The sequence below is a fragment of the Culex quinquefasciatus genome, chromosome 2 (assembly GCF_015732765.1).
Source record: "Culex quinquefasciatus strain JHB chromosome 2, VPISU_Cqui_1.0_pri_paternal, whole genome shotgun sequence".
Lineage (NCBI taxonomy): Eukaryota > Metazoa > Arthropoda > Insecta > Diptera > Culicidae > Culex > Culex quinquefasciatus.
Window position 1 is genome coordinate 85,698,663 of NC_051862.1, and position 60,340 is coordinate 85,759,002.

General features: G+C 38.9%; 5 protein-coding genes across 6 annotated transcripts; 3 read left to right on the top strand and 2 right to left on the bottom strand.

Annotated features, from left to right (window-relative positions):
- The first annotated feature begins 1,030 nt into the window (after positions 1 to 1,030).
- Positions 1,031 to 14,883, top strand: LOC6046818 (polycomb protein suz12). 2 transcript variants are annotated; one of them, XM_038253851.1, is made up of 6 exons: positions 1,031 to 1,750; positions 11,247 to 11,293; positions 11,360 to 12,990; positions 13,054 to 13,411; positions 13,473 to 13,740; positions 14,090 to 14,883. In XM_038253851.1, exons 1-6 carry the CDS (start codon positions 1,510 to 1,512, stop codon positions 14,290 to 14,292), a joined length of 2,748 nt encoding a protein of 915 aa, XP_038109779.1. In that variant the 5' UTR covers positions 1,031 to 1,509; the 3' UTR covers positions 14,293 to 14,883. The 2 variants fall into 2 exon arrangements, with proteins under 2 accessions (XP_038109779.1, XP_038109778.1); XM_038253850.1 differs by having other exon boundaries at positions 1,033 to 1,750; positions 13,867 to 14,883.
- A 12,345-nt stretch (positions 14,884 to 27,228) lies between these two features.
- LOC6046820 (RNA-binding protein 28) lies at positions 27,229 to 29,414 on the bottom strand. The gene has a single exon (XM_001863924.2). It carries the CDS (start codon positions 29,286 to 29,288, stop codon positions 27,288 to 27,290), a length of 2,001 nt encoding a protein of 666 aa, XP_001863959.2. The 5' UTR covers positions 29,289 to 29,414; the 3' UTR covers positions 27,229 to 27,287.
- Positions 29,415 to 29,488: 74 nt separating this feature from the next.
- On the top strand, positions 29,489 to 30,517 carry LOC6046821 (28S ribosomal protein S2, mitochondrial). The gene is made up of 3 exons (XM_038254012.1): positions 29,489 to 29,683; positions 29,740 to 29,802; positions 29,856 to 30,517. The coding sequence occupies exons 1-3, from the start codon at positions 29,656 to 29,658 to the stop codon at positions 30,485 to 30,487; spliced, it is 723 nt and encodes a 240-aa protein (XP_038109940.1). The 5' UTR covers positions 29,489 to 29,655; the 3' UTR covers positions 30,488 to 30,517.
- Positions 30,496 to 31,593, bottom strand: LOC6046822 (tRNA-splicing endonuclease subunit Sen34). Its single transcript, XM_001863926.2, has 2 exons — positions 31,387 to 31,593; positions 30,496 to 31,331 (listed from the first exon to the last, which is right to left on the bottom strand). The coding sequence occupies exons 1-2, from the start codon at positions 31,463 to 31,465 to the stop codon at positions 30,532 to 30,534; spliced, it is 879 nt and encodes a 292-aa protein (XP_001863961.2). The 5' UTR covers positions 31,466 to 31,593; the 3' UTR covers positions 30,496 to 30,531.
- A 7,325-nt stretch (positions 31,594 to 38,918) lies between these two features.
- LOC6037751 (probable peroxisomal acyl-coenzyme A oxidase 1) lies at positions 38,919 to 59,033 on the top strand. Its single transcript, XM_001847579.2, has 10 exons — positions 38,919 to 39,018; positions 40,727 to 40,889; positions 45,583 to 45,742; positions 45,800 to 46,092; positions 46,164 to 46,569; positions 46,652 to 47,005; positions 58,007 to 58,162; positions 58,223 to 58,481; positions 58,545 to 58,745; positions 58,808 to 59,033. The coding sequence occupies exons 1-10, from the start codon at positions 38,947 to 38,949 to the stop codon at positions 58,865 to 58,867; spliced, it is 2,124 nt and encodes a 707-aa protein (XP_001847631.2). The 5' UTR covers positions 38,919 to 38,946; the 3' UTR covers positions 58,868 to 59,033.
- Positions 59,034 to 60,340: the final 1,307 nt, after the last annotated feature.

Consider the following 60,340-nt stretch of genomic DNA (forward strand, 5'->3'; position numbering starts at 1 on the left):
TAATGTTGGTGCTACTGCGCGATTTTGACGATTCGGGCGTTCACCATTCGAACGCCATCTTCGCTTAAAAACCTGGATAGGGCTTTAGCTGGGTGCTGAAAAGACAGAATGCGTAACGTGATTTTTGAATGCTCCCCACTGCTCCTCACTAATACATCTGCACTACAGCTGTAAACATAAACAAAGTGGAAGGCTATGTTCAAGCTCAAGCGTGACATATTTTTTGCTGCGGAAATGACTTGTTTTGATTTTTTTTTAAATTTTTGTTGAAAAATTAAGGGCTTCGCACTTTTTATGTTCGTAGACTAATCGATGGGCGGCCAAAAGAGGCTTTTTTTTATTTCCACGTGTCGAAATATTGCGTCAGAAGTGGGTGGAATTTTGTGAATCAGAAGAACAACCGAATCGAAGTTCCGAGATTGTGTATCTTTGATGCGCGATAATAATGTTGGAGAAAGATTATTCAATATTATTTGGCATGTGCCATTCATTGATAATTCGTCGCTAATATTTCACAAAGCGTCATAAACGTAGGTTTTGCGTAAGACATAGCGCTTATGGAAATGCTAGCGACGAATTTACCCAATCTCGATTTCTACCCTCTTTTTAGGATTTGTTTACTTCGAATACCGCAAAAGCTCGACACCACCGGCAAAATAAATTATAGATCGATTACAATACTTGCCACTTCTTGGTATCATTTTCCGAACCGAGTTGCGAACAATAAATTGGTTCCACTTTGACAGTTCTAAATTGAGGCAGCTTTGCGAACAACTATTCTGCACCCAGGGCTTTAGTACCCAATTTGAATTTTAAATTTTCAAGTTTCCAATAGAGTTATCTAAGCCCGATCTCACGCACACTAGCCTACAATTTGTTTTTGCTGGCGGGTACAAATTTTAACCTAAAAACCCTTCGTGTATGAACACGCAATACATGCGCACGTAGATAACTCTATCCAACACTTCCAACCTTTTGCTTCTCGCAAACCCCTGCCGCAGGTGACAGCTGCTACTGCAGTACCAGATCAAGCGACGCGCCGAGCGTCATGTCAAACGTCTGCTTACCTTTTTAAGCGGGTTTTATTTCTGCTGGCCTGTCCATTCTCGGTTCGGAACGTTTTTATTCGCGTGAAAATCCAATCCTCGGCCGCGTTAACCGTGTCATATTAGCCGGAAGTGTCCGGACCACCCTCCGGTGCAGTGAGTTCGCGAGTGTTCGGGCCAGAATCGAACGAATCAGTGTTTTCCCGCGGGGGCAAAAGTTTGCGCGTGGGCTTCTGCTGCTGGGTTCTTTGTTGGTGTATGTGTGGTGTGAGAGGGCCAAGGCAAACTAAAGAGGAGGAGGAGGAGGAGTGGAAAGAGGGCCAGAACCTTGTGTGGAGCCCACCCCGTCGGTTCCCGCCACCCCCAGGCAGGGGAAGCGATTTTGCAATCGATAGCAGATTAACGACCCCGTCGGCTGGAGTTTGAACGCGCTGGCAAAGAGGAAGGAAGAGGAGGAGCCCGGATGGAGTCAAAGAATGGAAGTAACAGTGGGGGTGGTGGCCCGGGGTCATCGGGCCCACCGTCGTCGGCCACTGCTGCTGCTGGTGGCGTCGCCCCATCGACTGGGTCTGGAACCAATTCCAAGAATCGGAAGGCACCTCCTAAAAAGAAGGAAAAGGACACCGAAGTGGCCAAACAACAGCAACCGACCAAGGTGGAACAGTTCCAGACCGATCACGAGCTCTTCATGCAGGCCTTCGAGAGTGAGTGTTTGTGTTTTTTTTGCCGTGTTTCTTTTATGTTTTCTTGTTTGATTTGGGCCATCGCTTCGTGTGTTCTGTTTGTGTGTGTTTTTCCTGCCTTTGTCTCTGATGGATCGTTATGGAACGGCCATCCCCGCGCGCGTCACACAATCAGCACCTTTTTTTTGTTGCTGTTGGTGGGACAGCAACATTGCAGACTGTGGTGGTCAGAGGGTGAGGGTTGTTCGTAGAATAAAATGAAAGGTCCCTCGCGGCGGCGTCTCACTTTCAATTTTGTTATTTTGTTTTTGCTGCCTTTGCCTTGCTGTGTGTCATTAGGCATGTTTTGCGCAAAGGTTTGCGATATTCTAAACTTCTTTGGAATATCACTACTCTGCCTCTCAAATCAAGTCCGTCCCATATGTAACTTTGTCAATATTGAGTTCATGATGCAGTTTGGTTCGAAATCATGTAAACTATCAGAAAAAAAATAAACTTTAGTACTTTTTCCATAAAACCGTAGAAAAACCCTTTTTCGTGAAATTCTTGCATATAACCTTATGGGCGGAACAAATTTGACTTGCGTTTTTTCTCGGCTTGCTGTTTTTACATATGGGACGGACTCGATTAGAGCGGCAGATTAGTGTGTCTCAAACAAACATAAAGTCGAAGAAATCAACGGGCGCACCTCTCCAAAAAGGTGATGAATGATAATTATGATAAAAAGTGTGATGTTTTGCCTTCTTCCCATACTGAAGATAGGCTATAAAATCACTCGAAAAATTAGTTCTAAATTCGACTTCCTAGACCCACCTTCACGTACACATATCGACTAAGAATCATTTTTTTTTTTGCAAATGTCTTGTCCAATGGACCACCCAATTGGGTACTAAAGCCATATGTCATATTTTATGTACATCGGTAAAAATCACGATCAAAAACCATTTTTGATCACTTTTTTGTTTTCATTTTAATGCAAAAGATAATAATTACAAGACAACATCTTTTCGGTGGATCAACTGGTCCCCTTTGAACGAGCTGTCAAGTAGGAACTTTTCTGTCAAGAAGGACCGCGAGGTTAATTTTTCAAAATTGATTTAAAAATCTATTTTAAGCCTAATAAGCGGTCGTGTCTGAATGATGCTGGATAATCTGGATTGTTCCTTGAAATTCACTAAAACCAAGTACACCAACGAGTAGAGCATTTTTTTTATGAATATTTCTGTTTATTTTTACTTCCCTGGAGATGGAGCCACACGTTGCCGTCGTTTCAGGGCTATTTGCAAAGATGGTTTCCGATGTTGATATATATCACACATTTATTTTATATTTATATACTTGTGTTGATAGAAATCACAACTATTGTACTATGTAAAATTGTAAGATATTGATTTTTTTTATTTGCATCTCAATATTCTTGTTTGTAAAATCTGCTTTGAACAGGTTTTAATCTTTTTGATACGTCGTTAGCTTAGATAGAAATTCATAAAGCACAGCAACGCTTACACAAAACAGTAAGAGAGGCCTCTTCTAGGCATTGTGATTTTTTTCGTTTTTTTCAAAGTGGGTGTTAGGTTAGGATTTGGTATTTTGATAAATTAGTTTTGTTGCAAGGCACTCAGAATAGTTAGTATTTTTTGTAACTTTAGGTTGTTTAATAGTTCCAGACTCCATCTGTGTGTAAGTGAGTTAAGTAATGCTTTCAGAATCTCTGATTTCAATTTATGTGGTATGCTAACCATTCGGAATAGTCAAAAAAATCCATAGAGTCTCGATCAATCAGTAATGAAATGATATCGGACAAAATTCGTTAATCTGTTTTACTAACGGTTTTCGGATTATGGTTGTATCGACCATTGTTGCGAATCGAGGATCTACTGGAGTTTTGACGATCAAATGGAGCCTAACATTTCAAAGGGACACATGGTTTTTGTGAACAGGGATGCATCTCTCTCACTCAAATGACAGTTTACATAATGTATGATATGGATACACTCTTGTTTGCAGAGCTTCTGTGCCCTAATGAAATGGAAGGCACGAAATCCGTAATAACAGTTCAATGGAGCGCGTCTGCATTTGTGGACAGACAGTCTATCCCTTTCGCTCAAGTGACAGTTCACGTCAAGTAAGAGGGGGATAGACTCAATGTCCGTATATTTAACAGGTCCGGCTGAAAACGCTTGGGTTTAGTGTTAGTAGGCAAAAAAGTGTCAACATTCGCGATGCCTCTGATGATGACGTCATACCGTTCTTGCTACTATAGGATGATATACAAAATTAATGAAAAACTAATTAAATTGTATGTTTTATGCATTGCTAGAAAACTTTTATTAGTCAACAAATTAATCAAAAGCATGTTTTGCATGAAAATAGTGTTTTGGAAAAGTATCGAAAGATTTTACCGAGAATTTTATTTATTTTATTGAAACCCCGGACAAAAGGCGACAGTGGATTTACAATGATTTTCGGAACCACATTTTTTGCTGATGAACCAGCAACGTTTTTACAGTAATTTTCTTTGTCTTTCAACGTTTTCCATTGTCAAAAGGGTTGTGGTTAAAAGTATTAACAACAAAGTTTTTTGTATGGGAAACAGTGGATTTTGTGGTAATATCAATGTTAAATTTCTAGAATCCAAACGACGTTTTACAATGCTTTGATTTATTTTGATTGATTTTTACTATCAAAAAAAAAATGTTGTTGGATACTGAAGTTTCATTTCTCTTTAGAATGAATAAATACAAGCAATTTTATGCATAATAATATATTTAAAAGCAGGGTTGTTAAAATATCAAAATATCAGCTCTCAGCAACTACAATTATCCCGCCTGAATATTCATGCCTCAAATATAACTGCTCTTCTCTCTTCATTGAAACTCTCAGCGCCGAACATAGCCGAACACGTTTTCGTGTTTACACACTCGCGATTGACATTTTCCTTTTCTCTCTCATTCCCGCTTCCACGATCATCCTACCGCAACAGCGTTTAACCACAAAAGCCGCCACAAAACCAATTTCGCAAACGCAGTTTAACGGGACGTCATGCGTGGTCGGCTTCTAATCGCCATCTCGCGTTCTCTCATTGCAGTTTTCGGAGAGCTTGAGAGACTCAGCGGTGAGAGTGCATAGTCGAGGAAAAGGGGAAGAGTGATAGAGAGAGAATGACATCGCTGGGAATCATGAGACACAAGAAGAGATCTCACAAGCTATCGTGACGGCCGCTATACTCTCGGATATTTTTGGTGCAGAGATAATCTATTGATAGCTTTTTTATCACTCATTTGCAACACTGTTTAAAAGCAATTTTCACAACTTTATTACTAGCATTCCATGTCCGCCTCGTCCAGCACGGGGAATCGAATGTTATACGTTCCAGGATGGAAGCAAAGGTCCAACTCGCCCATCTGATCCTGGATTTTGTTACTAGCGTACAAGACGCTCGGACGCGATAGCAGAACTTCTTTGACTTTTCAAAGATTTGCTTGGCCAACGAGTCGGAGCCAGCACGAGTTCCGAAGGGTACTGCTCAAGGTCTTTGGAGTAAAGATGCTTGTACATTTGTTTCTGAATCGGAACGGAGATCGGAACCAGGAAAGCAGCCGTCTTGCCGGAACCCGTCTGGGCGCAGGACATCCCGTCGCGCACGCTCAAGATCAGAATTGCTTACTTCTGAACCGGTGTCGGTACGTTTTAAATCGATTTAATCGATAGTGTTGCAGCGGTGCGGAACAATCTCGCCCGTCGCCTCCACGGGCTTGCTGCTTGCTTAAATTGATCGTTTAGTAACCAGCCGCGACGAGCGTACAGGCTTCTTGACGGGTACTAGCTCCTTGACCTCGCGCAGGTGTTCGAATTTTTCTTCGAGGAATCTGGAATTTCGAAAAGAACATCAGAAATCCGATCAACGAAGTAAAAAAATGGAACTCACTTAAATATATACCGCTTGTCCTCGGTGCAGTGATCCTTGGTGAGGGCGTGCACCGACAGCCCGCGTGTCACCCAAATACTATTCGACTTCGGATCCTGCTCGCCTCGTCATCCTCCTCCATCTTGAGCTTCTTCGGGTTCTTGAACAAGATCCAGTGCAAAATTAGCCCCAGCGAAATGTCCCAAAGCGGGTCGCCGTAATGACTGAGCGGCGCGTTTGTTGATGATGGCCTGCGCAAAATTCTGCACCGTTGGGTGGCGTACCTGGCGCCGGCATGCTCCGCCGAGCGTTAGAACGGGTCGTAGCGCGTCAGGCGACTGTTGTTCTCCGACTTGACCTACGTCATCTTCGGGAGTTTGCACGGAGGACGTCGTCACATTCTTCTTCCTGGATTTATCCGTATTGGGTGAGATGTTCTTCCGGCGGAACTTGCTGAAGACGATCGGGACTCCGCAGGCACACGCTGCCACCAGGAGCAGCCGTTTGATGAAGGGACGTCGTATTAACCGACAGGAACGCCGCTACCACCGTTCCAATTGTTGTAGTGATCTCAGTGATACCCAACCCGTTCCGAATTGCGTCCCCCACAATTTTCCCATGTCCGCCGCTGCTCGGTTCGACGTTGTCGGGGGACGTCAAACTCGCGGCTTCTAGACTATCAACATTGAACCAGATGCCGTTAATTGGCGCAGCCCATGTTGACTGAAAAAGGGAAAAATGTTTGTAAGGCTTATTAATTTTTACATAAGATACAGCTTTTTAGCTGAAAAGGATTGAACTCTTGACAACCCCGTCACCCGCAAAAACCGGTGAACCGTTTAAAACCATCCGGAGAGCCAGAAAGCATGCTCTCTCTGGCACAAGGAATCCTTCCGGATGGCCACGGGACCGGCACGGTACACTGCGGCAAATGCTGGGTGTTTTTCCTTACACTCGTGGTACTTCTGACGCCGCTGCTGTTGCGCCAGCTCCCGGCTGGCCCGGAATAGACTGCTTCTGAAGGGGTTGATGCTGAACGTGGTCGCCGCCACTGTACGGCGACCGGGTCCAGAACATCGCGCACAGGAACGGATCGCCACCGGCTACTGCCGAATGCTTGGCCAAACCATCTTGGTCTGACTCTTCCGGGTCACAACTAGTTGAAACAGCTGCGTATAAAAATATAAGTATAAAATTAATGTAATTAAACTTTAAGATTTGTCAACCGATTTGTTTACCTTCTGCAGATCGTTATCCGGGTTGTCCAAACGATTGGAGGACATAAGCGCGGCTCAGGTTCCACGAAATCCACGAAAAACTTAAAAAGAAATATAATTTTCCTTGCATACGCTACCAAAACAAACGGTATGACGTCACAACGCTCTGCTCTGACAGTGCACGGAGAGAAAAATTACATAAAATTACATTTCGTAGCTAAACTTGACAATTTTTTTTTCTCTGCGTTCTCACACTAATACAGCTATAGAAACATAGCCGTACCTTTAAAGGACGGATTACCTTGGGATAGACTGCTTGTTTACAAATGCAGATTCGCCCTATTGAACTGTTACTACGGAAATAGTCGTCTTAACAACGAGTGTTCAACTTGTAAAGTATGAACTGTTCAGTTATGTTTATTGGGTTAAAAACAAGGTAAAGGAATGTTTGACATTTGGGAGTTTGAGATTCAAGTTTCTTTCAGAAAGTTTAGTTTAGGTTGTTGATAAATGTTTGTTTTCCGTAAATAATAGATTGGACTTTAATCAATGGTTAAACTGGTGGAAGTGTACTATTTCATTTGCACAACTGCTTCTAGTTGTAATGTACGATAAGACTACTGACAGACGCGACAGGACGGGGCCCAGAAAAAAAATGCATCAAGATTTATATTCCATAGACAAGTTAGTTTTCATCTTTCGGTTTCCAATTTTTTTTAAATTTCCTTTAAATTTGAAATACATCATAGGTGTCCTTTGTATACATTTCCGATTATTTACATTTTCTTATTTAATTAACTAATAATTCAATTTCTTCCGGGCCTTTTTACTTTGAATCATAATTTCAGATTTCCTTTATTCAGTGTTAAACTTAGATTAACGTAACTGCTTAAGTCATCCAAGTTCTTAATACTCACACCTACACTAATTTTCTTTCACCTTCCCCCTCCTGATCCTCTATATCTTCCGGTGGTGTTCATTTGGTATGCAATACTAGTTCGGCCACTACCCTATTTTCCACAAGAAACCGGACTTGGACTGACTTGAGGCCGCGTCCCCCACCTTGCTCCGTAAAACGAAAACGAAAACGAAACGAATATTTCTGTTTATTTTTACTTGTATTAAAAGTTATGCTATTCCTTTTACAAGCATTTAAAAAAAATATTTCAAAAATGCATTCATTTTCAGCTTAGTTCTTTTTTTCTTCCAGCGCTCTTTTGGGTCTGCTTAGTGCTGCCAAAATTGATGAAATTTTAAGCGAACACTCACGAAAAGTAGCATTCATAGCGAAAGTTTCCTGGCATCACTGGCTCACTCCCACATGCGCTGCTGGTGGTGTTGGTTTGTGCACTGAAAAAAAGGCACATAGCAATATCACATGTTCTACACATAAATCTGCCCCATACGACTTTGCATGTGAATGTCACGTGTAAATCACTTAAAAAAAATCCATCGCGCGAGGCTGCAAATCCAAATAAAAAAACACGTTAATTTAGAGTGAAAGCTCACATGACTTTGGAATGGTTTGCACATGAATTTGAAATGTTTTTTTTTTTTTTGTGTAAATTGAATGGTTTTCCAGCGGTTTTCATGTGCTTTGAATATTGCATATATTGTTTATTTTAAAAGATTTTTTATTCCGATTATAAATCAATTTTATTCAACCTTGGGCATGAGTAAGGACCTCGACGCCGTTAGCAATGTTGGCTTTAAAATAAAATTTCGTGATAATATCACTTCCCCCCAGCCAACATTTTTGCCATGCGAAGCGGGCCTCGACGCTGTGTCTAGGTTTAATTCCTAGCTAGGAGCCATCAGTGTCTTAAGAGGTGGTCCCAAGGCCGAGTAGGAGTTCATGAAGCAAATTAGTCGTCTCCCACCCCTTTTAAATTGAAATATGAACTCTGAAACCAGCGCTTACTCACAACAGAAACAGAGGCCTCTTTTAGGCATTGTAGGATAGAATAGATTTTGAAATTTATTTAAAAAAAATATTATTACGTAGTATTTTGATATGTCAAAATTTCCATAGACTCTCGGTCAATCAATAGTGCGATGATATCGGACAAAATTCGTTAATCTGTTGAACTAACGGTTGTCGGATTATGGTTGTATCGACCATTGTTGCGAATCGAGGGTCTACTGGAGCCTTGACGATCAAATGGAGCCTAATATTTCAAAAGGGCGCATGGGTTTTTTGAACAGGAGTGTGTCTCCTTCACTCAAATGACAGTTTACATAAGGTATAATAGAGATGCACTCTTGTTTGCAAAGCTCTATGCCCTAATGAAATGAATGGCATGAAATAGTCGTCTTAATTACTAGTGTTCAACTTATGAACTATTCATTTATGTTTATTGGTTTTTGGAAGCGGCAAGACTGGTTTAAAAACAAGATCCTTTACCTTATTTGGCGTTATAATAAAACATTCGGGGATTTGAGATTAAATTTACTTTCAGACAGTTTAGTTTAGGTTGTTGATTAAAGTTAGATAGTTTTCCGTAGATGAATAATTGGACTTAAATGATTAGTTGATTTGAACGAAGTGTAACATTTCATTGGCAGATCTGTTTCTAGTTGTAATGTACGACAAGACTATTGACGGACGTGACAGGTCGACAGTTAGTTTTCATCTTTTTTTCTCTAGTATTTTTTATTTCCTGTAAATTTGGAATACATCATAGGTTTCTTTTGTATAGATCTCCGATTAGTTACATTTTCTTATTTAATTTACTAATAATTTAATTTATTCCGGGCCTTCTTACTTTGAATCACAATTTCAGATTTTCTTTATTCAGTGTTAAACTTAGATTACCGTAACTGCTCAAATCATCCAAGTTCTTACTACTCACATCAACACTAATTTTCTTTCACCTCCCCCCTCCCGATCCCCTATATCTTCCGGTGGTGTTCATTTGGTATGCAATACTAGTTCGGCCACTACCCTTTTTTCCACAAGAAACCGGACTTGGACTGACTTGAGGCCGCGTCCCCCACCTTGCTCCGTAAAACGAAAACGAAAACGAAAACGAATAAAAATTTCTGAAATGAAAATTAATAAAAAAGAAATTTGCTTGGATTTTTTATTTAGTAATCTTTAAAACCTTTGAAATTTTTGAAATTTTAGACATTTTAGACATTTTAGAAATTCCTCAAATTTTTAAAATTTTTAAAAATTTTAAAGTTTTGAAATTTTTGAAATTTTTAAATTTTTTAAAATTTTTAAAATTTTTAAAATTTTTGAAATTTTTAAAAATTTTTAAAATTTTTGAAATTTTTGAAATTTTTAAAATTTTTAAAATTTTTAAAATTATTAAAATTTCTGAAATTTTTTAATTTTTTAAAATTTTTGAAATTTTTAAAATTTTTGAAATTTTTGAAATTTTTGAAATTTTTGAAATTTTTAAAATTTTTGAAATTTTTGAAATTTTTGAAATTTTTGAAATTTTTGGAATTTTTGAATTAATTTTTGAAATTTTTGAAATTTTTGAGATTTTTGAAATTTTTAAAATTTTTGAAATCTATGAAATTTTGAAAATTTTTGAAAATTTTAAATTTTAGAAATTTTTAAAATTTTTGAAATTTTTGAAATTTTTGAAATTTTTGAATTTATTGAAATTTTTGAAATTTTTGAAATTTTGAAATTTGTAAAAAATTTTAAATTTTTGAAATTTTTGAAATCTCTGAAATTTTTTATATTTTTGAAACTATTGAATTTTTTAAAATTTCTGTTTTTTTTAAATTTCTGAAATTTTTAAATTTTTTGAAAAGTTGAATTTTTTAAAACACATATCGAGATTTTCTCGATCGTCAGTCGTTATTTGTCAATGGTAGATCGAGAAATTACGATCGAATGATCTCAATCTACTATCGACAAATAACGACTTACCATCGACAAATTACGATCGTAATATTACGATCGAGAAATTTCGATCGTGAGTCGAGAAATTACGATCGAAATATTACGATCGAATGCAATAATCACCACGATGGCTTTCTAATATATACAGCCTTGCATTCGAAAAGTCCGAGGAAAAGTCTTTTGAAGCCTAACTCTTAAGGAGGTATTAGACTATGACAAACAAACAAACTAGCACTTTTTGACCGTTTGCCTGCTTTGTTTGCAGAAACTTCAGCCTGCGTACATTTGGCTTTGTTTGCGATTTTGGCAAATTGTCAAACACAAAAAGTGCGAGTTTGTTTTTTTACCGTAGTCTAATACCTCATTGGAGCACCCGCTTCGAGTGGTAGAAATGACAGTTCTCCCATAAGGAATACATTGTAGAAAAAAGCAAAAACTGGTCGAATGGAAGTGCTTCATTAGGGATCAATTCTGGGTCGGTCCCCTTGAAAATTCAAATTGAAATTAATACTTTTTCTTCTCTTATTCCAGAGCCAACACAAATCTACCGGTACTTGCGAACACGCAACATGATATCGGTAAGAACCTACATCAGCGTTCCACAACCAACTCCATCTAAACATACCATTTCTTCTACCCCGCAGCCCATCTTCCTAAATCGCAACCTGTCGTACATGTGCCACCGGATGTCACGCTCGCACAAAACACGCAACAGCTTCAAGATCGACTCGATGCTGAACCAAAAGATGAACAAACTGCGCAACGACAAAGCCAACGGCATTTCGCTGACGGGCGAGTACCTGACGGTGCTGTTCCTGGGCTTTTTCGACAAGCGTGACCAACAGACGGTCGGCGATGATCCGATGGATGGGTCCAAGCCGCAGCAAGTTGTGGGGGACCACGGTGAGAATGGGAGCAGTGCCAAGACCGTGCAGGTCGAGACGGTGCTGCTGAAGGTGTCACACAACAAGCGGAAGGACATTGCGTCGGCGCTGATGCAGGTGGCCGTTGGCAAGTCGGACGTGCTGGTGAATCCGGTGGAGAAGCCGGCGGACGATAAGGTGCCCACGATTAGCATAGCGACCGAGTCGTTTAGTTCGGTTGGGGTGAACCAGGTGGCGGGTCCGCAGCTGTCGTTTCTGTTGCTGTTTCGGGTTCACATGCACACGAGCGGTGGCGGAAACGGGTATTGTCCGATTTCGAACGGGAGCGATTCGTACGAGAATGGTGGGAGCGATGAGGAGCCGTCGGCGAAGCGGCAGAAGATTAGCGGCAGTACGAAGCTGTTTGGGACGGAGTTGATCATTTACGATAAATACGGACGGTGTCTGTTGAAGGAGGGAGATTACGAGCTTACTGTACAGGAAATACTACCTCACCAGCAGCAGATGCAAAAGTACAACTCGCCGAAGAAGAACGCGACCTGGGAGACGATCCAGCCGATCAATGGCGAACGGAACGAACTGGACATTGTTGACATTTGCAAGAATCAGAACGGGTTGGATGACCAGAATCCGATTCTGGCGTTCAACAAGTCACCGGTGTTGAAGTTCCGCTTGCAGTGGACGAAGGAGGCGCTTCCGGGGCTGGTGGACCGACCGCTTCCGATCACGATCACGTTGAACAACAACGAGGGCAACGACAAAGAGAACCACAAACCGGACCAGTTGTCTGGGTCGGCGTTCAGGAAAAACCTCAACATTAACATCAACAACAACACCATCCTGACGCCAGCGGCCGCCGCCGGCAACGTTCCTCCGCTGGACGCGAACTCTGGCGCGCTGGTTCCACTGACCTCCAACAACAGCGGCACGGCGTCATCCTCGACCGAGGTGAAACGCTACGCGGACGAGCCCAAGATCGACCACATCATCTACCAGTTTGTGTACAACAACAACTCGCGCCAGCAGACGGAAACCAAGTCGGACTTTCACTGTCCGTGGTGCAGCCTGAACGCCGGCTCGATCTACCCGCTGCTGAAGCACCTGAAGCTGTGCCACGCGCGCTTCATCTTCACGTACATTCCCATCCCGAACGGTGGGGCGCGGATCGACGTGTCCATCAACGAGCTGTACGACGGCTCGTACAACGGGTCGCCGCACGACCTGCTCGGCTCGGCGAGTGCGTTCTCGCGGCGCGGGCCCGTCCGGCGGACCGTGGTCACGAACCTGCTGGTGTGCCGGCCGCGCCGCACCAAGCACAGCCTCACCGAGTTTATCGAGCTGGACGAGAACGAGTTCGACAGCCAGCGGCCGTTCATCACCGGGCATAGCAGGTGGGGTTTCGGGTTTTGTCTGCGGGGCAAGATGATGAACTTAATTTTACCTTCCCCTTTCAGGATGTACCACCACACGATGACGTGCCTGCCGGTGCACCCGAAGGAGCTGGACATCGACTCCGAGGGCGAAAGCGACCCGCTCTGGTTGCAGCACAAAACGATGCAGATGATCGACGAGTTTACCGACGTGAACGAGGGCGAGAAGGAGCTCATGAAGATGTGGAACCTGCACGTGATGAAGTACGGCTACGTCGGGGACTGCCAGATCCCGGTGGCGCTCGAGATGTTCATCGAGTGTCGCGGGCGGGAACTGCTGCGGAAGCATCTGTACCGCAACTTTGTGCTGCACATGAGCTCGATGTTCGACTTTGGGCTGGTGTCGCCCGAGGTCATGCAGAAGACGATCCGGAAGCTGCAGGTGAGTTCACATTCAAGGTTTAGATGTTCGAGCTGTACTAACGTCTTCAATCTCATGGTAGAAACTGCTGTTCGAAAGTCCCGACCTGCAGCGTCAGGTCGCCACGACCCGCAAGGAGCAAATGGAGTACTGGAACACCGTCACCGTACACAAACAGGTTCAGCCAAAGATTGAAAAGGCCGCGGAGAAAGCTGGCGCTGGCGCCGGCGGACCTCCCGGCACGCCCTCCCACAAGCTTGGTGGAGCGGGCGGCGACAAGAAGGTGAAACCAACAATTACCCCCGCCAAGAATCTGGCTTCCACGTCGGCCTCGGCCATCGACCGTAACGGTAAGTGTTCGCTCTGTTGACGGAGATTTCGATGTTGTGTGAGTGTGTATGAATGCGCGCCTCTTTCACCCCATCATCATCATGATCATCTCGATGTATTCCTCATCCGTGTTCATCATCTTGCAGCCATCTCACCACCCCGCCGTCGAAGTGCCAGCGCGGCCCTCCTCTCTTCATCCGCCAACAGTAACAACACTGCCAACAACAGCAAACAACAACAGCAACAACACAGCAACACAAACCATCATCCCTCATCAACAACCCACAGCTCATCTTCTCAATTGTCGTCCCTTTCTGCCTCACATTCTAACAACAAACGCTCATCTGCTGCGGCGGCCGCCGGCAACAGAACTCAGAACGCTACTAGCAACAGCAGCAAAAAGACCTCCACCATCACCACCCGAAGAAAGTCGCTTTCGGTTGGCACCCACCAGCAGCAGCAGCAGCAACAGCAGCGCAAACGGTCCATCAACTGACTCGGGGCAGCTACCAGCGGGTCCGGCATCCGGATGCTGTGATGAGTTCTGTAGCTGCTGCGTTCCGGGCGAGTGAATCGGGGAGCGAGCGAATGTTTTGTTGAGAGTGTGTGAGTGTGGGCGAGAGAGGAACACGTTGTGGGAGGTCGGGTGATAGTACGAACGCGCCTTTGTGTTCGCTTTTTTTTTAGGAATATATATTATTGTAAGTAGAAAGCAAAGTCGGTTCCACGGAGGCGAGGAGAGGTACAACGCAACAAAAAAAAAACCCAAGTTCAGGAAAGATTTCTCAAACAACCTACAAATTTCAAACCATAATTTACAAAACTGTGTCTGTAGAGTATCGTCGGTGTGGAGGAAATACGTATTTTCACAACAAACAAAACAAGAAAACTAAAGAAATATCAGATAATATATACTTTTAAGGTCTACCAACAATAGGCACGCCAACCAATACCCAAAATATAAACACACGCTCCCCGCGCCGGGTGACAATTGTGATTTTTGTCGACTGCCACACACGAATTGCACCTGCGTGAGAGATCAACACACACACACAAAATACAACACAACAAAAGGTCTTTCGTAGAAAGATAAGTTATTGAAAGGGCAAGGTTAGTTGTTTTATTTCTGCCATTTTCTTTACACGCTTCTATTCGAAAAAAAAGTATCGCTGTTTCTCCGTATCCTTAAAAACGGTAGTCGTCACCTCGTAGGATGTTTTACGTGTTTTATGCAAGCTTTGAAATCGGCATATTTTTTGTTGTTTTAATTGGATTGATTCAATATTGCAATAAAAAAAAAATCGGTATGTTTTACATAAAAAATAGTGAAAAAAAAACAATCGTTTGTTGTTTTGTTTGTAGTTGATAATATCTGGTCCAGGAATTTAAACAGTGCGCTACTCTTCAACATTTTGTTCAAGAAACTTTTGCCCACCAAGGACAAGAAGCTGACTCTTGTTTTTTTTTTCAATTTTCTTGACCGTGAGTACAGGAAGTGTCCAAAGCACGACGTCCTGGTTCGACCTGGTTGCGAAAAAATAGAAGAGTAAATACTTCAAGTTCTACACATTCCGCAAGACCGCACGATCACTGACCTCAAGAAAGACCACTCCGGTGCTGGAATAACGCCGCGTGATATAAAAGTCCTCTCGCGGTAGACAACAGTCACAGGTACACAGGGCGTTGGACGATTGTTGGGTAAAGTTGCGGTTCTACTCAAAGAACCCGGCGGACGCAGCACAATGCCACCGTTGCCAGAAATTCGGCCACGGCTCGCGGAACTACAACCTCCCGCCCCGCGGTGCGGTGAATCACACTTATATGAGGCGTGTGCACTGCCGTGCAAAGCGAACTTGGGGGACAAGGCAGAGCAAACCAAGGCGCGCATCAAGTGCGCTAACTGTGGAGGCAACCATACCAGCAACTACCGTGGATACAGTGCATGGAAAAACTACTTCGAGGAGCAGGAAAAAAGGAAAAAGAAAGCAGCAGCGTCCCACCCTCCTCAGCGAAGTACGAACGTAACCGTGTGCCGGCAGGTGGGCAGCGTACGGTTCCCGCGGACAACTCAGCGTTCCCTCCTGGATGGGGGCGATCGTTTGCCAGCGTGCCGGTAGCGGCAATGCGGCCCAGCAAGAAGTCACCGGGGAAGATCTCTTCACCCTGACGGAGTTCTTTGCTCTCGCGGGTTAGAAGATGACGCGGTTTCGGATCTGCCCAGCGATGGCATAATCATCATCAAAAGAAAATCTCTAGACGTTCATCAAGAGAAAAAATCCGTAGGGAGCTTGGCTCTCCTCTCGCGCACGAAAGATCAGTAAAAAGAATCGAAAAAAATCATCATCTTGATAGACAAATCCAGCGAAAGCTCAACGCTGCTTTTTGATGGTGAGAGATTTGACAGCTCCCATACTAAATTTCTCGATTTTCATACTTTTTGTTAATTTTCTTTTAAAGTAAAACACTTAACATATGAAAACTATATATTTTTGGTGCCCAAAATTCCTGCTGAATCGAATGGTGTACTTATCTCAATTGCAAATTTTTCGAACAGTTTTTATTTTAATAATATTCTTGACACATTTTGTGCACCTAATCAATCAATACTTTCATCATAAATAATCATTTTATTGCTTAAAAATTGAATTTTCCTGAGCTCCCTTATTCAAATACATGGAAGCTGTCATTTCTAACACCATTGGCCACCTAGCGGCCATTTCAAACTGGATACGTCTATTATTCGGCGGAACATCTTTTTCACTACTACACTTGCAAGTGTAACGTCACCCGTCGAAATATTATCTGTCACATTTTGTAGATGGGCAATGTGTGTAAACAAAGTGAAATAAATATTATAAAGTGGTGCTAACAAGGAAATTAACAAAAAATCATCAGCAAATTGATTTTCTTGGAGAATTTCGAAAGCAATTTTCTTTTGCGTGATTTGCCTCCTCTCTCTTTCGCGGGTGAAGAAAGCTCACAAGCGAAATTGATTTTTTTGCGATTATTCCATTCCTGGACCTGCCCAAACAAAGCGGAGCAATTTCTGGCCCTTGGGTAGCTAATGATCAATCACATCTACAAAGGATAAAATGCTGTGATTAAGTTATATGCTTTTTCTCTTTCTTTCCCCTTTCCTTTTCTTTAGCAAGTTTATTTTTATAACTATTGTTAGTGCCTTAGTTATAGAAATAATTCCGTAGTATTACTTCAATAGGGCGAATCTGCATTTCTAGATTTTTTTGATTAGGTCCTATAAACATATGAAAGACAATAGTTTATTGGTCCTTTAAAAAAAAACTCTGGATTTGTAAACAAGCAGTCTATCAATTTCGCTCAAGTGACGGTTCACGTCAAGTAAGAAAGGGGTAGACTGCTTGTTTACTAACGCAGATTCGCCCTATTGAACTGTTACTGCGGAATTGTTCCAAAATGGATTATGATGCAACACACAGCTGAAAGGAACTCCAAACCTCTGTTATGAATTGCAAAAGAACTGATTGTATCTTGATTATTTACTAATAAAACCGAATTGAAATGAAAATAATTAATTGTTATTTTTTATCAAACAGTTTGATTTTTTTTTAAAAATCTAAATCTTAAAAATGCTAAAAAAATTAGAAAAATATTCTTAAATTATAGGCCGATGCTTTCAAAGTTTTAGTCCCTCCTAATCATCCAGCACTAAATAAAGTCACTGTTCAGCACTAACAGCGCATTTACAGCTGCGGAAAAAAGCTAAACTGTTTTGACATCTGCACCAAACGCGCTTTTACAACACATTTGCAGCTGGTTTTGGACTTTATATTTCTGTTTTACAGCTGGGCCCCTACTGTTGTTGTTCCAACCCTGCAAAATGTCAAAAAAAATTGAGAGGCAAAAATGTTGTGGTCTCTTTCCATCTCTCTCCCCTGATTCTCTCAATTCTATTTTTGGGTACTTTGCCGACTCAGCTGACTGAGAAGGGCAGTTGAATTATTTGCTTGAACTCGCGGTGGTGCCGATGTGATGCTGGATGTTAATGATGTTCGATGAATCCTGAGACCTTGTCCTCACGGCCAAATGAGGTATGGAAGTTCAGGTTTGTTTTCAGAGCTACATAAGCAGTTTTGTTGTTAAGTTAAATGCACAAATCCTTTGTAAAAGGAGCATATTCCAATCGACCATGCCACTAGGAACTTTCTCTATATTTTTCAAAACAACTCTCTTAACTTATTAAACCGTTTAATTTCATATTATTCACCGCACCGATCAGCCGTGTGTTGGAAGTTCCTCGGGAAATGCCCATGTTGGGCGTTCGAAGCCAAGGTTACTGTAAGACAGTAACCTTGGTTCGAAGCCGCAATGCAATGAAATCTCCAAAAAATGGGAAAAAGTCGGGAATTTATGATTTTTTGTCAAAAAGTCGGGAAAAGTCGGGAATTCTGAGTATACTTGATTGAAAATTATTTTTGAACTCTTGAATAATTTTGTAATATTTTGTGTAATTTTCAAATTGAATTCACTCATTTCTGCTTTAGTAACTTACTTTAAATTTAAGGTTCTTTTCACTATTGCAATATATTTGAGTATAGAAAAGCTGTTAAAGGCACTCAAAATCTTAATGAATATTGGAGTCTTTGAAACAGATTTTCATAATATTTTTTTATGAATCAAATGATCGCTTTAATTTTTGTTCATCAAACAAGAGGTAAAGTTAATGAAAAACTATTATAAAAATAGAACATAATGGCCACCTTAAAATTATGATTCTATTTCATTTTGTCACATAATTGGATATTTGGTAACAGATTCCAACTTGAATTTAGCAATGGTTTTTTTGGTGAATATTTTAAATTGTTTAACTAAATTGATTTAGTAATTTGATTTTTTTTCCAAATGTTGCCCTTGAACTTTTTTTGTGAGTATGGGTAAATTACCTACCATAGATAAAGCTTGATTTTCAGTTTTCGGAAAACCTAAATATCGAATAAAATCCAAAATTGAAAAACTTTTTTACGTTTTGGAAACATAAAGAAAATATTGAAATTGCAAAAAAAATAATCCAAGAAATTTTTAGTTATTGCAAAATTGTTTCTTCAATTATTTTGCTTAAAATAAGTGGGAAAACATAAAATCATATCAAACTTAATTTTCATTGAAAAAAAAAACAGTTAAATACTGACCACTAGATAAATTAAAATTGATTAGAAAATTTAATATCAAAAATTACAAAATTAAAATTAAATTTTATGAATTCCTGGACATTTTTCTAAATCCTTTGAATGAATAATAACAGCAATTATGTTTCAATCATTCTTTGATTTAAAATCATGATGAAGTTTTGAAAAAATAGGAACGCTACTTTAAGTTTAGTTAACTCTTTGTCATTTTCAGTTGAAACGAAGTATCAAAAACTATAGGTTTGCCAATTTAAAAAATAACATGGAAGTTATAAGTATTGTTGAACTTTCGATTATTTTTTCAAAGACTAATTGTTTGTGTTTCTACTCTGAATCATACTAATGAGATTCCATTTTTGAAGTGTTTTTTTATTTATTGTTTAGTTTTTGTATTTACAAAAAAAAATGCCTATATTTAGATTTTGTTCATTGAGATTTCTTTTTCGCTGGTTAATATTGTTTGAAAGTTTTTTGTTTGAAATCATTCTTTAGATAAGAAATGCCTATTATTTGAAAATTCTGGAAAAGTCTGGAAAAAAGTCGGGAAAAAGTCGGGAATTTGAAAATGGAATTTGAGTGGTCACCATGAAAATAGCATAGCATAACGGGTCTGCACCACGCTGTAGGGGGTGCCACAATGGTCAATTCAATATTCTTAGACAATTTGATTGCTGCCCGGTACAACCAAAAATATCTAAGAACGGTAATTTCCACACTGTGTTCCAAGGCTACGCCCATACAGTCCCGTGGGGATTTGGGAGGGGATGTTTTTGTTGTTCACTAGTGGCAAAAGTGCAGGGAACCCATGCGACTTTTAAAAGTGAACGGAATATTATTTTTGGGAGGTTTGGAATGGGGGTTAGGGGAATTTCATCGGGCCGATGAAAATGGTTCAATGCGTAATGTATAAGGCTTTCTAGTCAGAAATTTACCAACACATTCAAAGTATGTTTACATCACAGCTGGACGTTTGTTTGCATCAGGTTTCCTATCTCTTTCTAGCAAAAGTTTTTTGTCAGGCGACTTCTAGCTGGGTTTTTTGACTCACCGCCCGATATGTCAGCAAACAAATTTCGCAGGGCTGTGACAGCTCGAGCTCGGTCTTTGTTTGCATCAGGACACTGTGACGAAGAGTTCGTCATTTTTGGGTTAAACTATATTTTTTTCACTGGGGCTAGAAAGCCTTATTAAATGATTTGAAGGTTTGTAAGTGTAAATGTGAGTCTGTAGTAGGGTGGTCCAAATCCGGACTTTTTTGGGGCTACCCCCTGAAATCAAAGATTGACCCATCACTAGGCTAAATTCCAAATTTGAGCTCATTCTGACCACGGGAACCCCTCCCTCCAATCGCTTAAAGTTTGTATGGGAAAAATCGTCCAAATGTATGGAGAAAAGCAACTGTTTTACTTTTTTACCTGTGGAAGGCGCCATAATTATCCGATTCTTACCATTTCTCAAATGTAGAACCTTCATTAAATTTAGAACAACTTTCCCGAAGACACCATATTTTTAGGATTTTTTCTCGAGAAGTTATTAGCGCCCAAAACTGAACCTTTTTGCGCGGCCAGCTGTAAAGGGCTACCTAACAACGATGTTTATTTCCAATGAGTACACGCACGTGCTCTCTCTCAGGTTCAAAGTCTCTCACGAGCTTGCTCGCCTGCCTGCCTGCCTGTTTACCTACAAGCGCGCGCTGTTTCTCTGCTTGGACTTTTGTCGTCGTCGTTGTTTTCGTTTGCTATCCGCTGCGCTGCGTTTCTGGCATGTTTATTATAATTATCAACTAAAATAGCAGGATTGTTTTGAGATATAAAAGTTAATGTAATATGTGATCAACAAAAGATATCATATTATAAGAGCGTGTGAGAAAGAATACAAATTTGATGAATTAGTTCATCCATGGATCGTCATCTGTTCTGATCCAAACCTAATTGCAAACGTTTTGGATTTTAATTTATCTGCTTTTGTTACAAGAAATGCCATGCAGTTTTTGTAGATAAAAAAGGAAGGAATTTTCGTTAGATTTTTTAAAAACTGAATCCAAATGAGTATCTTAAAGGAAGGCAGCAACTGCAAGATCTGAAGGTAGTTAACGGTTGTGCAGAAAGAGATGTTTCCTGAATCGAATAATTTACAGGTAAACTGACAAAAATGATAAACAGTTGCAATATTTGTTGCAGGTGGTCTAAGAACACAGAAAGAAATGCCCAGAAAGAATAAAAAAGAGAGTATGAATCAAAATTTGCAGCAATAATTGTAAAATTGCCTTGATTTGTTCTGATTTGTACTAAAGTATATTTTTGTTAAAGCAAATTACCTAAAGGATCAACATTTGTATTACCTGAAGTTTTTTTTAAACAATCGAATCATTATCATTTTTCTTTAGCATATACGAAAAACTGCGTGTAATGCTTGGAAAAACAAACAAACCCTGTTCTCATGACATCTGCTGTAATTTTTTAATTGAGCCTAAGCTGTTTTTTAAATCTTTTTTTTAGCACAGTTTTTTTTTTTTTTGACATAATTTAATAATTTATATGCTAAATATATCTCAAAACAAACCTGGTATTTAAGTTCAACATTATAATAAACATGCCAGAAACGCAGCGCAGCGGATAGCAAACGAAAACGACGACGACGACAAAAGTCCAAGCAGAGAAACAGCGCGCGCTTGTAGGTAAACAGGCAGGCAGGCAGGCGAGCAAGCTCGTGAGAGACTTTGAACCTGAGAGAGAGCACGTGCGTGTACTCATTGGAAATAAACATCGTTGTTAGGTAGCCCCTTACAGCTGGCCGCGCAAAAAGGTTCAGTTTTGGGCGCTAATAACTTCTCGAGAAAAAATCCTAAAAATATGGTGTCTTCGGGAAAGTTGTTCTAAATTTAATGAAGGTTCTACATTTGAGAAATGGTAAGAATCGGATAATTATGGCGCCTTCCACAGGTAAAAAAGTAAAACAGTTGCTTTTCTCCATACATTTGGACGATTTTTCCCATACAAACTTTAAGCGATTGGAGGGAGGGGTTCCCGTGGTCAGAATGAGCTCAAATTTGGAATTTAGCCTAGTGATGGGTCAATCTTTGATTTCAGGGGGTAGCCCCAAAAAAGTCCGGATTTGGACCACCCTAGTCTGTAGTGTATTTTATAGAAGCATATAGTTTTGTAATAATAATAAATATAGTAAATAAAATAAATATAAATATAATCAAGACGATTCCAGGAAGCTGTAAAAAAAAGCAGTAAATTAAAATCTAAATGCTCCAGATGGTTCCCATGCTGTTTTAGAAAGTTTCGTTAATTTAAGCAATTTGATCAAATATGGTATGAGGAGATGGTATGTTACAGGAAAGGTATAGGATGAGGAATAATATGAACATTTTTATCATCAAGAAACTAAAATAATGAAATTAAACTCACCAACATAATAAAACGGTTCAACAGCTGCGTAATACCAGGGTGGCCACCGGATTTGGATTTTCAATTTCCCGGTTTTTTCCCGGTTTTCTCCCGAGGCAAGAAGGAATTTTTCCATATAGTTTTAAATCAAATTACAATGTTTTTTTATAGACTGACGTTAATCTAATCTAATCTAATCGAACACAAGCGCAGCCAGTCCTGGAAGAATCTTGTTTTTTTTTTTTATAGACTGACGTTAGTATCAAAATACTATTTGAACGCATACATTTGGTTCAATAATTTTATTTCTCAAGAAAGCTTTCAAATTGAGTACAAAAAGTAAGAATCCGTTTTTAACAGTATTTAGTCCTTAATTTCCATAATGCTTGTGATTTTTCATCTCCATGATCCGCAATTTTTCTTAACTTAAAATCAATAAAAAATCGTATTGTATTAAATTTATGAATAACGTAAATTATTACTGGAAAGCAGGAAATAGCATTTACAATGTTTAGTATGAGTATAAGTAGAAAAGAATTGCAAAAGAAAACAACATTAATGCAAATACTCTTCAGTTTTCTTTGAAAAAGCTTTAGTAAATTCAAGAAGAATGATTCTTCCAAAGAAAAAGTGCCATATGTTTAAACAATCGATAACTTAAAACATTTTTTGCTGATCGATTTAGTATCTTCGGCAAGGATTTAGGTACCGATGAGATGATTTCTAGAAAAAATGTAACTGTCAAAAAAAAAACCCTCTGAGTTGGCCTGTACTCTAGCCTGTACTTCAACCCCTCATCGTGACTCGCAGATCGCGCAAACATAAACATAATTCTCGATACATCCTTTGTGTGAGCCGTGCCAAATTTATTGAAAAAAAGAAAAAATAAACATGTTTGGATGTTTTTAATTTTTTGAGTAACACAGAATGGTAAAAATCAACAACACAACAGTCAAAATTCAGTAAATCTTTTTTTTACAGAATTTTCACATGAGAATTAAATAAAACCCAACAAAAGCTCATTTTTTGTGTTTGAATAAAAGAAAAAGGGACTGTTTGTATTGAAATGACTACTATGCAGTTGAACTCTGAAAATATTGTAATTTTAAAACATCTGAAAAATTTATTTAAAATTTAAATTATAATTTTAAAATAAATTTTAAAATAAAGATATTTTTTCAAACGTTCTAAATTTGAAGTAATTTGATAGGCATTTAACTGTAGAAAGATTCCCAACTATCGAGGTTTTTAAGCGAAGATGGCGTTCGAATGGTGAACGCCCGAAATGTCAAAATCACGCAGTGGTACCAACATTACGCAACAAGTGTGCCATGGCATGACAGCCATATTTTTTTCTAATGTTGGTGCTACTGCGCGATTTTGACATTTCGGGCGTTCACCATTCGAGCGCCATCTTCGCTTAAAAACCTGGATATAAAAATATCTTAAATTTGGTATTTCCGACATTTTAAAATTATACAAAAGTACTCAAATCTGATTGAAAAACATAAGCACAAAGTTTCATAGCAATTTGTCCTTAATAATTTGTTTAACTGAGAAAGCCAAAAATCATCTTACAAAATACTACTGAAAACAGATTTTTGAAATACCACCAAATGTTTTACAGTAAAAATTGTAAACAGTCCGTCTCGATTATCCGAAGGTTTGAACAATAAAAAACAATTCGTATTTTTTTTTATTTTCTTACTTTTAACATCAAATTCAAGTTCAGAGACTTAATTTTAGTCACTGTTGAGTGGTTGATTGCCTATTAAATTTAAAAATGCATTTTTTCAATATTTCATTTCAGCCATTTTGACCGCCATCTTGGATTTCATAATTCTAAATCGTTTTAAAATAGTTTAGGCTGGTACGAATTTTATTTAAAGTTTTTGTCTCCCCACTTCAAAATTGGCCCGAAAAATCAGGGGGCAAAACATTATTTTCAATAAACTTCAAAATTATAATGAAAATTTAAGTGGAATCAACTGAAATCAATTTTAGATCCATTCACCTGCGTTCAGAATCATTTTTAGCATGTTTGGGTTGATTTAAAAATCATTTAAATTTTTGAAAATTTTCGATTTTTATTATTTTTTTTTTGTTAAAATTTTTGTTTTCGTCAAATTTTACATTATTTGAAAACTAATGATTGCAAAACAACTGAACTAGTGTAAAATGCATTTTAAAACACAATCTCCATGCAAATGTTGAAACTGTGGCTTTTAATTTCAATATTTATATTTTTTTTCCACAGGAAAATCGGGTCTGAACTGTATTCTTATTTTTAACGGCGCACACAAGCTAAGCTTTTTGCACCACGATTTTCGGTACGCAAATTTTAGTATCTTCGAAATTATGGGAACTATTGATTATTTATTCCCTGAAGTTAGGGGAAATTTTCGTATGTTTGGCAGGTTAAGCACTCGCTCCTAACTCCATCCAATTTGCTGATTTTCACTATTTAAACAACTAATTATGCAAAACTTTTGATAGAAACTTGCTTGCTCACTTCTTATTGAGCTATTTATCGCTCGATTTCAGTTGAAACGCTTTTAATTAGCTTTAATTGAATGTCAAAGTTCTGACCTGCCAACATTAGAGGCACGCTGGAATTAGATGCTGTTCCCCTACTGTCTACAAAAAAAAACAAAAAAAGGATTTTGACTATTTTTACAATCATATTGTTGAAGGGTTAAATCCGTAAGAATGACAATTTTGGAATAAAAAGACAACAACTTCCTTGGCTGCTGTGCACCCTCAAGTTGATATTGAAATACATAATAAAATAAAAATAAATTGTTTATTGTGCTTATGAAATTCAATACTTATTGAAATAAGACTTCAAAAATCATAGCGCCGAGTAAGTTTTCTATTGAACCGCGAACTTGATCGGAAAAATTGCAGCTTATCAAACATTTGTTTTTTTAAACCGGGTCCGGTGGTTGGTAATCGTAGTTGCTTCTCCCCTCTCGTCAAAGAAATATTCGAGCCAAACATTTCATTAGGGCACAAAAGCAAAAACCGCGATTCGAGAAAATCGCTTGCAAAAAATGGACAACTTGTTTCAATTCCTATTTAAAAAATAAGCATGACTGATGGTATTTTTACTGATGATTCGATAAAACACACCATTATCCTCAACTCTGCTTTACTGCTTCTTAATTTATGTTGATTTTCGCAATAAAACTCATAATTTTAAAAATCTCGTTATTAGGCCCTTTTAGCTTTCCAACTGCTGTTCATAATGGGCCCTTTCTAAATGCAATTTCGAAGAGAACTAAAAGGGCACTAAAGCGCTGTCACCGGATTGTTGTTTTGAATGATGTTTATGGGCCCTTTTGTTTAGTTAGAAATAATGAGGAATTCAGTAGAAATTTTGATAATTGGTGAAGTTTTATGATCGAATGGAGCAGATAAGGTATGTGAAACATTAAAATTCTTCAAAAGTGTACTGAAAAGCAGCCGCGGGCCGTATTCAATATTGTATTTCGACGAAGTTTTTTTTTCTGCAGAAACCCTTGGTGAAACGTTAACCAAACTTTGTTTTGAAGAGAATTAGTGTTAAGAATGTATGAAAAGTTCACTTTATAACATAGAAAGTTCCTTAACCACGAAAAACTAACGAAAAAGAAAAGGGCACAATTGAACTTTTTTTCTGGTTTGGAGTGAACATTGTTATGTGCCCTTTTGTTTTTTTGATTTTTTCAATAGGAAATTGTTTGCTATCAATCTGATTCTTGGAGGGCATGTAGGGAGTGTACTATGGAGTGGAATAGTGGAATAATCCCGAATGTTTACTTTTTGGTTTTGTGCCCTAATGAAATGTTTGGCTCGATATATCATGGAATACTCAATTCAATTAAAGCTAATTAAAAGCGTTTTCAACTGAACTCGAGTGATAAATAGCTCAATAAGAAGTGAACAAGCAAGTTTCTACCAAAAGTTTTGCAAAATTAGTTGTTTAAATAGTGAAAATCAGCAAATTGGATGGAGTTAGGAGCGAGTGCTTAACCTGCCAAACATACGAGAATTTCCCCTAGCTTGAGTCTATTACACAAATTCAAATATTATTTTCCCGAATTCTTCATTTAATAATATTCTAATAGAGAAAAATATACGTTGAAGTCATTTAAGAGGAATTTGTCGAATTTTAACTAAACTTTAAATATTTTCCCGGTTTGTTAGTCGAATTCCCGAGTTTTTCCCGGTTTTCTCCCGGTGGAATAAATTCCCGGGTTTTTCCCGGTTTTCCCGGTTTTTTCCCGAGGTGGCCACCCTGTGCGTAAACTAAATCTTCTAATCTGACTGCATTTTTCTCCCCGCTCGATTAGTTTTGGTTTAATGGATGAGAGAGCAAAGAATATTTTTGAATCTGTTTGTTGGTGTACTCTCTCTTTCGCTCTTACACGGCACAATGTAGTGTTGCCAGTTTGATGAAATATTTGGTTGCAGTGTTGCTAGTAGCAGCATCAAATCAGCTCTATTCCAGCAATTATTAGAGCAGTTGTTTTACAGCTAATTTGCAATCACCGTAGCTGTTTTATGACTGATTAGTTGGTGAATGCTGTTTAGCAGCTCATTTATGATTTCTTTTAGTACTACATGGTTACTTGGGTTAATTTTTGTATATTTTTCACAAGCGGATCGCGATACAACGAAAAAATGGCTCGCGTAGTTCAGCTGGCTAAGACCCACTGAAGATCAACGAGGCCCTGCGAACGGCTTAACCACGAAAACCTATGGGACGCTCTTGGGCGTAAGGATGTCCCAGAGAGGATCATCAACCTCATAAAGACACAATAGGAGGCATTCGTGTGCCGTGTTTTGCACAACGGAGAATGGTAGCGAAAACAAGCCAACGAGGATGAAGAAAAGTCCCAAGAAATCGATCAAGCTCTTTTGTATACAAATCTGGACATTTTTTCGGATCAACAAATCAGTCCTCAAGTAAATTGTACTCATCTTTATTCGCAACCTCTCTCCCTTACTCTCTCGGTGCTCACCCCCTCACGCACTGTACCACTTGCTTCGCTCGGTCGTCTTGCCCGCCGCCGTCGCCGCCTTGCTGATAATGTCCTTGTACTTGCCGACCGTCTGCTGGAAGTACTGGTCCTCCTTGCGCAGCTCCGCCAGTCCCGTCTGCTTCGGCTTGACGCGTCGCGTTGCCTTCTGCTGCCGGTTGCGCTCGTGTTCGGCCTTGACGCGCTTCTTGCGGGCGTCCTTCTTCTCCTCCTTGAGCCGCTCCATGTGGGCGTCCGCTTGGAAGTTGATCTTGCGATTCGAGCGGATTCCCACCCGACCCTGGCGGGAGATTTCCCCGGTGAACTCCTCGGTGGTTTTGGCCAGCTTTCGCTTGCGCTCCCTTTTGGCGGGTTTTGCGGGGGGTTTGTGCTTGTTGGTGTCGATTGGCTGGGCGTGCGGGACGATGGCCATCTGCTCGCGTTCGGTTTTCTTTTGCTCTTTTTTGCGCAGGAATTTTTCCTTCTTTTTCTCGCGAAGCTTTTCCAGCTTGTCCTGGTAGGTTGGGTTGTTGAGTTTGGACTTTTGAAGCCGTTGCAGCTTGATGGTGTGCACCTTGCGGTCCTCGACGCTGAACGACACGATCGGTCGGGTGTTTTTGCCGAAGACGGAGGGGTTGTTGTTGAGCTTGCGGAGGACTTCCAGGGCGATTTCGTGCTTCTTGAAGGAGAGAAAACCGTAGCCACGAGATTTCCCGGATGGGTTGCCGAAAGAGGGCCGATTTTCACGCATGACACGACACTCTTGCGGGTTTTGGTTGGTGAACTTTTGGACCATTTTTCGCAGATCGTTGCTGGTGTACTGCTCGGGTAGATTGTGGATGGTGAGACGTTCGCGGGCAACGAACCTGCTAAGGTTCTTCAACATTTGCGAGCACTTTTGCTCCAGTCGGAGACGTTGCGCCATGTCGGTCTTCGATACGTCTTTGGCAGCTGGAGATCCCGCCATGATGAGACCTTCTTTTAGAAGGTACAGATTTCTGGAGTCTTTTCCGTGTCTTTCGTTTTTCTGGTTCTCTTTGTCCTTGATGTCCTTCTTCTTGAGTGCCTCGACAATCTCGATGAACTGATTGTTGACCTGCAGCTTGTAGCTCTGCTTGCGACTCATGTCGGCGGAATCTTTTAGCTTGAAAATGACGAACGCCGTTCCCTTTGGGTGGCCGGATATGCGTTCCTTGTTGATGAGCACCCGCTCGACGATTCCGAACTGACTCATCACGTCTTTCAGCGAAGACTCGTCCGCGTCGTAAGGAACGTTCTTCAGGAACACCGTTCTACCCTCTTCGATTTCCGTGTGGTTCTTCTGTCTGGCCACTACCGGAGGCTTGATGTCCTTTTTGTCCTCGTCGTCTGAAGGTTCGCTCTTGACAACTTCCTCATCATCATCTTCATCCTCATCGTCGTCGTCGTCCTCCTCCTGGTCACTACCGTCTGCTTCTTGCTCCTCCTCCTCCGACTCTTCCTTGATTTCCGTTTCCTGCACATCGTCGTCTTCCGGCTCTTCCTCCTTAATCTCCTCCTCCTTCTTGACCTCCGTCTTCATCCGCTCGAATCCCTTCTTGTGCATCGCGTACTTCACCTCCAACTTCCGCCCCATAAACACATCCCCGTCCATATTCGCAATAGCCTTGTCCGACTCCTCCTTCTTCGTGTACTGCAGAAAGGCACAACCCACCAACCGCCCATCCGGACGCTTCAAAATGTTCACCTCCTCAAGCGTTCCGAACTTCTCGAACGCCTCCCGCAGCTTCTTATCCGTGATCTGGTACGACACGTTCCGCACAATCAGCCGGCACTGCCGGTGGATAAACTCCCGGCTGCGTTTACGGACCGCGTTCTTGCTGAAACGACCTCCTCCTCCTCCGCCCCCGTCGTCATCCGAGCCGCCGTCTTCGAAGGCATTCCTGCGCTTGGCTGGCTTCGCCTCCTGGTCGATTCCGTTCACGGGCGCTTCGACGGAACCGTTTTCACTTCCCGAATCGTCGGTCATGGTGCCGGTTACGTTTATAAATCGGATTTTTGTACGCGGGAGGACAAAACAGCGCAGCACATGCGGCGCGTGGAACGAGAATGAAAACACGCGAAGCACGTTTGTTTTGAAATCGCACGCGGGGTTGTCAAACGCCCCTGTGACTGAACGTTCGATTAGGTTCGACGGTGCCGGGTGTCACTTTTGCTATAAAAAAAGCTTTAGTGCGATTTGTCAAAATTGTCACGAACCAAAACAAGCACATGTACCAAATTTTCCGAAATAGTTTTTAATTGCACATGTTTTATCGAGTTTTTCAACAGTAATTGGTGTAAAATTTGTTGAAAGAGTTTAGCTTTCAACTCGAGTTAGTTGTACAAAGTGCAAAATGTTGACGAAAAGATTGCTAAGCCATGGTAAGTCCAACTTTTGTAAACTCCTTTCTCGTATTACATCACAGCTTGTTCCGCAGCTTGTCGACGATCGCTGTCCACCCTGGTTGCCCCGGAAGTCGGTGTTCCGGCTGCTGACAAAGGTGAGCATCGTAAAACTAAATAAAAATCATCAAACTCACGAGATTTCTTTTAGCCAGCGAAATCCTCAAACATCCCGACTACTTTGGCGTGCACCGGTTGTTTACGGTGGAGGATCTCTTCAAGGCCAACGTGCACCTCGGCCACAAGGAGGGCACACTGCACGACAACATGAAGGGCTATCTGTACGGGAGCCGGCTAGGCCACTGCGTCATCGATTTGGACAAAACGGCCGAATATCTGCGGCATGCGCTGAACGTGACGGCTCACATCGCCTACCGGGGCGGGATAATTCTGTTCTTCAACCGAACCGCCCAGAACGGACACATTGTGGAGAAGACGGCGATGGAGTGCGGGGAGTACTCGCACACGCGCTTCTGGCGCGGGGGTGTTTTCACCAACGCGAACGTCCAGTTTGGAGCCGTCACGAGGCTGCCGGATTTGTGCATTTTCCTGAACACGCTGAGCAACGTGTTGACGCAGCATTCGGCGGTGAAGGATTGCGCCAAGATGGCCATTCCGACGGTCGGTATTGTGGATACCAACTGCAATCCAAATTTGATCACCTATCCGGTTCCCGGAAACGACGACACTCCAGCGGCGATCGCGCTGTACTGCAAGCTGTTTAAGAGTGCGATTCTGCTGGGGAAAGCAAAGATGAAGGAGGATGCACAGGAGAACCAATAAAAGCTTGCTTTCGGGATTAGTGCTAGTAAACGACTGTTTTATTGCTAGAACTCATTCCCGACATTTCCCTCCCACTCAACGGTCTGGTAGCAAATGACCCCCGCGTCACGCTGCGCATAGGCAAACACGCAAATCTTGTTCACCACCACCGATAACCGACAGCACCGGATCATGTACTTCGCATCTAACCGATGATCGGCATCGGCCAGCACGTGAATCATGTGTGAAGCATGGTAATACAGTGGGTCACCCGGGTAGAGCAGGAAATCACACCCAAAAGCATCACCTCCGCTGATGAACACGTTCTGCTTCTCCCAGATGTCTCGAAACACCCGATACTTGAGCCGTTCGTGGTCTCCGGATAGATCGAAGTCGATGATTGCCCTTTCTGTGTTCAGTGGGTGCTCCATGGGAATCTGTATCAGTCGGTCAAACTCCATGGACTCTACTTTTCGTCTCTCCTCAGCAATTAGTTGCTCAGGATCAATTTGTATGTCTTCCTCCTTGACCCCACTCTTTACCATCTTTTTCCGCTTCCCCTCGACAATCTTTGGCAAATAACTCCTAAACTCCCTGATCCGCTTCTCAACCACCGGCGCCTTCTGTTCGGCCACCTGCCGCCGGACCAAATCCTCATACTGTTTCCGCAACCCATCGTCCGGTTCGCGCTCCAAGCCGGACGTCCGATCAACCAGCGCAACCAACCCCTTCTCGAGGGCCAGCTTCAGCTCGTACGCCGACAGTGCCGCCGGCAGGCCAAACACGTGCGAGTTTCGGGGCTTCGAGGCCGGGACGCCGATCAGGTTGCCGGCGATTCGGTGCGTAAAGCGGAGGGTGAGATAGTCTGAAAAGGTTGATTCGGGATACTTTAGAGGGGTTTTAAAAATGAATCATCTTACCTTCGACATCGTAAATGAATCCACGATTGTGCTGGAAATAAACTGGAATCTTTGAAGGCACGGTTCCCCCGGAATCCATTGCAACGGTTAATCTGATGAGTTAAACCGGGCGATGTTAAGAGAACCGTTTTGTTTTCATCGGTTTTCATCAATCAACATTTTCATGCGAGCCCCTGTGACTGAAGCTGTGCCGAGGTGAGTGGGAGCTTTTTATAGCAACTGCGGGGAAGGAGCTTTCCAATTGGCAAGTCAGCTGATTGGTGGTAAACAATGAGGTGTACGCTACTGTAACGGTATTTGTGAATAGATTTACTACGATTGTGTTGTGTTCACGATAGTTGCCGTTATTTTACTATCAGACCAGCATAAGACAAAGGAATTTAAATGCCCTTAGAAAGAAAGAGAATTTCTGTTGGAAATCTCTGCAAATCTGTAAGACAAAATTTTGAAAAAGACGCTTTTATATCGGTCAATAATTAATAATTATAATATAATAATATTAAAAATAATTCAAAATTATAATCAAAATTATTTCAAAAATATTTTAAAAATTAAGAATTCTAGAGGTTTTTTTTTTCAAAATGTCCTATAAACTATTGTCTTTCATATGACTAGATTTTTATGCAATACAGTCCAGACTCGGGACAGCTCATAACCCGGAGGTTGTATGAGCAGTAAAAGTAAAGTAAGTAAGTCCAGACTCGATTACATGTAGTTGACATTCCATAGGTTTTCATCTTAAGGTGTCTTGATAAGGTCCAGTTTGTGTTGGTCCTAGCCGGGATTTGAACCCCGAACAACAATTGGGTACTAAAGCCCTATCTCAATTTTGATGTACAACGGTAAAGAACACGATTTAAAACAATTTCTGATCACTTTTTTTCATTTTAATGCAAAAAAATGACAAGACAACCTTTTTTCGATGGATCAACTACGGTCCCCTTGGAACGAGCTCTCAAGTAGGACCTTTTCTGTCAAGAAGGACAGCGAGGATAATTTTTCAAAATTGATTTAAAAATCCATTTCAAACTCTTTGTTGTCGTACAAAGGGTCATTGTACTCAGAAAAATAATCTTTATCGCTTTAAACAATAATATCAGCAATCTAAGCTTCATTTTAGGACCCAATTACGAGGAGGAAGCGTTACCACTGGGCTACGTGGCTCGGTCCCGGTCAATATAATACAGTCCAGACTCGATTATCCGAAGCCTCAATTATCCGAAGTTCGATTATGCGAAGGTTTGTATAAGACTTCGGATAATCGAATCTCGAACAAAAAAAATCGTGTTTTTTTTATTTTCTTACTTTTAAACTTGAGGTTCGTGTACGGGTACAGCCTGTACACGGCAGAGTTTAGGTTTGCTTGTACGCGTGCACACGCGGTGCTGGTGTTTGATCGAGTACAGAAAACAGAGAACGCGGTGCACGGGGATCACTGGTTAGGCGCTTATACTTACATCAAACCCTACTTAATGTACCACCCCCGGCCGAGTTAAAATGCGTAACCGGAAAAGAAGGTGTGCATGCCTGGCACGAACACTCAAAGCGTGTTCTAGCGTGCTGCTCGTACTGACTCAGAGCAAGGGTGAGATGTAGGTGTAAGGGCAGTGCGTGTTCGTCGGGAACCTAGTGCATAAGATCGGTCAAGGCCCGTTCTTACACTGAAAATTGCGAATTGCGAACCTGGAAATTTCTGAAAAGTTGGCATTTGATGTCCTCTAAAACATATCAAAAAATGAAAAAATAAAAATACTGTTTTTTTGCAAATCTAGTTTTAGTGACAAAAAGTTAAATGAAAAATCACCAACATTCATTTTGTATCATTTTTTTCAGTGTAGTCCACATCCATACCCACAACTTTACCCAAGACACCAAATCGATCAAAAAATTCCTTCAAAAGATACAGATTTTTGAATTTTCATACATCATTTTTGTATGAACAGCTGCCAAATTTGTATGGAAAATTATATAGACAAACTAATGATGCAAAATGGCTTCTTCGGGCATTTCGAAGGCACCAAAAATGTTTCAGTCGGATTAAAAATTACAAAAAAAAAATCGAATGACCCGCATAATCAAAAACCATCGGGGGAATAGTCCAAACTATATTACTACTAAAAGAGATGTAGTTACCACATACTTAACCATTATCATATAGTTACGGCACTATACAAAACCATAACGAAACTGATCGTCAAATGATGACGTTTTTATTGAAGTAAATCTAATGATTCTAACTATTTTTGAACTATTTGGGGTACAATAACCTTACACTAAACAGTTCGGATTGTTTAGACAACGTGACTCAACGAAAAAATGTACAAGTCCAAATAGTTCAAACAATTTATCAACTTTATTGAGAACAATATAGCAAAATTCCACAGATTTTAGATTTTTATAGTCAGAACCTGTAAGAACTAAAAACCTACTATAAATGCTATAGTAGAACACAATTGATGGCGGCCACATTTTTTTCGATAAGTTTGTATAATCCAAATAATTTGTCAACTTACATGAAGTAAAATTACTATACACCATTGTTGCGAACGTCGGGAGATCAGGGCGGACACCGATTTCGTGAGCGGGAAAACTCAATAAAACACCAAATTTTCCATCGCTACAAAACTGCAATTTTATTGCACTCGTTAATTAACATAAAGCTCACAATATCACAAATTACTTACGACTTTGGTGTCCGCACTACCGCTCGTTGCAAACTGTTGTTTACTTCTGATTGTTCTTGAGCAGTAGTGCGGGCACGAGCCGCAAGCACATACAATAGAACGATAACACGACGATCTTGAGCAGCAGTGTCCGAGGGGTGCGACATTTGCGTTTTTGTCGCAACAAAAAACAAAAAACTTCGACAGATTCTGCGAAGTTGAAGATCGCGAACCACGGCCGGAAGCAAGTCGATGAGCGGCGGAGTGGCGACCGAGAACCTTCTTTAGCGGTGAACAGCAACGGTGAAGTGAGTAAGCGGCGTCAGGAGCAATGGCGGTGGAAGTAGCGTCCAAAATGGTCGAACGGGCAGAAGCTGCACGAAGCCAAGGTCGTTTCTATTCGTCACCTCCAAGACAACAGCGATCACACACAGAAGCGAACCGACGAGAAGGTTTGGGCAGCGTTCACGATTGGCAGCTATCGGATTGCGGCACGGTGAAAGTGGCTCGAGAAGAACCCGGAGATATGCCTTGGCCAGAGTAGCGTTGGAGCGAAGATTGCGGCTGTCGGGGATGCGACCGAAAGGCGACAAGAAGGCGTTCGGCGGGCAAGTAAGCCAACCGATCCAACCGATCGTTCGCTAGTAAGTTGCAGATGCCCCAAGACGTCAACTCGGCAGCTCCAGAACGCGTCAGTGCTATTGGGGTAAAACTCCAGTTTGTCTCAAGCAGGAGTGTTACGGGGGGGAGTGTTGCGTATAAAACGCAGACTGACGCGCCCCTCGGACGCTGCTGGTGAAGACCTTTGTATTCGTTTAATTGTTGTTGTACGATCGACCGGTGCCCGTGCTGTTGCTCGACCAGCGAACATAAGAAAACAAGAGTTTGTGACGAGCGGCAGTGCGGGCGCAGCTGGAGAATCATCTCAAATCCCAGCTGTGTAAAACACCGAAGTTGTGAGTATTGTGATATTGTGAATTATTTGTATTTTTGTACTAACGCAATAAAAATTGCAGTTTTGTAACGTGTGGAAAAAAAAAAAAAAAAAAAAAAAAAAAATAAATAAATAAAAAATAAAAAGAAAAACCAAAATGGAGTTCAACGGGCAGGATTGCACGTCATTCAAGCCGCTTCTTCTAATCCGTCGTCTCCACGTCAGCAGCTGCACACGGAGGCTCGGCGGAGGAACGTTTCGTCACTGTGTTCACGGCCGACAGCTAGCGGGTCTGTGCTGCGCTGAATGTGGTTCGTGTGGAATCCGGCAAGGTGCATTCGTCATGAATAGGAGCGAGGGGGCAGACACTGGTGGCGGCAGAAGCAGAGCAACTGAAGAGCGACAAAATGGACGTCGCTAGTAAGTTTCACTAATGCAACGACGACCCAGTTCAGCAGCTCTAGAACGCGCCACGGAAGTTAGGAAAAACTCCAACTTCGACGAAGCAGGAGTGTTACGGGGGGAAGTGTTGCGAATAAACGCAGAGTGACGCGCCCCTTGGACACTGCTGCTGAAGATCTTTGTGCTTTGTTCTATTGTGTGTGCTTGCAACTCTCGGTGCCCGTGCTACTGCTCAAAGTAGAATCAAATAAAAACAACAGTTCGTAGCGAGCGGTAGTGCGGGCGCAGCTGATGGATTGATTATCCTGGCCTCAGCTGCGTAAAACACCGAAGTTGTAAGTTATTGTAATTTTGTGAACCTTTATGTATTTTAATTGTAATAAATTTTACAGTTTCAACGTGCCTAAATTAAGGACTTCTTCTTTGGGCCGTTCGAGAACCCGGTGCCCGGTTCTTCCGACTTTCGCCGTTCGCAACAACCATACTATTTTGAATTAAAAATTTCTATAAGTCCAAATAGTTCAAACAATATTTCAACAGTATGGAGTACAATTACAGTTTGTTATATAATCCAACTATATGTTAAACGATTGGTACAAAAATTTCAACTTTTATCAAGTAAATTGATCACAGTCGATTCCTCTGGATGATAGAGAACCTTCAACACCCCCACTTCTCCTCAGATTATCAGAAAACTCCCCAAAAGAAGAAAAATGTTACGAGGGCTCATGAAATTGACTTTCACTATTCCAGAAAAAGTAGGCATGCTGTTCTTACCATACACCAAAAATATGTGTACTACATGGTGGACTATTACTGTTCAATATAAAATGAGTCAATTGTTTGGACTACTTGGACTTATCGAAAAATACTTGCCCCCGAGCTTGCTCCCTTCTAACACAACATGTCACCAAAACCACTGAAAAACCACCAACAGATATAGATCAATCGGATAAGGCGGCAGCAGTTCGGCAGCAACGTAAATAACATCACATATAATGGCGGTAAACATTCACCAACTATCGATAGAACTTAAAAATCAAATTTGATTATATCCGAAGTAGTTATCACAACAATTGTAGGGTTCATTTTTGCGGTCTTTTTAAAGTGTCGGCAAAGTAGTGTCGGTAAAGTAGTTTTTCAGAAACTATATAGGGAATAGTAAATTTTTGGGCAAAGACTATTTGACGTAAAATCCAAGTTTATAAAAATATTTACATATGTATGAAAACCTCATATAGTTTTCTGCCTAACAACTAATTTCTCATATAGTAAAATCGACCAAAACTATTTTGGGAATGGAATTAATGGTTTGATATATCGTACATATATAGTTGGGTTACAATTTAATGAATAGTAGAGACCATTTGATAAATAGTTGAGTAACTATTTGTCATAAAGTAGTTATATAGTTCATGACTATGCGGGGACCGAAATCTGAGGTAACTGCTCAATTGATGAATTTTGGAATGGTTTCACGGATACTTTTTTAGTCAAAAATCCCGCTAGGCTTACAAGACGATTTTTGGTCTAAACTTCAACATGTTCAGAATTCGCAATTCGCAATTTTCAGTGTAAGAACGGGCCTTGACCGATCTTATGCACTAGGTTCCCGACGAACACGCACTGCCCTTACACCTACATCTCACCCTTGCTCTGAGTCAGTACGAGCAGCACGCTAGAACACGCTTTGAGTGTTCGTGCCAGGCATGCACACCTTCTTTTCCGGTTACGCATTTTAACTCGGCCGGGGGTGGTACATTACGTAGGGTTTGATGTAAGTATAAGCGCCTAACCATTTATAGTGTGCCTATCAACTTTCATTTAAGCAAAAACTGTTTTATTTTTAGTTTGAATTCAAAAACTATTTGTTATTTTACTGTGTATTGTTTTCTCCTGAAATCTTCCCTATTGTTGAGTCTGTTTATCTGTTGCTATTTCTTTTGTCGCGGTGTTTTGTTTCAATTTTTGGTCCTAAGCATGTTATAAAAGTTTACCAAAAATACAATAGTAATATTTGTGTTAATCCTTTAACCATTCCATAAATTGGGTAAGGGCTCAAACCTCACTTGTTTGAAAAAAAGGGTGAAGATTGAAAACAATAGACAGTAAAAGAGAATTTATTTTATAAAAATCAGGTATCAATAGTAAGAGAATGATGAGCGTATTTTGAAGAATAAAAATGAGAAGCTAGATGTATTAGATGTAAAATTAGACAATAGTTAATGAATAGAGATACAAAACAAGCTTAGATTATAGTAATGATAATTTATAGGACAGATAAAGAATTATTCAAATAAATAAATTCGCAATAAAATCAAAAAAGATTAGGCGAATGATAAATAGACTTGATATTACTAGTACATTAAGGAAAAGTATATTTTTAAGGAAAAAAACAAAACAAAGTTTGTTACAGCAGTATCAATAGATAGAAAAGAGTGGAAAAGCTTTGAGAGATAAGAGAATCAAAAGTTAGTAAAATTAAAAACAAATGTTGGATATTAAATAGAAGAATCAGTGAAGAGTTGGGAATCAGAAGATCAAAATAAAAATAGGAGATAGGTGGTAGCTGAGAGTGAAGAGAAGAGAAACCCCGTTGTGCGATGTTTCAGGTACATCCACAGCAGTTGACTCAACATACTGCGAATCAAAACAATACCGTCTACAATCACAAATTACTTCCCTTTCCCACATTGTCGCGCCCCTTTCTTTTAGCCGTCTCGACTCTGATCCGCGGTGGTCAAAGGTTTACGATCCGTTTCCACAGGCCACCAGCTAGGTCATCATGAAAACCAAGCCAACGTGGAGGTAAGATAATAGGACACTCGCAAGGAACCAGAGCTATACTGTTCTGATCAAGATAATTCGGATGATCTAACAGAACTACGGATGTAGTTAGTTACGCTCCTTCCAGGATGTTCCTTACGTGGACGTCAACCGAAGAGCACGCAACAAGGTCAGTGCCATTGCATGCTCTTAGGTATCAATCCTTGGCCTGCAATTTCAACATGTTCAGAATTCTCGGGAAATTTTGCATAAGTTTAAAGTTTTAGACTTTTATATTTGCTTCAAAAATGTAAGAAAAACATAAACAGAGAGTTACTACATCGAAAATATTTCTTTATAATCGAATTAAAAACTCCGATACCTCAAACTTAAGTGAAATTTTCCGTCAAAATAAAGTCCAAAAAAGATATCTTGAACGCCTACAGGGCAAAAATTAACGGAGTTCTTAAAAGTTTGTTGCAAAAAGATCAAAAAAACTTAAGTAGTCCATAAGAGTAATCCCATGAGCTTGTAGTGCACAAAATTGTCAGCCTTTTTGCTTAGGGGAGTATGGCTGTTGCAGGATGTTACAAAAATATATTGGAGTTTTTTTTGCAGTGATTTACTATGATGATAGTATGACAGAAAGTGCAACTATTCCAGAAATTTTAAGGCACACTTTGGAAAAACTCGCTGTCAGATCTTCGATTTATACTCTACACACCACTTACTCACTAGAAATTCATTCACACCTCTACTACGTTGCGCGATTCAGCTGTACCTCTTTGTTCCTCAATGGTGCACGCAGTCGAATACTGCCTTCAGTCATTCACGGTTCGCGCTGACGTGCAGGTTGATTCGCAAAAGGTAATCGCTGCTGTCTACCACATTTCTGAAAAGCTATACGTGCTGCGAGAGATTGTTGTGATTGCGAAATATCACCAAGATCCGTGCTAAGATCTTGCGCTTCTTTCCATGCGCTTCGCCGCCGATTGCAGCTCGAGATACCATTGTTCGGTAGTCGGTAATACCTTGATTCCGAGATTCGTAGATTGTGGCTTATCAGTGGTTCTTGACCCTCAATACGACGACGTTCGAGAAGAAAATTCGTGAAGGCCTTCGCGGATCGCCAATCCAGCGCGCCAAGAGACCTTCGAAACCAGAGCTGCGAGCTGCTGTTGTGAAACTTCTTTTTTTTTCGGTCTGTAGTGGTATTGTGCCGCGAGTGTAATGAATCTACTACGGTGAACACTTTCTCGTAAACACTGAAGATGTGTGATGCGATATAGTATACATAGGGGAGAGTGGGGAGACTTGATCCCCGGGGACACTTGATCCCAAGCCTGTATCTCGTCAGCATGTGGGTAAAACAATTAGCTTTGTTCTAGAAAGTTGTGCGAAATTAACTATAACTCATTGTAGAAAACACAGAAAAAAATTAAAAAATGTTTAGATTGAGTTACACACATTTTTCTGAAACGAGCTGCAAAAAACTTCCAAGAGATCTTTTTTTCTTTGTTTTGATATGTATAGTAAACACTCAAAAATTATTCAAAAAAATATTTTTCATACATGAATTGTTTGATAAACTTATCAACTCCAAAACCCTTACGCATTTGATGTTAAATTTATCGTCATACTATTTTTACAATCAATTGTTTAAAAAAGTGAGTTTAGGGAGACTTGATCCCTGCATTTTTACAGTCACTTGAATCTGCCTCAAGATTAAATAATTGGGCTGGGTTTTCATACATGGTTTCCTTTAGTATAGTTGTACATAACTTACTGCAGTTTGTACCTTTTTTCAAAAAATTTTTAAACAAAAATTTCCAGCTTTTGTTAACATGCTCAATTTTGGTCGAAAAAATAATATTTTAAGTTTTTAAATATTTTACATACTAAACTTTTTATATTTTGAACACAAACGTACAGGTTTTATGTGAAATTGCTGTAACTTATAGAGAATTAAAAGTTTGGGTGAATAAGAAACATTTTGCTTAAGATTTCTTCAGAATGTTGAAAGGGGATCATGTTACCCTAACATTTTTAAAATGCCCGTTTAAAATATTTTTTTAAAACGCTTGGCATGATTCGAAGAGTTAATCTGATGAAATACCCTCATAAGCCAAACATAGATGAATGTTTAAGCTGTCAACTCATGCAAAAAGTTTATAGTTTTGTGAGAAATTGACAGAGTTATGTGCGATACAAAAAAAAGGGATCAAGTCTCCCCACTCTCCCCTATATGTACTGAGCAGTGATACACAGCGAGACTTAGTAATAGTATAGTACGGCGCGTAAGTTCATCGTAGGTTACCACTCAGCGATTATCTCCAGAGTGATCTGGGCCAGTTGGCGAGCTTTTTTTGTTGTGAGGAATAAGTCGTCTGAGAATCGTGACGAGGTGTGCATCTTGAACGTTCTAATCGTGGGACTTTTCTCGTTTTGCTGTTCGGACTACGCTTAGCCTACAAATCGCGCTCAGTTGCAATCGGATCGAGGTCGCGAGAAAATTTCCAACTCTGTTGTCGCGTAATACCGTCAACATACCTTTTTGTGCTTATTTCCTCACCAGTTTCGCGCAACATCATACAAAAAAAAAGAAAGCATCGCGATGCCGGCCACCGAGGTGAACAAGGACCTGCAGAACGAGCGCAAAAAGTGCACCTTCAAAAATGAGGAATTTACAGTGTGGTGGGTTGGCGGAGAGGCCAAGCTTAAGGAGAAACGATTCCGTGGTAAGTTACATGCTTGATGGGGCCGCGCGCGTATAATATGATGAAGCACTTTTGACGACGACCGCGGTCGACGGTCACTTTATGACGGGATTTTATTCATATTATATTATTTAGTTTGGTGACGATGTATAGCCTTAATGAGCCCCACCGCTGGTCGGTTGATCGGCAAGTGTCACGAGGGTCAGGGTGGGCACTTGGATTAGGTTTGGAGTTGTAAGCCAGCAGCGCTATCCAAATGGATTGAAACAAAAAATAAGCAGTGACTCATACCCACGCTATCAAACACAGCGAAATAGAATACGTGGATCGAGTTCTGCTAATTGATGCAAACCGGATCGATTGAATGATGAAAAAAAAAAAAACTCGTGCTGGTAGTGATAAAGATTTTGCCAAAATTAGATGATTCTTAATACTTTACAAAGTTGCAAATAATGTAATTTAATGCATATGCAATTACAGCCAAAATGCACAATACAACTTTGAAGTTTTTCTTTTTTATTTCAAATGGTCCAATGAATTCTTAAATTTTTGAATCTTTTAGAACACTCCATAGGGGATAGTGGGGAGACTTGAGCATGTATCTCGTCAGTGTGTGGTTAAAACAGGACGACCACCAGATTTCGCATTAGTTTTAAACAAAGCCGTTTTTGATCGGTTTTCAGACAAAATTTCAATATTAATAAAGCTTGCGATTTTTCATCTCCATGCCTCAATTTTTTCCAAACTTAAAATCAATAAAACTTCGTTTTGTTTTAGAAATAGTAGTTTATGCAACAAGTTGCAAAAAGAGGATTTTTTCAGCACGAGTCGTACATTTATCCAACGAGGTTCACCGAGTTGGATAAATACGAAGAGTGCTGCAAAATCAAGTTTTGCAACGAGTTCCATACAACATTTTTTTGCAATTCCAAAAAATACACACTGAGTGAAATTTTAAGTCAAATTTTCATGTATTTAATAATCGTTTAAATCAAAAAAATGTTGAAAAGTGTTACTTTTCGAAACAAGTGCTGAAAAGTTCAACTTTTCAGCACCCATTTGATTTATTTTTAAATGTGTTGCTATTCGATTCTGTTATTTTTGGTACAGAAAAGTAGGCTATTTCGTCGTTCAAGAATGACAGGAATGTAAGTAGTTTCACGACGGAATTGCAAAAAGAAAATTAAAGCATGGGTAAAGAAAAATACAAAAATAATAATAACATTGTATTTGTACCTACATAAAAACTTTAAATATGACCAAAACTGTTATTTTGACTATTTGGGAAGATTTGGCAATTCTTAGGGCAGATTTGGATTCAGCGGAAAAATATAGTTAATAGGATGTAACAAAAATGACTTTTTGGCGGGCATTCAGGGGTTTGTTCCGGTGGGAATACTGAGCCTAAATCCCAAATATGAGCTTGATTGGACGTAACAGGAGCTGGCGCTCCACCCTTCAATTTTAAATGGGATTTAACCCGTAAAAAAAGATTTTTTTCAAAAATGGCACTTTTTGAGGCATTTTGGCCACCAATGCGTTTACCAAAAACATCACTGGCGTGTAGGCCAGATCCTTGCGCATCTTTTGGTATATATAGCATTGAAGTTTGGAGCATCCTGGAGCTCGGTACAGACCTTCAAAGTTTGGCATTTTTTCGAAAAATCGGTCCCAGCAAAATCAAATGGCGTCTCGGGCGTCGCGAGGTGCGACGCATATCTTTTTTGCCGGGGCCGATTTTTCGAAAAAATGCCAAACTTTGAAGGTCTGTACCGAGCTCCAGGATGCTCCAAACTTCAATGTTATATATACCAAAAGATGCGCAAGGATCTGGCCTACACGCCAGTGAGTAAACGCATTGGTGCCTCAAAAAGTGACATTTTGAAAAATCTTTTTACGGGTTAAACAAGGGCGGAGCGCCAGCTCCTGTTACGCAATCAAGCTCATATTTGGGATTTAGGCTCAGTATTTTGAATGCCCGCCATTTTGTTACATCCTAATAGTTAATCAATCTTTGAATTTCGTTAGGGTGATCCCATACACTTTTCTCTTGAAAGTTATACATTTTTAAATGAAGATATCTCGAGTTTAAACAAAAATATCCCTGAGATTTTTTTCAGCGTGTAGTGTTAAATCTCCCATTTCGAATGCAATACGGCGTTTAAAATGTTGCCTGCGGTTTTTCGTGATATTTAAGTTTTAAATTTGCATCTTTTTGCCTTCCTCACCTTACGAGGAAAGGCTTTAAAAACACTCGAAAAATGAACTTCTTAATTCGACCTCGTAGACCCACCTTCATGTATACCTATCGAGTCAGAATCAAATTCTGAACAAATGTCTGTGCGTGTGTCTGGATGTGAGTCCGTGCACCGAAAAATATGCACTCGATTATCTCCGGACTGGCTAAAGCGATTTGGACCGTTTTGGTCTCATTCGATTCGTCTTGAGGTCTCATAAGACCCTAGTTAATATCATAACGTTTAGTAAAGCAATTCAAAAGTTATGCTAAAAAACGGTTCTGGCTAAAGTTTGAAAGATTGTAAAAAGGGTGGTTTTTGTAAGAAAATCCGTCTGATCATATATTTTTAGAAAGGTATTTCAAAGACCTTTCTAATGAGCTCAAGACATTGAAGATCTGATAGCCCTATCAAAAGTTATGAGCACTAAAATGTCATTTGTATCAAAATTTATAAGCACATAAGTGCCCTGAATTATGAAGATCTGACTACCCAATCTGATGGTATGAATAGTGAATCAAATTGATAGAACACTGAAAGATCCGCCCTATCGTACTTCTGTTGGCGTCCAAGCGAAATGTCAATTCATCAGCTTTTTTGATCAAGCAGTAATTAGAGAACGTGCATAAGCTACGTGACCTTTAATTATTTTTTAATTTTGCAATTCCGTTTCGTAAAAACGCACTTTTCCTGTCATTCTATAGTGACGCAATGACAGTGTTAACAAGTTTATTATAATACTCATTTGAGTACCGTAAACCGGGGTGACTTTGATAGGATTTCAATTTGTTATTAGAATATTTTCCAACAGGTAGGATTTTTCTCAAGATTATTATTTTTAAAACATGTACTGGGGTAGGCCACACAAAGTCCATGCACTATTTAGGAAAAAAAGTTTTTCAATAGTGTTTAGAAAAATAGTTACGTTAAAAATTCTTAGTTTTAATGCAGGGGTGACTTTGATAGTCATAGTTTTTCTTGTTAAAATCATATTTAAGATGTTCAAACTTTATTTGTACGTTAAATGTACCATCACTAAAGTATCTGAAATAGTTTGTATGAAAAAAAATCAATGTTTATGTTAAGTTAACTAAGTTTATAAGCTTTTTAACAAAATACATATAAATTTCAGGTAAAATTGTTAAAAAGTCGAAATTTCGCCTGAAATTTGTTAAAACTATTTTTGCTAATAAAATTATCGATTTATATTGCATTTTATACTGAATTCGAAGCACGAATCACAAGTTTTCACATTTTACATGAAATTTGTTCAACTGAAATTGCCTATAAATTTGGAGATTTTTTTAATTGTGTTTCAAAAACACATATTATTTATTATTTACAAACTTATTTAACCTTCTCCTAGTGGAAAATTGTCCAAAGAATCCGAAAATGCATTCCGTTTTACGATTAAAAATCATGTTCATTGAGAAAATCATGACACTTAGAGAAGTTTAAAATAATGACTTCCATCAACATTTTCTTAGCTATAGTTAACTAACTTTATAAACCTTTCAAAAATTTATGAAAAGTTCTTCTTGAGGTACTTCGAACACTTCTCTACCACGGTCAGTATGTTTCTGAACCATTCCTTACGTATTTTAATTGTTCTCTTAATTTTACGGGATAATCGCAAACCTATCAAAGTCACCCCGGCTATCAAAGTCACCCCGTTTTACGGTACTCTTCATTTTGCGGAAAAATCGCAAAACTATCAAAGTCACCCCGGCTATCAAAGTCACCCCGTTTTACGGTACTGAACAGTTATTTTTTTCAGCACTTTTATCGAAAAGTAATACTTTTCGACACTGTACTTGTGTTTGAGTTGACTCATGTGGGGAAGAAATTGTTTCACTGAAAATCCAATTAAAGCATGTTTCCGGAATTGCAACATGTTGAATGCAACTCGGTACAAAACACGATTAATCGATTTCAGCACTCGTCGTATTTAAAGTACGACTCGTGCTGACAAAATAATCTAAATTTTCAAATCTGTTTAATTATACAAACAAAATATATTTGGTGAGTCATCGCCTAAAATTTCAAGTGTTTATGGTAGTCCCGCCCGTGTGGATCAATCGGACCGCGCACTGGACTCACAATCCAGAGGTCGCCGGTTCAAATTCCGCGGCGGGCGCACTTAAATTCTATGTGTAAATATGGGTATACGGCGACGTCGCTCCGTGCCGCCATACCTTCATACATTTAGGAGCCCGGGGCGGCGAAGTTCTTGTAGATAAAAGGAAGACACTAGTGGTTGGTACTAGCAATGGTGGCCGACAGCTATAAAGTCAACTTCGTTTTGATCTCAGAAGCCAATTTTCATTTGTTTGATTTCCTCTTTCTTGTTGTAGAATTTTTTCAAGAAATCTTGAAGAACCAGGGGAATTTTTCACATACCACTTTTTACGTTAACATAATTACACAATAAATGTTGAAAAGTCTGATAAAAACTAAAATGTCCACCCTTTTCACAGAGAAATTCTTCCTGGGCGAGCCGGAGTTCTTCGACAAAGTTCCGCTGCACTTTGTCTCGCACAAGGAGGTGTACGAGGAATCCGTCCGCAAGGCCACCGTCATCTTCCGCAAGGTGAAACAGATGCAGGAACAGGGCAAGGACGGTGTCGACAATTACATGTGAGTAAAGTAGTCGTATGATCAATCAGCAGCGGTTACAATAATTCCTCATTTCAGGGCCCTTCTCGGTGGTCTGCTCGGTTCCGGCATCATTAAGGAGGGCAATCCGCTTGGGGTGCACTTTGTAATGTTTCTGCCGGCGCTGATGGGTCACGGCACTCCGGAACAGCAAGCGGAATGGATCGGGAAGGCGTGGAACTGCGAAATCATTGGAACGTACGCGCAAACTGAGCTGGGCCATGGCACGTTCATCCGAGGCCTGGAGACGACGGCCACGTACGACGAGAAGACCAAAGAATTTGTGCTCAACAGTCCGAGCCTCACGGCGTACAAGTGGTGGCCCGGGGGATGTGAGTTGAACTTTGTGGGTTGATAGTGTGAGGGTGAAGTGAGAACTAAAGTTGGTTTTGATGCTTTCCAGTGGGACACACGGCCAATTATTGCGTTGTAATTGCCCAGCTGTACTCCAAGGGAAAGTGCCACGGCATTCATCCGTTCATCGTGCAGCTTCGTGACGAGGACACGCACATGCCGTTGCCGGGTATCTCGATCGGAGAGATCGGCAACAAGCTGGGCATGAACGGAGTCAACAACGGATTTCTTGGGTTCAAACAGGTGCGAATTCCTCGCACCAACATGTTGATGAAGAACGCCAAACTGCTGGAAGATGGAACCTTCGTCAAGCCACCCTCGTCGGTGCTGACCTACGGAACGATGATGTTCGTCCGAGTGGTGATCGTTCGTGACATGGCCAATTACCTCTCGAAGGCAGTCACAATAGCGACGCGCTACTCGTGCGTTCGTCGCCAGAGCGTTATCAATCCGGAGTAAGTTGTTTTCTTCTGCGTCTTGAGCAGCTGAGCTAATCGCAATAACCGGGTTTATCTTATCTGACTCTCTCTCCAACAGCCAACCGGAGGTGCAAGTCATCGATCATGTAACGCAGCAGTATAAGCTATTTCCAGCCATCGCCAAAAGTATTATTTTCAAGCTGACGTCGGACAACCTGTGGGACATGTACAACCAGGTCACGTCCGAGCTGGACAAGGGCGATCTGGAGCGGTTGCCGGAGCTGCACGCGATCGCTTGCTGTCTGAAGGCCGTCTGTACGGCCGATGCGGCCCAGGCCGTGGAAACTTGCCGGCTGGCGTGTGGCGGCCACGGTTACATGACCTGTTCGAACCTGTTCGGAACTTACGGTATGGTGACCGCAGCCTGTACCTACGAGGGAGAAAACACGGTGCTTCTGCTGCAGACTGCCAGGTGATTGACAGAGCTTATCAGTTGCTAAATTTGTACGGTTCTGTTCATGTGGGGGGTGGGATCTGTGATGATAAGACTTTGAACGCTGACTTAACAAAACAGTACCTTGTACAAATCTTAAGTCTTCTGCTATCGCGATTGGATGTGCAGAAACACTTCAATAGGTTATAAAGATTAGAATTGGTCCAAAAGTCAACGAGATATTCGCTTATAGCTCTCCTGGCTCTCCTTGATTTGACCTTAAAATTTTGCACGTTCTTGTTCTTTGAAGATCAAGAATATCGTTGTAACATCTATTGTGGTTTCGGAAATAAATCGAATTTTTGCGGCGACTTCTCCGACACTACGCTTTGCAAACTTATCAACTTCATTTCTGAATGTGTAACGACATGTTGTGCTGAACGCAAGGATAAACGTCACTGACAACATTTTGTCGCTCTGACACCAAATCGAAACGAGCGATTTCCACTCTCGCCGCACTTTTTCTCTCCGCATTTTTTTTTTTTTTTTTGCAAAATAAATAGCATCAATGCTTGCGTGTTGCCGCCGAATGTTTTGGATGATAATGATGGTAATTTTAGCAGATAGCAATAGTACATATTTTATTTGGTTTTTTGCCTTCCTCACCTTACTGAGGAAAGGCTATAAAATCACTCGAAAAATGAACTTATTAATTTGATTCTGAGTCGATATGTATACGTGAAGGTGGGTCACGTATACATATCGACTCAGAATCATGTTCTGAGCAAATGTCTGTGTGGATGTGTGTAGGTGGGTGGACAAAAAAATTGTCACTTGATTATCTTCGGACTGGATGAACGGATTATGACCGTATTAGTCTCATTAGATTCGTCTTGAGGTCCCATAGGTCTCTATTTAAAATCAGCAAGTTTAGTTAAGTACTTCAAAAGTTATGTAAAAAACGATTTTGGCGTAAGTCCGGAAGATTGTAAAAAGGGTGGTTTTTGCAAGAAAACCTATCATGTTATACATTTTTAGAAAGGTATTAAAAAGACCTTTCAAATGAGCCTAAAACATCGAGGATCTGACAACACTATCAAAAGTTATTAGCACTTAAGTGTTATCTATTTTTGGAGGCCGGATCTCAGAAATTTCAACGAAAATGATGTCTGGGTCCATCATGCGACCTGTCGTTAGTTAGATAATCGAAAAACCTTTCAAATGAACATAAAACATCGAAGATCTGACAACCGTATCAAAAGTTATTAGCACTTAAGTGTTACTTATACAATTTTTGGAGGCCGGATCTCAGATATTTCAATTAAAATGATGTCCGGGTTCATCATGCGACCTGTCGTTAGTTATATAATCGAAAAACCATTCAAATGAGCCTAAAATATCGAGGATCTGACAATCCTATCAAAAGTTATTAGCACTTAAGTGTTATTTATACACTTTTTGGAGGCCGGATCTTAGATATTTCCAAAAAAAAATATGTCCTGGTCCATCATGCGACCTGTCGTTAGTTAGATAATCGAAAGATCTTCTAAATGAGCCTAGAACATCAAGGATCTGACAACCGTATCAAAAGTTATTAGCACTTAAGTGTTATTTATACACTTTTTGGAGGCTGGATTTCAGATATTGTGATAGAAATATTATCTGAATCTTCCATGCAAACTATCGTTGAATAGGTTTTTTATCAGACCTTGGGATGAGCCAGATATATTGAAGGTCTGCGAACCCTATCAAAAGAAATGAGTAATCAAGTTGATTTGTTAAACATGTTAACGGGGAATGTTGCTATTTTTACTGAATGTATTGACTTCATTAATGTGAGGAAGGCACCAACCACCTAAAGGTTGATTAAGTAACGTTTTTATTAAATAAACAAAGAAAAATTGTTTCATCCCTCGACAAAAAAATCGTCAATCAAAACAGCATGAAGGAATCATAACAAACTTGGCTACACACTATTCGAGTAATACCAAATAAAACTTGGCAGAAAAAGGCGGAGAAAAAAGTGCGGAAATCGCTCGATTCGGTTTAGTGCCAGAGCGACAATAGACAAACCTAGTGAAAGCTCAACGCTGTTTTTTTTATGGTGAGAGATTTGACAGCTCCCATACTAAATGTCTCGATTTTCATACTTTTTGTTAATTTTCTTTTAAAATAAAATACTTAACATATGAAAACTATATATTTTTGGTGCCCAAAATTCCTGCTGAATCAAATGGTGTACTTATCTCGATAGCAAATTTTTCGAACAGTTTTTATTTTAATAATATTCTAGACACATTTTGTGCACCTAATCAATTAATACTTTTATCATGAATAATCATTTTATTGCTTAAAAATTGAGTTTTCCTGAGTCCCATATTCAAATACATGAAGCTGTCATTTCTAACACCATTGGCCACCTAGCGGCCATTTCAAACTGGATTCGTCTATATACAGGCATCTTGTTAATCTCTAAATAACTGTTTTATCATACACATTAAGAGGGCCCAAGTAACATTTTTTCCAGGAGTTCTACAAGAGCTCTTCAAGATAGCTACGGCATAGCAGTTTGGACCGCGGTAGGATAAAACTCTCTTCAAGTACTCTTCCAAACTCCTGAAGAAGTTTTGAAGAGAATTTTATCCTACCGCGGTCCAAACTGCTATGCTGTAGTTATCTTGAAGAGCTCTTGTAGAACTCCTGGAAAAAAATGTTACTTGTTTTTTTTTTCGCCGATGGTTCGATTACAGAACGGGTTCGCTAATTCTAATGACGACTGACAGCTGTAAAAATGATTTTAAAATCGAGATACGCGCCTTTATTTATTTTATTGTATGTTTCACAGCAAAAAAGTACTAATCCAGCTGCGTGTAAAAGGCCTGGGTGTAAAATACATTTTGCATTATTTTATGAAATTTTATGTAATATTCCACCCTGAAATATGTAACCCATCAGTATGGGAAACTTACTTGACCGAAATATCAAGATTATATATGCGTTTATCCTTTCCATTCTTCTTCGGTCTGATGGCCGAGCGGGCCAAGGCGCCAGTCCTTACTGTTCTGGAATTGAATCCCGTCGGTTGCAACTTTTGGCATAACAACAGGGGGCAAAACAATATTTATGGAGTCTTTTTTGAAAAGGTCCAATAAACCAAATTTACAGTTTTTGCTTTTTGGGTGTTTTTTAATACCCCTGACTCAAGGCGGTTTCAAAAACACCCAAAAAGCAAAAACTGGAAATTTGGTCCTTTTCAAAAAAAAAAATCCAGATTTTTTCATAGAAGTCTAATCAACTCAAAACAATCTACAACGCATTTTTCTGCATTGATATTCATATTTAGCTTATTTGGGCTTGTTTAAAAATATTTTCAACTTTTATGAAATTTTATGAAATTATATGTTCTGCAAAAACTTTTTTTTTCACTAAAATAAATTTTTTGTCAATGCTTAGAAATTTAGGAAACTTATGATTGCAAAACAACTGGACAGATGAATAATGCATTTAAAAAAAAACTTTTTTCATTCAAATGTTGAAACCGTTGCCTGTATTTTCAATTTTAGAACTTTTTATTTTTATTTTTTATCTATGACAATAAGCCCGAAGATACATTCTCACGAGCAAGCGTAAATACGCTGGCGTTAAAGCTTCGATCTTTCGAGCGAGAACGAGCCGGGACTTTGAATTTGATGTTCAGTATATGATTCTGTATAAAAGCAAAAATTTAATAAGAGAAAATAGGGTAAAAATAAGTCGTAAAACACTAATATGGAAATAAATTTTGAAAATGCTTAAAATTTTGGCCACAAGCAGTTTATGGCGCATGTTTTCGAATATATTTCTGTTTGAAGTTATATTCTCTGAATTTTAAAGTGTTTTCTGTAAAATATTCCAAAAATACCTCTAAAAACTAGTTGAGACCACTTTTGCCGGTCCTAAATTGTGAATCGAAACAATTCTCGCCTCCGACCCCATGCACAGTGGGAAGGTGGAAAGCCACCTCTAATCCCATTAAATTGAAGCCGCTGTTTTTTTCTTCTGAAAAATAGTTTTTCTTATGTAAAAAAATCTCAGGAATCGATTGGCGCATAGCAAACCCACCGGAAATGACGGGAAAGGGTCCATTTTGCCCCATTTGTCCTAATAATTGGAATTTTCTGTATTTTCACTCTACTAGTTAACCACAGTAACATTTATAGGATATCTTTATACTTATTTTAATGTAAAATTAGCAGGGGAATCGAATAGTGATATTTTGGAACCACTTGGCGTGACCCATTTTGCCCTATGACCCATTTTGGCGATTTTCGCTAATTTTACTCCTTTTTACAGCATTTAGCGTAGGAATTTCGTAAACTTATTTCTGCTATACGTGCAAAATCAGCACAGGAATCATAGAATGCTAATTAAGGTTCACTTATAATAACCCGTTTTACCCCATGGGCCATTTTTTTCCTATTTTTCCTAATTTAATTTGTTTATAGGTGTTTTGCATATAATTGTAATAAACTAATCACTGGTAATTGTATAAAATGGCCATGAAAATTTAAAGGTATAATTTTGGAATTACTGTAAACGTCCTATTTTGCCCCATCCCCCTTTTTAAAATATCTCATGTAATTTGAATTGTTTTTCGAAACAATTTGCAAAATATGGTGATAAATGAATTACTTTTTAATGTGTACGATGTTCAGGTAAATTAAATATTAATATTTTGGAATTGTTTGAAATAGCCCATTTTACCCAACTAGCCCTCTCATCATGTTTTAGGCCATTTAGTTCCTTTTAGAAGCGATTCGCATACAATACTTATTGCATAATGATAATTATCTGTGTTTTATGGACAAAAGAATTTAACATAGGTATTTTGGGATTATTTCGAACTGTATGCGATTAGTGCATCCTGCTCGTTTCCAATGTAAACATCAACAGCGTGACCAGAAATAACAGTTTGTAACTGATTGATCCTGTTGAAAAATTAATAAACACAAGGAACCCAATTCAACAACTCCATTAAAAAATAAAATTAGGATGTGATGTAATGAAAACTTTATTGATTGATCTTCATAATCTTAGTGGATTAACTCAACCGATCGATTTAAAAATAAATGTATTATAGCGATCACAGCTATTCAATTGAAAAAAAAAATAAGTGAATAAAAACATATAAAAGTTGCAGATCAAATCTTCATCTTTATATATTTGAACGATTGTGGGTGGCTTTCAATTAAAAGAACCTAAATTTCAACAAAAAACTGAAGTGTAAACAAAAGGTTTTCGATGAATTTTAACATTTTTATACTAAGCAAAACATAATTTATAATGAAATGTAATATTGAATGGTTGAATCTGACTCTACTATTATTTTCGAAGAAATGTTTAGCTTCTGATAATTGAAATATAATTTTTAAAACTATTGATAAATAATTTTTTTTTTTTTTTCTACAAAAATCATGTCACTAATTGATGGACTTTAAAAGAATTTTCAAAACCTTTGAATTTACTGATCAATTCATCGAAGCAAAGAAATTTTTTTTGTTTTTTGACTGTAATTGATTTTAAAGTTAGCTTATATGTCAAAGTGTAATATATATTTGATTTGATTGAATATATTAAAATTATTGCAAAAGCTTCCACAAGATACGTTTTGAAAAAAATCTTTTTCATATTTTTTTCTCATTTAGTTTTTGGAATATATTCAAAATTGTTTGCTAAATTTATTTTTTATTATGATTTTATTTTTCTCATTATTTTTGGAATATTTAAGAAGGCTTATTTTATTGCGGTACGGATTTTCGATTCTAATAAATTTGCATCATAAAAAAGATTAAATATCAGGCTAAATAATTATTTTAGAATGAGCCACGTAGCCTAGTGGTAACGCTCCCGCCTAGTAAGCGGTAGATCGGGGTTCAAATCCCGGCTCGGACCAACACAACTAGTGATCGTTTCTCTTCTGGATTCGATTGCTTAGTAAAGGGAAGGTATTGTATCGTCACAAACTGGACCTTGCCACGACACCTTAGGAATGTGGCCTATGGAATGTTAACATTAACTTTAACATGTTAACATTAAGTTGAGAATGAAATTGCCACTGAATCCGCTTTGTAAATGCCGGCCCGATACTCTTCAAGGGTGTTCCCATAGGAACTGGGAAAGATTTTCTTTTTACTTAATTATTTTGTTCATTGAATTAATAAAAAAGTTCATCAAACACTTAATTAACATTAAAAAAATGGAATAAAATACTAATCTTTCTTAACAATTAATAATATTTTATGTTTTTCAAGACAATTGTTTTTGGTTTATTTTCCAATTATCATTCATTCATTCTTCTTGTTGGCGCAAATCCACTTGATAACCTGATGTAAAAATACATAATTTTGTTGTATTATTTTTTACTACATTTCCCTACAAATTCATTTGAAAGTCTATTGCCATTGTTGGTTATAGTTGTTATTTCAAAACAAAACTCTTGTTTCCTAAAGTCTTCTTAGTATCAAGATACATTTTTTTGTAAAGACAAATACGAACAGCTATGAAGATTTGTATGGACAGATTTATGATGCAAAATGGAATAAATAAAATATTGTTCAAAATAATATCTGCTCACATATTTTAAATAAAAATACAGGAATACAAGCATTAGAATGAATCAAATGCTGGTTTCCGAAAACTTGCCAATAATTTTATTTGTTTTGCATTCAATTATTTTGTGTTGCCTTAGCTGGAAATATCCATGAATTAATTGTTGGTTTCTTCAAAGCACAAAAAAAATATAGCTTTTTTATAATCTGGTTTACGCATTAGACTCCTTTAAAATAAAGCTAAAAAATAATAATATTTAATAATAATCATTTAAATCAGTAAATTTTTGTCTGGAGTACTTTTCTTACTTGTGAAAGTGAGGAAAGGTAAAAAAATTTACAAAGAAAATCTCTTACATACGATTTTTTTTTGTAAAAAAAAAAAAAACGGAATCGACGTAACACCTTATAATGTGGCCCTCTTAAACCTTGCGGTTTCGTCAACGGATCCACAGGCGTGTATCGTTCTTTTTGCGACAAGACTCCGCCTCCCGGGTCTCCTAAGTGTGAAGGTATGGGCACGGGGAGAGGGCACCGAATACCTATATTTACACTTAGAATTTTTTGCGTCCGCCCCGGGATTTTTTTTGTAAAGACTTTGTTAAGTTTAATCTGCAAATGAAATCGATAATCGATAAATAACTCAATAACTCCAAAAAATCAATTTCTGAGTTTATTTTTATTGGTTAGTGCGATCATCTCTTGCCTTAACTGAAAATTTCCGAATCCAGGGAGTTTTTTATTTTTTGTCCAGGTTTTCCCGAAATTGACAAAAAAATATTTTGGACTGGAAATTTTGATTTGGTTGTTTAAACTCTGGAAACGCTGAATACTTGGTAAGGATTTTGTCAGCAGTATTTTTTTTATTATGCATAGTAATTTGGCTTATTGAATTTTTTTTTTGAAATTTTAGTGTTCTCATCTGAAAATTTATTTCTTTTAAAATATTTTCTCTGTAATTTTATATACTTTAAAAGGTGGGTATTTTATTTTTGATTTCGGTTAAATCAGAAATTTATTGTTGGAAAATCTATTGCCCCTAATCAGACTTTAGTCCAGATTTACATCAGTTGGCGATAGTGACTTATATGGATATAAAAGAAAATTATAAAAAATATTCTAAATTTTAAACTTATTTTGAATTTAACATTGACATTACAGTTATCATTATCCAACACATACATTTGTGTTTTATTTTCAAGCTTTTACATACATATTAATACCAAATAAGAAAAGCAATTTAACATGCTACACTTATTTAGTATGAATCGCATTGGATAAAGAATTGTTGTTGATTTTAAATAAACATTCAATAAATAATAATTACAATGCATTTCCAAAAAGCATTTGATGCTTTAAAAATATATTAAAATTATAATATCTGAAATATCTGCTGTCCTTGTTCAAATTGCAGTTTGGACAGATTTAAATACATTACGAATGTAGTGATAAATGTTTTTTAATATTATTTCACAAATATCTTGGTATCCCAGAAATTTCCAGGATTCTACAAATACTTTTCCGTTTCTCGAGAAATTCAAATCCAGGGAAAATGAACACCTTATTATAAATTTTTCGTGCAGGCGGTATTAAATACTTCTATAGCATATTTTCAACCAAATACTAAATAAAATAATGAAAATAATCAATGAGAATCAAGCTCCAGGAAGATAAGGCGAATATTTACTAGATCCTCAATCTAAAAAATAGGCAACCAAATCCGCTAAGTACTGCGAGGAGAGCCCAGATGTGTCATTCAGTCTATTCAATATCTGTGATCGATGAAATATAAGTCTGATTAAAGCATGATAAAAATATCTATATATTTATAAGCATGATAAAAATAATCAATAAGATTATGATGATCAATCAATTAAGTTTTTTTCCATAACATCTTAATTTTATTATTGTTGAAATTGGTTTCTTGTAATTAGAAAAACTTCTTTAGATGTACAGTTTCGAAAAGTTTTTTTCTCGGATAAAAAAAACGTCAAAACATAGATATTCTGAAAACTAATGATTACAAAACAACTGGGCAGGTGTAAAATGCATTTTAAACACTTTTTTCATTCAAATGTTGAGGGACATAAACTTCTAAAAATATGTGCAACGGCCTTATTAATTTTCAACAGGATCAATCAGTTACAAACTGTTATTTCTGGTCACGCTGTTGATGTTTACATTGGAAACGAGCAGGATGCACTAATCGCATACAGTTCGAAATAATCCCAAAATACCTATGTTAAATTCTTTTGTCCATAAAACACAGATAATTATCATTATGCAATAAGTATTGTATGCGAATCGCTTCTAAAAGGAACTAAATGGCCTAAAACATGATGAGAGGGCTAGTTGGGTAAAATGGGCTATTTCAAACAATTCCAAAATATTAATATTTAATTTACCTGAACATCGTACACATTAAAAAGTAATTCATTTATCACCATATTTTGCAAATTGTTTCGAAAAACAATTCAAATTACATGAGATATTTTAAAAAGGGGGCATGGGGCAAAATAGGACGTTTCAAGTAATTCCATAATAATACCTTTAAATTTTCATGGCCATTTTATACAATTACCAGTGATTAGTTTATTACAATTATATGCAAAACACCTATAAACAAATTAAATTAGGAAAAATAGGAAAAAATGGCCCATGGGGTAAAACGGGTTATTATAAGTGATCCTAAATTAGCATTCTATGATTCCTGTGCTGATTTTGCACGTATAGCAGAAATAAGTTTACGAAATTCCTACGCTAAATGCTGTAAAAAGGAGTAAAATTAGCGAAAATCGCCAAAAAGGGCCCATAGGGCAAAATGGGTCACGCCAAGTGGTTCCAAAATATCACTATTCGATTCCCCTGCTAATTTTACATTAAAATAAGTATAAAGATATCCTATAAATGTTACTATGGTTAACTAGTAGAGTGAAAATACAGAAAATTCCAATTATTAGAACAAATGGGGCAAAATGGACCCTTTCCCGTCATTTCCGGTGGGTTTGCTATGCGCCAATCGATTCCTGAGATTTTTTTACATAAGAAAAACTATTTTTCAGAAGAAAAAAACAGCGGCTTCAATTTAATGGGATTAGAGGTGGGTTTCCGCCCACTGTGCCATGGTTACAAATCAGAAATATAAAAACTGTGGTTTTCACGAGCGGTTTTCTAATGATGGAAGGCACAAAATTTTAACAGCGGATACAGACATCGCACAAGTACAGTCATCCCACATATTCGGAACACCCACAAAATCGGAACACTTTTGTGGTAATTTGTCAATAGAATGCAAAATGTAACTTTTCTGCCGACCCTGCTATTTTTAGAGCCTTTTTTGGACATTCTCTTGCTATTTCACTAGTAAAAGTAGCAGCAAAACACTGCATCCAAATTGCCTATTCCATGATTGTGGGATGTCATTGTACCTCCCTCAATGGCGGAACACCTGAATTTAACTGATATTTTTACAAAAAAAAAGTTATCAGACCATTCATAAAACATTACTAAGCATGAGTTTTATTGGTTTTTGAGTGTTAAGTCATTATTTTGTAAAAAATATGTACTCCTGGAGAGAAAAAAATGTTTGTTAACATCGTAAGAAAAATGTGTTCCGAATTTGTGGATTGCAAGGGTAAATGTTTTTCTTTGAAAACTTGATATAAAACGTAAAAATGTACAGCCGGTCTATACATCAATCGAAAGATCGCATGAAAATCTTACACATGAAGGTAAAAGCAAATCATTATGTTCAATTATCGATTTTATATCATTTGTTGAACATTGGCCGATCTGTAAACTGTTCCGAACATGAGGGATGACCGTATTTCAGAAAAAGAGCTCTCAAAAATTAGGCTTTGAGTTCCGGGTTTCGGGCCAAAATTCAATCGAAAGAGCGCATCAAAACCTTCCTAGTAATAGGTGACCTTAGTAATAGGATTTTGTATGGGACAATTCCCAACCCGTGCAAGATTTCTGAGTAAAGCGTTTCTCCAAAAGCAAACCTTAAACCTTTCTTTTGTAAAAAAGGCAAAAACTTTTCGCTAAATAAGATTTTAAACAGAAAAAAAACTCTTGACAAAGATTTTGGCATTCGCGTGTGGTCCAATCCAATACTCGCTAGCCGGCAGCGAAATTATGGTAAAGTAGAGTTTGTATCGACGATTACCATAAGCAACGCTTTTAAGACAGATTGGACGTGCGGCATTATATTAACTTATCAAACGACGTATTGATAGGTTGAATTTGAGATCGGAACAAGTTGCAAGATTATGAATTATGAATTTTGATCCAAACTTGTTACGCTCGTAATCATGACCAAGTGTCGTGTTTTTATTTTGCGCTCCAAAGCACCACAAACTCGTTAATCTTCTCGAATGTAACACAATCCACATTACGAGGGAAAACACATGTAGGGTCAACATCTTAAGAGTCCTTCTACTTATATTTTCAGATATTTGCTCAAGGTGTGGACCCAAGCCATGAAGGGTCAGGAACTCGTCCCAACTGTTCAGTACCTGAAGAGCTTCATTTCCAACAAAAATCAGCGCCAGGCCTGGGACGACTCTGTTCCCGGAATCATCCGCGGTCTGCAAACCGTCGCCGCCGGGTAAGCTCAATGCGTCTTCTTACCAAGAATCCTCGATTCACGCACTAAATCTCTTCGCAGAAAACTTCGCCTGGCGTACGAGCACATTGAGCAGCGCAAACGCTCAGGCTACACCCAGGAGGAAGCGGTCAATCTAACCTCGATCGAGCTTTCCCGTGCCGCTGACGCCCACTGTCGTGCCTTCCTGGTGCAGTCCGGCTACGAAATGATCGAAAAGTCCTGCACCACTCTGTCACCGGAGCTGGGTCGCGTGATCCGAGACATTTACGAGCTGTACGCGTACGACGAAGCCGTCAAGGCCGTTGGAGACCTTTTGAGGGTAAGCAAAGTGAAAGGTCTTTTAGCTCAAAGCGAGGGCTAATGGGCTCCTTCTCGTTTCCAGTTCACCACCCTGTCCGAGAGTGACGTGACGAGGCTGCAGCAAAAGCTGGAGGATTCGCTGGCGGCGATCCGTCCGAACGCGGTCGGCATCGTGGACTCGTTCGACATTCCCGACATGGTGCTGGGATCGGCGCTGGGTGCCTACGACGGAAACGTGTACGAGCGACTGTTCGAGGAGGCCAAGAAGAGCCCGCTGAATCAGGTAGATATTTAGCTTGTGTATTATTTAATATTTAATTAAACGATGTTGTTACCCGCTTCCAGGAACCGGTGAATAAATCATTCCACATGTACCTTAAGCCGTTTATGAAGTCCAACTTGTAAAAACGAACCCTGTTAAAGTTTAGATTGTAAGCACATCGCATGGTGATAGAAGCGCAATATTCATACACAAAATCGGCAAACGTCAATTGTCTTATTATGCAATTTTATACATTCAGCTAGGGTGATATTTTAATCATAAAAAAATATTTTCATTACTAAAACAAAACCTTGTTTCGATCCTTTCGAAATCCGAAACTATCATGGACCATAGACCAACAATGTTTCTTCACATACTCAATTCATGGAGATGCACAAACAAGAAGGTTGCTAGAACCACGTGATTCTCGACTTTTCTGTGTACTTATTGATTTGGATGAAACTTTGTCTATGCATTCCCTATGTCAAAAGAAGCCATTTGCATAAGTATATAGTTTGTCCATAAAGGTCTCCATTCAATTGTGCGGTTTGTTCATATAAATATTCGAAAATCTGTATCTTAAGAAGGGATTTTCTGATCGATTTTAAGTCCGCGGCAAAGTTATAGGTTGTCACTTGAAAAAAAAATAGTTACCCGGAAAAAATTCTAGTGGTGCAAAATCTGTTCTTGAGGATTTTTTTTTAAATATAGCTTTGGAAAAAAAATATCTTCAAAATAAATTAAAAATGGTTTTGACACGCATTGCAAAGAAAATGTTTGTATCCATTTTTTGATAATGTCAAATGTGCATCGTTTTCAAGTCATATTTATTTATAGCTGTTTTTCGAAAATGATATATTTTTTGCGAATTTTCGGTGAAATTTTTTGCTTTTTTCTATTAATAATTTTGCAAATATTTTTCATAGTTTTTGTCTCAAACACTTTTTTCATCCTAATGTTGAAACCATTGCTTGAAATTACAATTTTTATATTTTTTATTTGTTTGCCTCCGCCCTCCGCATTTGGTTAGAGTCGTGGGACTTGAACTTCAAAAAATATTTGCAACGGCCATCTTCGAAATTTAAAAATTTAGTCCAGCATTTGAAAAATGTCCAAAATATGTAATTCAGCCCTTTCAATAAGTTACGCAAAAATTATAAATATTCATTGAAAAAAAAAAAACAGAAAATTTCACAAAAGAGCAATTCACTACTGAATCGGTCGATTTCGTGTATTTTTTAATTCGACTCAAACTTTGTGGAGGCCTTCCCTATGACCAATTTGTAACATTGGTTCACCCATACAAATCTCCATACAATTTTGACAGCTGTCCACACAAAATGCTACGTAAATATTCGAAAATTTGTATCTTTTGAAGAAATTTTCTGATCGATTTGATGTCTTCAGCAAAGCTTTAGGTATTGATGAGGACTATAAAAAAAGGTAAACAAAAATTCCGATTGACTTAACTTTATTTAAAAAAAAATTAAAATTAGCTTAGCTTTTTAATAAAAAAAATTGTTTGAAAATTATTATATTTACATTTGGGAATTTTTAGATTTGTTTAAGGGGTCAACAAAACCCGCAACTTTTGAGCCATATGAAAGTACGGTCAA

Coding starts and splice junctions, on each gene's coding strand:
- LOC6046818 (XM_038253850.1), top strand. CDS start 1,510: ATGGAGTCAAAGAATGGAAGTAACAGTGGGGGTGGTGGCCCGGGGTCA. Junction 11,294..11,359: donor GAACACGCAACATGATATCG/GTAAGAACCTAC, acceptor TCTACCCCGCAG/CCCATCTTCCTAAATCGCAA. Junction 13,741..13,866: donor CTCGGCCATCGACCGTAACG/GTAAGTGTTCGC, acceptor ATCATCTTGCAG/CCATCTCACCACCCCGCCGT.
- LOC6046820 (XM_001863924.2), bottom strand. CDS start 29,288: ATGACCGACGATTCGGGAAGTGAAAACGGTTCCGTCGAAGCGCCCGTG.
- LOC6046821 (XM_038254012.1), top strand. CDS start 29,656: ATGTTGACGAAAAGATTGCTAAGCCATG. Junction 29,684..29,739: donor GAAAAGATTGCTAAGCCATG/GTAAGTCCAACT, acceptor CTTGTTCCGCAG/CTTGTCGACGATCGCTGTCC. Junction 29,803..29,855: donor TGTTCCGGCTGCTGACAAAG/GTGAGCATCGTA, acceptor GATTTCTTTTAG/CCAGCGAAATCCTCAAACAT.
- LOC6046822 (XM_001863926.2), bottom strand. CDS start 31,465: ATGGATTCCGGGGGAACCGTGCCTTCAAAGATTCCAGTTTATTTCCAG. Junction 31,332..31,386: donor ATTCATTTACGATGTCGAAG/GTAAGATGATTC, acceptor CAACCTTTTCAG/ACTATCTCACCCTCCGCTTT.
- LOC6037751 (XM_001847579.2), top strand. CDS start 38,947: ATGGTGCACGCAGTCGAATACTGCCTTCAGTCATTCACGGTTCGCGCT. Junction 46,093..46,163: donor CAAGTGGTGGCCCGGGGGAT/GTGAGTTGAACT, acceptor GATGCTTTCCAG/TGGGACACACGGCCAATTAT. Junction 58,163..58,222: donor CTGCAAACCGTCGCCGCCGG/GTAAGCTCAATG, acceptor ATCTCTTCGCAG/AAAACTTCGCCTGGCGTACG.